This window comes from Bos javanicus, chromosome 1, assembly GCF_032452875.1.
Source record: "Bos javanicus breed banteng chromosome 1, ARS-OSU_banteng_1.0, whole genome shotgun sequence".
Taxonomy (NCBI): Eukaryota; Metazoa; Chordata; class Mammalia; order Artiodactyla; family Bovidae; genus Bos; species Bos javanicus.
The window spans coordinates 79,881,380-79,953,468 of NC_083868.1; the positions used below are offsets into that span (position 1 = coordinate 79,881,380).

The window sequence follows — 72,089 nt, forward strand, 5'->3', positions numbered from 1 at the left end:
GACTTCATGCTTCCAATGCAGGGAGCCTGGGTTCAATCCCTGGTCAGAAAACTAGATCTTGCATGCCACAACTAAGAGCCTGAACATGGCAGCAAAGATTCTACAATAAAGATGCTACAACTAAGACTCAGCATGGTCAAATAAATTAAAACAACAAAAAAAGAAGACCGCTCTGTCGTCTCATTTGAATATGAATAAGAGCACAAACATGGTCTAAAACACAAAAATGACTAACAACCTCCTATTCTGGCCAATATGATATTGGCTGCTATCTTACCAGTCACAACTTCAGCCTTGCTCCTGTCTGTCTTCTCACTGTCTAGATAGGAACCATTGAGATTTCTAATCATAAAATTTTCTCCACTTTCTACCAACATCTAAACCAGAGCAAAGTCTTTTACGTGATCCTCCCCCAACCTGACTCCAGCCCCAGTGCTAGAGTGTGTCCTTTGTAAACCGTCTTGCTGAGATGCTTCATGGTTGCCAAGGGCATTCTCACTCTTTGCAATTCAACTTTGTTCAGTGACACATGTGTTTCTGATGGTCTTTTGGCTGAGGAACATCAGCAAAGACATGATATATCTCTTCTTTATCCATGGGGTACACAGATATCTCAATTAACAAAAAATAAGACAAAACTGTGCAGAAAAAGATTTTTTCCTGTGAGAAACTTAACTGAGAAAATTAAACAGCTCAGTTCTGTCAGTCCACTCTCTCCGTGGCGTCCCACTTTTTGCGACTCCATGGACCACAGCACACCAGGCCTCCCTGTCCATCACCAACTCCCAGAGCTTGCTCAAACTCATGTGTATTGAGTCAGTGATGCCATTGAACTGCCTCATCCTCTGTCATCCCATTCTCCTCCTGCCTTCAATCTTTGCCAGCATCAGGGTCTTTTCAGATGAGTTAGCTCTTCGCATCAGGTGGCCAAAGTATTGGAGTTTCAGCTTCAGCATCAATCCTTCCAATGAACATTCAGGACTGATCTCCTTTAGAATGAACTGGTTGGATCTCCTAGCACTCCAACACCACAGTTCAAAAGCATCAATTCTTTGACACTCAACTTTCTTTATAGTCCAACTCTTACATTCATACATGACTACTGGAAAAACCATAGCCTTGACTAGATGGACTTTGTTAGCAAAGTAATATCTCTGCTTTTGAATATGCTGTCTAGGTTGGTCATAGCTTTTCTTCCAAGGACTAAGCGTCTTTCAATTTCATGGCTGCAGTCACCATCTGCAGTGATTTTGGAGCCCAAAAAACTAAAGTCTGCCACTATTTCCACTGTTTCCCCATCTATTTGCCATGAGGTGATGGAAGCAGATGTCATGATCTTAGTTTTCTGAATGTTGAATTTCAACCCAATTTTTTCACTCTCCTCTTTCATTTTCATCAAGAGGCTCTTTAGTTCTTCTTCACTTTCTGCCATAAGGGTGGTGTCATCTACATATCTGAGGTTATTGATATTTCTCCCAGCAATCTTGATTCCAGCTTGTGCTTCATTGAGTCCAATATTTCTCATGATTTACTCTGCATATAAGTTAAACAAGCAGGGTGACCACATACAGCCTTGACGTACTCCTTTCCTGATTTGAAACCAGTCTGTTGTTCCATGTCGAGTTTTAACTGTTGCCTCTTGACCTTTATACAGATTTTTCAGGAGGCAGGTCAGGTGGTCTGATATTCCCATCTCTTGAAGAATTTTCCACAGTTTGTTGTGATCCACACAGTCAAAAACTTTGGCACAGACAATAAAACAGAAGTAGATATATTTCTGGAACTCTCTGCTTTTACGATGATCCAACAAATATTGGAAACTTGATCTCTGGTTCCTCTGCATTTTCTAAATCCATCTTGAACATTTGGAAGTTCACGGTTCACATATTGCTGAAGCCTGGCTTGGAGAATTTTGAGCATTACTTTACTAGCATGTGAGATGAGTGCAACTATGCAGTAATTTGAGCATTCTTTGGCATTGCCTTTCTTTGGGATTGGAATGAAAACTGCCCTTTTCCAGTCCTGTGGCCACTGCTGAGTTTTCCAAATTTGCTGGCATATTGAGCACAACACTTTCATAGCATCATCTTTTAGGATTTGAAATAGCTCAACTGGAATTCCATCACCTCCACTAGCTTTGTTTGTAGTGATGCTTTCTAAGGCCCACTTGACTTCATATTCCAGGGTGTCTGGCTCTAGGTAGTGACCATCGTGATAATCTGGGTCTTGAAGATCTTTTTTGTATAGTTTTTCTGTGTATTTTTGCTACCTCATGTTAATATCTTCTGCTTCTGTTAGGTCCATACCATTTCTGTCCTTTATTGAGCCCATCTTTGCATGAAATCTTCCCTCGGTATCTCTAATTTTCTTGAAGAGATCTCTAGTCTTTCTTATTCTATTGTTTTCCTCTATTTCTTTGCAGTGATCACTGAGGAAGACTTTCTTATCTCTCCTTGCTATTCTTTGGAACTCTGCATTCAAATGGGTATATCTTTCCTTTTCTCCTTTGCCTTTTGTCTCTCTTCTTTTCACAGCTGTTTGTAAGGATTCCTCTGCAACCATTTTGCACATCTTTTTCTTGGGGATGGTCTTGATTTCTGCCTCCTGTACAATGTCACGAACCTCTGTCCATAGTTCTTCAGGCACTCTATCAGATCTAATCCCTTGAATCTATTTGTTACTTCCACTGTATAATCATAAGGGATTTGATTTAGGTCTTACCTTAGTGACCTAGTGGCTTTCCCTACTTTCTTCAATTTAAGTCTGAATTTTGCAATAAGGAGTTCATGATTTGAGCCACAGTCAGCTCCTGGTCTTGTTTTTGCTGACTGTATAGAGCTTCTCCATCTTTGGCTGCAAAGAATATAATCAATCTGATTTTGGTGTTGGCCATCTGGTGATGTCCATGTGTAGAGTCTTCTCTTGTGTTGTTGGAAGAGGGTGTTTGCTATGACCAGTGCGTTCTCTTGGCAAAACTCTATTAGCCTTTGCCCTGCTTCATTCTATACTCCAAGGCCAAATTTGCCTGTTACTCCAGGTATTTGTTGACTTCCTACTTTTGCATTCTAGTCCCCTATAATGAAAAGGACATCTTTTTTGGGTGTTAGTTCTAAAAGGTCTTGTAGGTCTTCACAGAACCGTTCAACTTCAGCTTCAGCATTACTGGTTGGGGCATAGACTTGGATTACTGTGATATTGAATGGTTTGCCTTGGAAATGAACAGAGCTAATTCTGTCATTTTTGAGATTGCATCCAAGTACTGCATTCTGGACTCTTTTGTTGACTATGATGGCTACTCCATTTCTTCTAAGGGATTCTTGCCCACAGTAGTAGACATAATGGTCATCTGAGTTAAATTCACCCATTCCAGTCCATTTTAGTTCGCTGATTCCTAAAATGTCATTGTTCACTCTTGCCATCTCCTGTTTGACCACTTCCAATTTGCCTTGATTTATGGACCTAGCATTCCAGGTTCCTATGCAATATTGCTCTTACAGCATTGGACTTTACTTCCATCAGCAGTCACATCCACAACTGGGTATTGTTTTTGCTTTGGCTTTGTCTCCTCATTCTTTCTGGAGTTATTTCTCTGCTGATCTCCAGTAGCATATTGGGCACCTACCGACCCAGGGAATTCATCTTTCAGTGTCCTCTTTTTGCCTTTTCATAATGTTCTTGGGGTTCTCAAGGCAAGAATACTCAAGTGGTTTGCCATTCCCTTCTCCAGTGGACCACATAAAATTTAAGAATTTGGAAATTGAAAATGGGTGTTTCTAAGTCTTAGAATAAAAATGAAATAGAATATACTTGTTTAGTTAGAAAAGCAAAACTACAAAAAGCATTTGTAGTTTAGGGAGAAAAGCATCACATATAAAATTATTTGTTTTATCACCTCTTAATTCTTTTTTTGGCATTTAAAAGATTTTCTTATTTGGGAGATAGTTGTTTTGCAGGGGCTTCCTTTGTGGCTCAGCAATACGGAATCCACCTGCCAATGCAGTAGATGAAGGTTCAGTTCTTGGGTCAGGAAAATCCTCTGGAGGAGGAAATGGCAACCCACTCCAGTATTGTTGCCTAGGAAGTCCCATGGACAGAGGAACTTGGTGGGATACAGTCCATGGGATTGCAAAAGAGTCAGACATGACTTAGTGACTAAACAAGAACAACAGCAATTGCTTTACAATGTTGTGTTAGTTTCTGCTGTACAACATGAATCAGCTATAAGTCATATATATCCCCTCCTTTTGAGCCTCCCTCCCACTTCTTAATTCTTTAAAAACTTATTTTACAGTACTGTTCAACTTTAAAAAATCATTTTCCCCTAGAAAGTTATACAACAAATGTCTATTCTTCTGAGTATATTTATATTTTTAGGAAATATTACTATATTTTCATCCACATTCTTATATCTATTTCAAGAAAGATTCATAAACTCTTATTTCTTTTGGTTGGTGGGGAAGAATTTCACATACCTTCTTTCCTGTTAACTTGGATTTCCAGTTTTATTAGAATAGTCTAGTATTCTATAACTAAATTAATAAAATAGTTTATAGCTCATACATTTTCTTTCAAGAATTAAGTCAGACAAATGCATTATGTTTCATAATATTAACTGAAGAATCTACTCTGGAATATATGCAGAGTACATCATGAGAAACGCTGGGCTAGATGAAGCACAAACTGGAAACAAGATTGCTGGGAAAAATATCAATAACCTCAGATATGCAGATGACATTGCCCTTATGGCAGAAAGTGATGAAGAACTAAAGAGCCTCTTGATGAAAGTGAAAGAGGAGAGTGCAAAGGTTGGCTTAAAACTCAACATTCAAAAAACAAAGGCCATGGCATCTGGTCCCATCTCTTCATGGCAAATAGATGGGGAAACAGTGGAAATAGTGGCAGACTTTAGTTTTTTGGGCTCCAAAGTCACTGCAGATGGTGACTGCAGCCATGAAATAAAAAGATGCTTACTCCTTGGAAGAAAAGTTATGACCAACCTAGATAGCATATTCAAAAGCAGAGACATTACTTTGTCAACAAAGGTCCATCTAGTCAAGGCTATGGTTTTTCCAGTAGTCATGTATGGATGTGAGAGTTGGACTATAAAGAAAGTTGAGTGTCAAAGAATTGATGCTTTTGAACTGTGGTGTTGGAGAAGACTCTTGAGAGTCCCTTGGACTGCAGGGAGCTCCAACCAGTCAATCCTAAAGGAAATCAGTCCTGGGTGTTCATTGGAAGGATGATATTGAAGCTGAAACTCCAATACTTTGGCCACCTGATGCAAAGAGCTGACTCACTTGACAAGACCTTGATGCTGGGAAAGATTGAGGGCAGGAGGAGAAGGGGACGACAGAGGATGAGGTGGTTGGATGGCATCACTGACTCAATGAACATGAGTTTGAGTAAACTCCGGGAGTTGGTGATGGACAGGAAGGCCTGGCGAGCTGTAGTCCATGGGGTGGCAAAGAGTCGGACACGATGGAGCCACTGAACTGAACTCTTAAATATTATAGATTTACTTCTCCTCACCATCTTTATTCTAGCCCACTGTACTTTTGAATTCTTTATTCTGATTTATTCTCTTCCTTTCTTATGTTTGTGAGTAATATTTTCAGGGAGAGAAAGAGTATGTGATTGACCTTGTACTGCTCTTATCCCCTCTAAATATATAGGTCAAGTTTTAATTTTTATTATCACAATCTTTTATCTTTTTTTCTCTCAAAACTTGGTGTGTATTTTTTCAGTGTCTTCTGGAATTTACTGAGATAGGAAAAAAAAAAACCATTATCAACCTAATTTTCCTTCCTTTTACGTTATATCAAAGCCTTTGACTGTGTGGATCACAATAAACTGTGGAAAATTCTTCAAGAGATGGGAATACCAGAGCACCTGCTCTGCCTCTTGAGAAATTTGTATGCAGGTCAGGAAGCAACAGTTAGAACTGGACATGGAACAACAGACTGGTTCTAAATAGGAAAAGGAGTTCGTCAAGGCTGTATATTGTCACCCTGTTTATTTAAATTATATGCAGAGTTATATGCAGAGTACATCATGAGAAATGCTGGACTGGAAGAAACACAAGCTGGAATCAAGATTGCCGGGAGAAATATCAATAACCTCAGATATGCAGATGACACCACCCTTATGGCAGAAAGTGAAGAGGAACTCAAAAGCCTCTTGATGAAAGTGAAAGTGGAGAGTGAAAAAGTTGGCTTAAAGCTCAACATTCAGAAAACGAAGATCATGGCATCCGGTCCCACCACTTCATGGCAAATAGATGGGGAAACAGTGGAAACAGTGTCAGACTTAATTTTGGGGGCTCCAAAATCACTACAGATGGTGACTGCAGCCAAGAAATTAAAAGACACTTACTCCTTGGAAGGAAAGTTATGACCAACCTAGATAGCATATTGAAAAGCAGAGACATTACTTTGCCAACAAAGGTTTGTCTAGTCAAGGCTATGGTTTTTCCTGTGGTCATGTATGGATGTGAGAGTTGGACTGTGAAGAAGGCTGAGCGCCAAAGAATTGATGCTTTTGAACTGTGGTGTTGGAGAAGACTCTTGAGAGTCCCTTGGACTGCAAGGAGATCCAACCAGTTCATTCTGAAGGAGATCAGCCCTGGGATTTCTTTGGAAGGAATGATGCTGAAGCTGAAACTCCAGTACTTTGGCCATCTGATGCGAAGAGTTGACTCATTGGAAAAGACTCTGATGCTGGGAGGGATTGGGGGCAGGAGGAGAAGGGGACGACAGAGGATGAGATGGCTGGATGGCATCACTGACTCGATGGACGTGAGTCTGAGTGAACTCCGGGAGTTGGTGATGGACAGGAAGGCCTGGCGTGCTGTGATTCATGGGGTCGCAAAGAGTCAGATACGACTGAGTGACTGATCTGATCTGATCTGATCTGATAATATAATATAAAAAATTGATGCAATAGCCTTACAAATCTTGTAGAGACTGTAAGTTAAAGAGATTTTGCTCTGTTTATTTTATTGTTTCCTGTAGTAACTTTGTCCATAGGAGAGAGAGAGGCATTTACTCTGATTCTTTGGACTGTTTTCGTGTATCTCCCCATGTATCAGCTTGAAGCCAAACCCCATTCTCTCCCTATTTCACATTTATTTATGTCAATGAGGAATTTGGAATGTTTGGAAGGTTTGCAAAATAGGGGCATGGGCTGAGTTCACCATCTTGAACCTCAAGTTTCTACTTTCTAAGTTGCATTTTAAAAGTCTACTCTTGTAAACTACTTTGAATATTCATCAGAACAAGATTGTTGTTTAGTACGGAAGTTGTGTCCGACTCTTTTGTGACCTCATGGACTGTAGCCTGCCAGGCTCCTCTGTCTGTGGGATACTGGATTGGGTTGACATTTTCTTCTCTAAGAGGTCTTCCCGACCCAGGGATTAAACCTGTGTCTGCATTGGAAGGTAGATTCTTTACACTTAGCCATCAGCGAAGCCTCTTAGAACAAGATAGTTATAAATAACTGATATAGATTTAGATGAATATTAAATGATCTTTAAATTATTATGTTTTAATAATAAGTATACTCTTTGGATTTGGGGCCCACACAGATAATCCAGGATGATCTCATCTTGACATCAGCAAATTTATTTATAACAGCAAAGACCTCTTCTCCTCCCCCAAATAAAGTCACAGTCACAGGGTATGGGGTTAAGACGTGGACATACTTTTGGGGAGCCACCATTCAACCCATCAGTTAGTAAACACTGCTGCTTCTTTAAAAGCAGGGATATAAGTTGCTTAACAAGTATAGGCCCCTGGCTTTAAAACAGCAATGAGACCTTCTAAAACTATAGAAAGCAGAGGAGAGAAGTGAACACCAACACCCCAGTGGCAGGGCCTGTGGCTTGTGCCCCACTAGGGTCTCACAGTAGAGGGAGAGATGCAGCCTGGGAATTCCAAGTCCATGCAGAGGGCAGGCAAGTGGGCCATGGCCCAAGGCAGAGCCTTTCAAACTGGTTTATGTCTCAGTACTGGGTCACATAGTTAATTTAATGGGTGATAACTGGCATTAAAGAAAAAAAAGAATTAGGAAAGAACAGAAAATACCAGAGTGAAAAGTACTGTTTTGAGAAGCCTATGTTCAGGTATATACACGCACTACTGCACTGTAATGTATAATGCATTTCTTGTGTAAGATGCAGCCAAAAGTTGGAAAGAGATGGTGTAAGAGATGCCAGTTGGCACTTAACAGCGTCATGGGGAGAGCAGTGGATACAAGAATCATGTGTCCTTGGTTCTGGGCACAACGTTGCCAGTGATCTGGGAACAAGGGAACTCTGTCCAAACACAGCAGCAACAGCGTGAACAGGAGGGAATTTTCAATGCCGGTGAGACCTCCTTGAAGGCACCTTGCAAAGGGAGTGAGATTTCACTGCTATGAAGATTCAAAAAGTGATAAGGCCTGAGACCATCTGTAAACTGACATCAATTATGAGTGTAGGTTCATGAGGTTGGAGGACATTCAAGTTATATGTTAAGAGGACAGTTTGTATTAGAAACTGCAGTTTTCAAACTTTCAGTTCAGTTCAGTTCAGTTCAGTTGCTCAGTCGTGTCCAACTCTTTGCGACCCCATGAATTGCAGCACGCCAGGCCTCCCTGTCCATCACCATCTCCCGGAGTTCTCTCAGACTCATGTCCATCGAGTCAGTGATGCCATCCAGCCATCTCATCCTCTGTCGTCCCCTTCTCCTCCTGCCCCTAACCCCTCCCAGCATTAGAGTCTTTTCCAATGAGTCAACTCTTTGCATGAGGTGGCCAAAGTACTGGAGTTTCAGCTTTAGCATCATTCCTTTCAAAGAACACCCAGGGCTGATCTCCTTTAGGACAGACTGGTTGGATCTCCTTGCAGTCTAAGGGACTCTCAAGAGTCTTCTCCAACACCACATTCAAAAGCATCAATTCTTCGGCGCTCAGCTTTCTTCACATCAAACTTTGCTTCTGCCTTAAACTTTCTGTTTCTATGAAACTTTGTTGCAGAATGCTGTTCAATGAAATAAAATTCCTGCCCCATGCCCTCTCCCAATACTTCCGGAGTCCCTGTGCCTGTGTATGGGGAGCCTAATTAGGTGTACCTAATTTGGGAAGTGGCTTGCCATTCCCTTCTCCAGTGGACCACATTCTGTCAGACCTCTCCACCATGACCCGCCTGTCGTGGGTGGCCTCACATGGCATGGCTTAGTTTCATTGAGTTAGACAAGGCTGTGGTCCCTGTGATCAGATTGGCGTTTTCTGTGATTATGGTTTCAGTGTGTCTGCCCTCTGATGCCCTCTGGCAACACCTACCGTCTTACTTGGGTTTCTCTTACCTTGGACGTGGGGTATCTCTTCATGGCTGCTCCTTACCTTGAATGAGTCGCCCCTCCTGACCTTGAACGTGGAGTAGCTTCTCTCGGCCCTCCTGAGCCCGCACAGCTGCCACCCCTCAGATGTGGGGTAGCTCCTCTCAGCCGCAGCCCCTGACCTCAGATATGAGATAGCTCCTCTCAGCCATTCCTGCGCCATCACAGCCTGGCACTCTCGGTTGCCCCTGATGCTTAATCCTTGGAAGGAAAGTTATGACCAACCTAGACAGCATATTCAAAAGCAGAGACATTACTTTGCCAACAAAGGTCCGTCTAGTCAAGGCTATGGTTTTTCCAGTGGTCATGTATGGATGTGAAGAAAGCTGAGTGCCGAAGAACTGATGCTTTTGAATTGTGGTATTGGAGAAGACTCTTGAGAGTCCCTTGGACTGCAAGGAGATCCACCCAGTCCATCTTAAAGGAGGTCAGTCCTGGGTGTTCATTGGAAGGAATGATGCTGAAGCTGAAACTCCAGTACTTTGGCCACCTCATGTGAAGACTCATTGGAAAAGACCCTGATGCTGGGAGGGATTGGGGGCAGGAGAAGGGGATGACAGAGGATGAGATGGCTGGATGGCATTACCGACTCGATGGACATGAGTTTGAGTAACCTCCAGGAGTTGGTGATGGACAGGGAGGCCTGGCTGCTGCAGTCCATGGGGTCACAAAGAGTCGGACATGACTGAGCAACTGAACTGAACTGGACTGAATTTGGGAAGCCTACAGGATTAAAATGGGTTGTAAAGGGTCTGAAGTTCCCTCTAATGCTAATTGTTTGATTCTAGGTCTTAGACAATAATCTGAATAATTTACAAGATTGCAACCTCTTTTCAAAGCCAAACAATGAGTTTTAGTCATCTGAATCAGTAGCACAGTGTCTATCACAGAGTGTTCAATAATCAAATGTTTAAACAAAGAGATTCTTCTCTGAGTGCTTCTTTAAGATCCTAGCACCAAGCAGAGTGTTCTCTGAATCGTGGGTGCTTTAAAAAGTTAGTGAAGGAAGTAAATGAAGGAATGAATATAAAATTTTAGATAAAGTTGTCTTCTACCGGTTGAGCCAGCAGAGGGCAGGCGAGCTCAGTTTAACAACAGCTTCCTGTGCCGGAGCTGAAGCCACACTCTTCCATGGCCTTGAGGAGCAGGTTGGATTATATCATGAGATTAGGAAATGCACAATCAGAAAAGGATGGAGACACAAAGCATGAAGGCCCAACGCATTAATCCACAAAGCTTCCTCTCTAGGATAATACTCCTGACAGGAAATAAGGCTTTGCTTCAGGCTGTCGGGAAGCTACATAGATAACAAGACAGGAACTGCCGGTGCAGCACAATTTTGACTGCTTGGGTGGAAGGGATTCAAAAAACTTCACAGAAAAAACCACAGAACTAAGAATCAGAGGATCTGACTCTAATAGTAGTTATGTGGTTTTGCGAGAGACCTTTCCTTTCTCTGGACTTCAGTTTTCCAATGTGTGAACACTGCGGAGGCATCAGATGCTTCTGAAGTCCTGGTCTGTGAACGGGTCCACTTCTGGCTCCAGTCCTGCCGTTGCCCTCAATTCTTGGGGCTGTGTCAGGAAAGTCAATGAAATAGGTGCGTTGTTCCTGATGTGGTCAAGCCAAGCCCATTGTGCTTGTGTGTCCCCAGGTCAAAGGTGGGGAAGAGGAGAAAGAAAGAATAGGACAAAATGAGATGAGAGGGGAGCAGTGGGGGGCAGTGGTTGGTGACTCCATCATTTTCCCCATCATTCTGGTTGCAGACCACAACTCAGCTCTTAAAAGATGTAGGCCTAGGAGTCAGAATTTTGCAGTTGAATCCCAGGCATCTATCTGTGCTTTTAAAATGTTTTCCAGGCAATCCTGGTATGAAGCCAGGGTTAAGATGAATACTAGCCACTAGTCTAGATGAATACTCATAGCTTGAGTGGGGGAAATTGGACCAGTCTGTAGGAATGCTCTCATTCCATGGGGGCATTTGTGTGTTCATATACCCATGTCATGCCGTTTCAAGGTGGGGATTGGGGTTATCTCAGCATCACACTGAAGAAGAACTTCACCATCTATTGTATACTGTTCCAGGGACAGGGCAACTGGTTTCTGGTCTCTCATTTCTCAGACCCAGCTTGTCAAGACATATCCTCCCCTGATGACTACACTGGGAATGCTCATGGATGATCTGAAATTTAGCACCTTGTTTTTAGGAGGGAGATAGGTGAAGAGAACTGGGAGACATCCTCTGGGTGGCACGGCTGGGGGCAGAGCACAGCCCGGTTTCATTTCATTGGGGAGCCTTGCGCAGAAGTCATAGATGAGCAAGATGGATGCCTCTGGGGACACTGCTGCTGCTACTGCTGCTGAGTCGCTCAGTCGTGTCCGACTCTGTGCGACCCCATAGATGGCAGCCCACCAGGCTCCCCTGTCCCTGGGATTCTCCAGGCAAGAGTACTGGAGTGGGGTGCCATTGCCTTCTCCGACTGGGGACCCTAGGGACTCACAAAGAGAAAGGAATCTGGGAGCATAATTAGGGGCAATGTGCCCTTCTTTCTTTCTCTCTCTCAAACTGAGAGGAAATGTTGGGGTGGCAGAAACGGCTCCGTATCAGCCCAGCTATGCATTGACTATGTAACCTGAGGCCTCCATGCCCTTGCTTGGTTGATATTAACACACAATCAAAGGTTAACAATAAGCAGAGGTGAGTCAGCTGTGCTACTCTCTTCTATTGTGTGCTGGGCACTTATTTCCTCTGTGATTAGTGGATGAGTCCTCTCTAAGCTTTCCAGTGAAGTCTTACGTTTTTCCAATGAGTATATTAGCACACTCATACGACAACTTCAGTTAGTTCTAAGTAGATAGGAAAAGTTACATTGAACAGCAATTGGGGTTTTTTCTTTGCTGAAGCTCAAAGACGACTAAGAAATCAATGGTTATGTGTTCCTGAAAGTATTAGCTACCTAGGGTTGGGGGTCAAGTGAGATAGTCTTTAGTTACCTGAGGTTCATCTGAGGTTCGTTCTAGCTACAAAATTCACAGAGACCTCACATATAAGAAGAAGAAATCTGTCTCCCACTTAATCAACATTTTCAGCAACTACTCTGTGCTTCACATTTTTATGGTCTCTGAGGAAAATGCAAATATGACCAAAACCAGATTTCTGCCCCTGGTGAATCTCTAGGCTCATGGATGAGACATACAGTATCTCAGGGAACAGAAATACAGTGATCTAGCATGGTCTGTACTAGAGGAGAGGCACAAAAGATACACCCTTTGGTGCAGGAAGGGGCCATGTTGATTCTAAGTGAGACATTCTTGTCTTAAGCCACACGATGTTAACAGTCAGAGATGGATCCAAGGTATTCCAAGTGGTGGAGGAGCATGCGCACAGTAGTGGGTGGAGGCGACAGCAGTGGGTGTACAGGGAAGAGCAGGTAGCTGGGGGCAATGGGAAGGGTGGGAGTTGAGGAGTGACAAGGAGGGAGACTGACTGGAACAGTTAGGATCTGAGGAAACATGTCCGTAAGACTGATGTGTTTGCATTTGAACTAATTGGCACTGGGGAATCACTGAGGGCTTCCGAGCTGGAAAGTGATGGGATAGAGACCAGATAGGAGAGTACTGCAGGAGAACAGACCTGAGCTGTCACCACTCACCCACCCCTGGGGGAAATTATTTTCACCCCTGTGTGAAAAAGTTTACCCTTGGGCTTCAATTAGTGACCCCTTCACTCTTCTTGTCTACTGCAATCACTTTAGGCAAGATGGTGAAAGTGTTAGTCGCTCAGTCATGTCAGAGTCTTTGCAGCCCCCTGGACTGTAACCTGCCAGATTCCTCTCCAGGCAAGATACTGGAGTGGGTAGTCATTTCCTCCTCCAGGGAATCTTCCTGACCCAGGGATTGAACCCAGTTTTCCTGCATTACACTTTCTTTACCTTATGAGCTACCAGGGATGCTCCTTGTGGAAGTTCGTGAAAGCCAACTTGGCAGAAAAATCTGGCACTTCTACCACCAGCAATTTCAAGGGCATGAGCTGGGACTCTTCCAGCTGAAATCCAGCTTCACAGAAGTCCTTAGAGAATCACAAGTTCTCATTTTCATGCCCCATGGTGGTGGGATTGGTCTAGAAGGAAAGGTCCTTAGGGTATTCTCACCCAAGCACACTTGCCCTTGGGCAAAAGGAGTCTCTGTGGTCCCTATAGCCTGCCTGCATCCCCAACAACACTTCCCAATAAGTGTTGGGAAGTGCCCTCTACAAGATGGATCACCCACTCCAAGTTGATCTCCCAGCTTTAAGTCAACACTGTCCTTTAGGCAGCTCTAAGCAAGAAAATAATTCAACATATAAATTCACATTAAAGTGTTAATAACTGTGAAGTTTTAAGGTGCTATATCTTCAAGGAAAAGTACATGAGAGAAGAGACTATTTTCTCAGAGTCTGATACTCATAGACTAATTCTAATAGATGGATTTCAGCACCAGTCTGTTGCATTTCTTGAGAGATCTTTCTGGACTGTCAGATGGGTGTCCCCAGAGGAAGGCCTGACTGTCTAGCCAGGTCAGAGCATCAGTGAGAACACTCCAGCTTTCAGAGGTCGACTTATTGAATATCATCCCTTGGCGCTGGCTGACGGCTTCCCTCTGGGCAGCAACAAAAAAACCAGGACTTTATTTTTTCATCGTGTTTTATGGATAACTAAGCACTGTCACTTACACTGTCTGACCTGGATCTCAAATCATGTTTTAGCAAAAGCAAGGATTATCAGGCCCATTTTAAGCAAGAGAAAACTGAAGACTTAAGTCTCAGACCTCAGACATCCAGGCCAGGACTTTTCCACTAGTCCATCTTGCTTCTCCCCACCACCTGTAATTCTCACTCTCTTCTGACAGAAATAAATGATTTTTCACTTATAAAATGCCCAAGAGGAGATTCTGTCCGAAATCCATTTCCTGTACTCTCAGGAATTTGTGGAACTTGAAAACATTTTAGGGAATGTCTGGATCACTTGTTACCAATTGTTCTCATTTCCTTAACTGGAGATGCAAACAAACCATCAGCATGTCTTGTCAACTCTACTTCAAAATAAACTTCAAACCTAACCAGTGCTCAGCTCCTTCATAGCTGTCATTCTCACCCATAAACCATCTCCTCTTGTCTGAACTAGTCTGGGGAGTAAGGTCCCCCAAACAAGCACAAACCATCTCCCCTTCTGTGGAAAGAAGCGCTGGGAGTTGGCTACAGAAGGTTCATGTTGGAGGTATGAAATGACTTTATGCCAGGATAACTGGCTTGGGTATTTAAGGGAGAATGTGTCCCTTCCATCTTGGCTCCTCTTTTCTCTTAAATGGTTCTTAGACTCCTAAGTCATCTCCTCGACTCTGCTGTTCTATAGTTAATTATTTACTTCAGCAGAAGGAATTACTTAAAAAAAATTCAAATTAGGTCAATCCCTTACTCAAAATCCTCCAATGGTTTTCTTACCATGATCTTCAAGGCTCTACGTGATCTGACCCCTGTCTGTCTTGTTTTAATTCTAATCAATTTGAACATATATTAATTAATTGATAAGTTTCCTGTTTGTTTTTCTCATTAGGACTTTGTCTATATAGTTCACTACTATAGTACTATACAACCTCTCAAGCAGAGCAGATTCTTGGCACTTATTTGTAGAAATAATTGGAGTGAATCAATTTTCCAGATGGAGAAACTGAGGTGCAGGTGGGAAGGGGCAGGTCAGTAGCAGAAGCAAGATGCAAGAGCTAATTTTCCTTCTTATAGGCAGTGAAATGCCCACTGCATCTGGCTTCCCCCCTCATATTACATAAAAGACGGCTACTTTTCCAATATGAAGTTCTCAACTTGAGAAAGAAACAGCATGTTACAGTATGCTCTAGTTTGCCTCTTACTTTTCTAGACTCAAGCTTGTTGATGGTCAGGGCTGAAAAGACTCACAAAAATTGCCTAGCAACCCTTCTGTTTTGCAAATGAGGAAACTAAGGCCCAGAGAAGAAGCCCACAGCTGGACAGCAGCAGAACCGGAACCCAGGTCTCTGGACTCCAAGTACAGTTACTCTCTTCCTTTCTGCATTGCCTAATAATGAACATCTGAGTGCTCACAGATTGTATTGTCTCTTATTAAAATGAGTTTTGCTTCTCATATTGACAGGTAGTCTCCCCCCTAATGTACATTTCACAGGGAAGTGAGAAATCAGATCCTGGCTGGAAAGTAGCACATGAAAGAGGCCTGGATGCTTCCCTCAAGGTAGTTGCATCCTGGCTGCAAACTGCTCAGCCAAGTGACTCTGGCATTTCTGAGTCAGGGGAGGAGGGAATCTGTTAGAGCCATCAACAGCCTCCCTCGACTTTGCTACTTCCTGCCTCTGTGCCTGTTTGCGAGGCACTTGTGCTCCCAGGGACTCAGTTTTCTCCTCTGTGAGATGGGGCTAGCATGCCCTGACAAAATGAGTGAGAAAGTACTTTGTGAACAACAGAAGGCTGAATAAGGATGAGAGGAATCATTTCTGGTGATCAAGGAAGTGGGGTCCTCAGTACAAACACAAACAGCCTCCCCCTCCCAGCCTTGGGAACCCAAGAGTGAGGCCTTTGGGAATTTGGCTGCAAAGAGCTCAGGTTGGGGAAGTTTCAAGTGTCTTTGTGCTAAATTAAGCTTTATGCAAGATTTGATCATGAGTGGGGGGCTTAAGGAAGAATTTGCATCTCCTTTTGTCTTGGTTCTTCTTCTTTCTTAAGTGGCTTCTAGACTCTTGATAATTTAAGGATTATAAAACTAATCAAAACAAAAAGCCCAGAAGTCATCTTATCTACAGACTCAACACTTCAGCAAGGATATGAGAAAAGTAACCCAGACTTACTGATCCGAAAGATCATGAACATTTTTTATGAGAAAGTGCTAAGGAAAGAGGGAAAATGGTAAGAGGACCTTAAGAGAGGAAGAGATTAGAGTAATGTCTGACTCTTTGAGACTCCATGGACTGCAGCACGCCAGGCTTCCCTGTCTTTCACTCTCTCCTGGAGTTTGCTCAAACTCATGTCCATTGAGTCAGTGATGCTAACCAATGATTTCATCCTCTGTGGCCCTCTTTTACTTTTACCTTCAATCTTTCCCAGCATCAGGGTCTTTTCCAATGAGTCAGCTCTTTGAATCAGGTAGCCAAAGTATTGGAGCTTCAGCTTCAGTATCAGTCCTTCCAATAAATATTCAGGGTTGTAAGAAGGCCAAAAACTGCATTCAAAAGCTTATCTCCTTTTGTGAGTGACTTTTTAATGCCTCACTTGTGCGTGGACTTGTCTGGACTCACCAAGCCCTGGAAGCTTTGGCACTCCTTCTCTTAGCTTGCAGACACAAAAGGAAAAGCTGACAACTAATCAAGCCATTCGGTACACCTCCCAGTCCCTTCTGCCTCTTAATGCTGTCTTGGTCTAGTATAGAGAATACATATGTGATGCCTGGCTGGAGACAGGATTAGTCATGTTCTCTGCTTCACTTGGTTTCTGGAGAATCAGTAATTTTTTTCAGCTTTTATGAGCTTGGAGCTTATAAACTGTAAGTCTCATAAGAGCCTGCAGGGTTCATCTGGCCCTTCCCTGATAAGGAATTATTTCATGGAGGAAAAAAAAAAAAAAAGGAAAAAAGCTGCCAGAACTCTGATCAGGATAGCAGACATCTAACCAGACCACAGCTAGAATTAGACCAGCATTTCTCAAACTTTCTTTTTATTTGTGAGAGGAGTGGGAGAGTACTGTCAATGCTGTTTTGCACAGAAACATACAATAATGGTCACACATGTTCAGGGGGTTCCTGGACTTCTGTATGTCCAAACTGGGAGTCCCTGATCCAGAACTGCTACTACTAGTCAGGAACCTATTAGGAAACTCAAAGTTGAGTGAAAAGAACCCTGGCCTTGAAGTGTGGAGGACTGGTCCTGGCCCCAGCTGTGCACTATGTGAGTCAGAGTAATTCATTGCCCATTTCTAGGCTCAATGACTCAAACTCCGGGGTTTAGTAGATGGTTTCTGAGATTTCTTTCTAGTTCCAAGTTTCAAGGACAAAAATTAAATTAATTTTTCTTTTTTTCCTTTAGCATTTTTTGCAGGGGAGGGTAACGGTGGAAAGGAAGGTAGACTAAAAGTGTTTCAGCTGCTGAGAAAGAGGGATGGTGGGTGAACTTAAGGTACTTTCTTCTCCATTATAAGAAGTGAAGTTCTTTCAGAGCCTCATGACTTCTTATCTACAAGACTTTTCACAGAGATAATGGAGAAAGATGATTCAATCTTTCTGAAATCCACATTCCATTTTCAAATCTGTTCTTAGAGGAATGCTCTGACATGCATTGTCACGAGGAATGCTCGTGACAGTCTCCACTTGTTACACTCTCATACTTTTGCATTTGCCTCTCCTAAAATGTTTGAGTATGATGCTGGATAGAGTGGTCTGGTATATTTATGGGCATGCAGCTAGGTGTGCTGGCTCATTTGCTTCTGCAGAGGCTGAGTGTTTGAGTGTGTGTCATTGAATGTGCACATGTATGAGTGAGACTATGGAATGTGTATGTGCATAGCACTGAGTGAATATAAAAAATTGTGTAGATGGAGTGACATATGTGGCATTGCGTGGGCCTGTGCATGTACAGGATTTATTTTTTTTTAATAAGCTACTTTTGATTGTGCAGCCTCCTCTCACTTCTATGATTGATTTCACGAGGGTAATGGTGCGTAAAACCGCTGGTGAGATCTGGGGGCGCCTCCTCGTCTGACGTCAGAGAGAGAGTTTAAAAAGGGGGAGACGGAGGAGAGCACACAAGCTGCTTTAGGAGAGGCAAGGTTCGAGCCGTCGCTGCTGCCTGCGATCAGCTCCTAGAGTTTGACCAACCGCACTCTAGCTCGGCTTCGCCGCCGCCGCCGAGATGCTGTCCTGCCGCCTCCAGTGCGCGCTGGCCGCGCTCTCCATCGTCCTGGCTCTTGGCGGTGTCACCGGCGCGCCCTCGGATCCCCGGCTCCGTCAGTTTCTGCAGAAATCCCTGGCTGCTGCCGCTGGCAAGCAGGTAAGGAGACTCCCTTGACGTCTTTCCCCTCACCCGAATCCCCTAACTTTCCCTCGCCTTGCCCCTGCTCCCTTGGGTGAATTTGAGGTGCTCCCACAGTGCCGGTGCCTTTTTGGGTCCCTTAGCCACCAAAGCTCTCGGGAAAACTTTCAAAGTCCAGAATACCTTTTTACCTTTTTTTTTTTTTTTCTTTCCCGATCAGCGCAGTAGGTCACAGTTCAGGTGAGTTCTGTGGCATTCAAGACAATTCCAAGACCTTGGTTAACTGAGCTCGAAGGGATAATGGCATCTCTCCCGGGTACTGACCGCGGGAGGTGCTGACCCAGGTGCTGAAAGCGCGGACCTCTGAAGCGGCTAGGCAGTACCTCCCTCCCATGCAGCGGGACTAGGGGCTAAAGGACACTGTACAGCCAGAACACAACATGTTTACGGTTGTGAAAGGTCTCATTCCCTAAAAGGTGGCTTAGTAAAAACGGTAAGAACAATTCTAGTTTGTAGCTCATGATGTGGACATTGAGCTAATCTATTGGCTTATGTTTCACCTTTGCAAAACTAACAATCTATTTCCTTCTTTGTGTGTGTTTTAAACCTACAGAAGCAGAAAACTTGCAGAAACATTTGAGTTTTTAAAGCTTCTTTGTGTAATTTTGTGGCTGTAGCAACAGCCCTTGTTTTTTTACATCCTTAACTGATTTTAAGTGTTACAAAAAGTCCACAGCTGGGAAAATTGGGGTTTGGTTGTGGTTAAACCTGTATTTCAAGCCAAGCTCTTCTGGTTTTTCTTCTTCACCATCCTCATTTTCATCCTCTTTCCTTCTGTCTTCCTTCCACCCCATGCAGGAACTGGCCAAGTACTTCTTGGCAGAGCTGCTGTCTGAACCCAACCAGACAGAGAATGATGCCCTGGAGCCTGAAGATTTGTCCCAGGCTGCTGAGCAGGATGAAATGAGGCTGGAGCTGCAGAGATCTGCTAACTCAAACCCGGCCATGGCACCTCGAGAACGCAAAGCTGGCTGCAAGAATTTCTTCTGGAAGACTTTCACATCCTGTTAACTTTATTAATGATTGTTGCCCATATAAGACCTCTGATTCCTCTTCTCCAAACCCCTTCTCACCTCCCTAATCCCTCCAATCCTCAATAAGACCCTCGTGTTAGAAATTGAAGACTGTAAATACAAAATAAAATTATGGTGAAATTATGAAAAATAAGATTTTGGTTTCTTATTGACTTAAATATTTCTGTTCAATGATATATGACTTAATTTGTGATTTCAGTCAAGTTATTTAATATACATGCTCCAAATCTCACAGATATAGTGTTTAAAATTCCCTGTGGTAATAAAGATTATGTTTTAGTTGGTAACTCTGATAATTTGGGTTATTTAAAACATAAATGATTTCAAATAATTTTATGAATTCTAATTTTAATCCAATGATAATTATTGGGAGCAGCTGCCACAAACATGTATTACATTTTACATACACTTAAAATTATATGTAGAAATGAGTATTAGTATTAATGGGTAGGCAGGCTGAAATATCCAACTAACCACCATGCTGATGTGTAAAACAAATAATATATTAAAATTGAAAGGGAAAAATCACTTAGAAGTTGGAGGAAAGAAGCTGGTTTAGATAGCTAAAATAAAGTTCTGAGCTTTTAAAATGTATTTATAATTTATGAACATTTATCCAGAGAAAAACATTGCTTTAAAATCTTCTTTGACAATCCTCTTTGTAACTGAACAAGGTTAAATGGCTGCTTCTGTTTTAAAAGTAAGCTCCTAATTTTTTCCTCAAGGGAAATATTAGTTTAATTATAAGATTCCAACATGAGAGCTATGGGTTACAAGAAACACATGTGCTGGGTCACCTCAGTGACTGTCACACTCTTAAAGGTATTGAAGTACAATATCATAATCACAGAATAAGAGGAGAGATCTCAGATCTTCTTTTGATTTTATGAAAGTGAAAGTCAAATAAAAATGCAAATAATAAAAATATTCCATATACGCTAGCTATTATTATCAGCACTATAATAACAAACTAAGCGGGTCTTGCCAGGTGGCATAATAGCAAGGAATCTGCCTGCCAGTGCAGGAGATGCAGGTTTGATCTCTGGGTTGGGAAGATCCCCTGGAGGAGGAAATGACAACCCACTCCAGTATTCTTGCTTGGGAAATCCTATGGACAGGGGAGCCTGGTGGCCTACAGTTCATGGGGTCACAAGTATTTGGACACGACTGAGCAACTGAGCACACAACATACTAAGTGGTATTGCTCAAGACAGATAAAAACATTGCTAATTTAACTCACAGAGACCTTAAAAAGGTGTCCCTTTGAGGAAGTGTGTTTTAACTATCAACTGTATTTCAAAATAACTGCTAAAATAAGAAACTAAATATAAACACATAAAGTGTGATAGTTGCTCAGTCACATCCTACTCTTTGCAACCCATGGACTGTAGTTTGCCCGGCTCCTCTATCCATGGAATTATCTTGGCAAGAATACTGGAGTGAATAGCCATTCCCATCTCCAGGGGATCTTCCCTACCTAGGGACTGAACTTGGGTCTCTTGCATTGCAGGCAGTTTATTTACCGAAGCTCAATAAACACATAAAATCAATATAAGTCTCTGGAGTACAAACTTACTAGTGGGAGCATATACATATCTAAGAGGAATTTCTTATTTTATAGAAAATATTTATGTTAGATAATACACATTTTTAATGTATTAATGAACATGACTTAGTGGATGTTAATTCCTAAACAGCTGATCAAACAAGAGAAATCTAATCTAACTAGTCTCTGTGAAAACAGAACATCCTTTCAGGTACTGGTGTACCTTTTATTTATAAGACCTTGAGGAGGGAATTAAGGTGTCCACTTAGAGGGGAGTCTGTCTGTGTTAAATACATTATGTACGTTTGGTTACCAATCAACTCAGTTCAGTTGCTCAGTCATGTCCGACTCTTTGTGACCCCATGGACTGCAGTATGCCAGGCTTCCCTGTCCATCACCAACTCCCAGAGCTTACTCAAACTCATGTCCATCATGTCAGTGATGCCATCTAATCATCTCATCCTCTGTTGTCCCCTTCTCCTCCTGCCTTCAACTTTTCCCAGCATCACGGTCTTTTTCAATGAGTCAGTTCTTCACATCAGGTGGCCAAAGTATTGAAATTTCAGCTTCAGCATCAGTCTTTCCAATGAATATTCAGGACTGATTTCCTTTAGGATTGATTGGGTCTCCTTGCAGTCCAAGAGATTCTCAAGAATCTTCTCCAACACCACAGTTCAAAAGCATTAATTCTTTGGCACTCAGCTTTCTTTATAGTCCAACTCTCATATTCATACATGACTACTGGAAAAACCATAGCTTTGACTAAATGAACCTTTGTTGGCAAAGTAATGTCTCTGCTTTTGAATATGCTGTCTAGGTTGGTCATAACTTTTCTTACAAGGAGCAAGTGTCTTTTAATTTCATGGCTGCAGTCACCATCTCCAGTGATTTTAGAGTCCAAGAAGATAAAGTCTCTCACTCTTTCCACTGTTACCCCATCTATTTGCTACGAAGTGATGAGACCAGATGCCATGATATTAGTTTTCTGAAGGTTGAGTTTTAAGCCAGCTTTTTCACTCTCCTCTTTCACCTTCATCAAGAGGCTCTTTAGTTCTTCTTCGCTTTCTGCCATAAGTGTGGTTTCGTCTGCATATCTGAAGTTATTGATATTTCTCCCGGCAATCTTGATTCCAGCTTGTGCTTCATCCAGCCTGGCATTTCATATGTACTCTGCATATAAGTTAAATAAGCAGGGTGACAACATACAGCCTTGACGTACTCCTTTCCCGATTTGGAACCAGTCTGTTGTTACATGTCCAGTTCTAACTGTTGCTTCTTGACCTACATACAGATTTCTCAGGAGGCAGTTCAGGTGGTCTGGTATTCCCATCTCTTTCAGAATTTTCCACAGTTTGTTGTGATCCACACAAAGGCTTTGGCATAGGCAATAAAGCAGAAATAGATGCTTTTCTCAAACTCTCTTCCTTTTCCAATGATCCAATAGATGTTGGCAATTTGATCTCTGGTTCCTCTGCCTTTTCTAAATCCAGCTTGAACATCTGGAAGTTCACGGTTCACAACTCAGTAGAGTGATATAATCACATTACTATGATTAAAGCCCAGAAGAGAACACAATTTAAGTGTTTTTTGAGCAGTGCATAGATTCTATGAGTGCCAGGAGATTTTAAGTTTTTAGTATCATCTTTAGTTGTCCGTTCCCAACAATAGTATGGAAATAATTGGCAGTGATTATATAGCTATGTGCCCACATATCTCTATTTATTCTTTATTTAAAGATTAAATTGAATGAACATTTAATCAGAGTTAGGTCTCTTTCAGTCTCAGTTTTGTCACCTGCAAAAGCAGAAAGTCATAGGTACTTCCCTGGTGTTCTAGTGATTGAGAATCTATCTTGCAGTGTGGAAGGCATGGATTTGATCCCTGGGTTGGGAACTAGGATCCCATATTCCCTGAAACAACTGGGCCAGTGTGCTGCAGCTAGAGTCCATACATTGCAATGAAAGATCTCACATGACACAATGAAGACCCCACATGCCACAGCCAAGCAAATAAACAAATTCTTTTTTTTTTTTTTTTAAGTAGGAGGTCATACTGGCAAAGGTACTCATACCCTTTCCAGATGTGCCTGCCTTTTTGTGCTTTGATATTGACAAAAGAGTTAAGGGAGTACTGATTTTTTGTCATTTTAATCAAGATATGGAGCATAGTTTGTTTGTTTGTTTAATATATAGAAGGCTTTACATTTTACTTCCCACTTAGTTCATTTGTGTTCCTCTTAAGTTTTATTCACTGGAAGGGTCTAATATTCTAGACTGTTTATCATCTAACCACAATGAATCATTCAGATTATATTTTTCTTCCTCTTAACACAGCCACAGGCTTCAGCAGTCCTAAACTATCTACTATTTCTTTTAATGGGAGAGCTTGGGCAAGGTGCTCTTGTTTTCTGGGCCTCAAGTTTCCCCATTTGAAAACACAAATACTAATAAAACCAATCCCTTAGAGTCATGAGGATTCAGCAAGACTGTGTGTTTATAGGTCTTAGCATGTAGTAAATGCTTGGTAAGTTAGATGTCACATTGGGTGTTATTTTTATTATCACATGTGCTGTGTTTTGTAGCCTCTCTTCCTTTGCTTTTGCTATTTCCTGTCATTTTTGCAGGCCTGAATCTAAGCCAGCCTTTAAGATTTGTTTTATATGTTTCTTGTTCCATAAAAGTCTTGCTTTGAGCCCTCAATTGGGATATTTCCCTTCTCTATTAATCTGCATATCTTCCAAGGTGCTTACATATCACTTTAACGCATTGGTTATATTAATAGTTACATGAGTATATGTTAGAAAGCATTTGTGTATGACCATCCAATGACTAAATATATGTCAGATACGTATGTAAGGTGAAAGCAGTACCTCAGGCATTGCACACAGCAGGTTCTTAGCGTTCACTGAAGAATAGATGAGTGATCCAGGAGCTTGTCTCCTGTGAAACAAATCTCTATTACTAGGCAATGAAAGTTTTTCTCAAGAATGGCACAGGAAAATGGCATTCGTGGTTACTCTTTATGATGCTGGTATGACTCCAGAAAGACACAGCACATGGTTATAATTGTGATAACCACTGAAGTATGTGACTCGCAGACTCACTCATTTTGCATGCTGAAATTAGTCCAGTTTTCTTTAACCATTTTACAGAGTTCCTCAAATAGGGTCTGCTTAACTGTCCACCAGCTATGGGCTCACAGTCATAGAGAATCAGATTCATTAGCACTTTTATAACATTTGCTTATTTTAGGATCATGCAAATTCACACTTGGTCCTAATACAGGACCAGTTTTTTGGCCTTGACTCAAACTGTTCTCCAATATAGAGATAATTCTACTTTATGATGATATAAAAATATACCTTTAATTCTGAATAGTAGACATAGAAGAGCCCCGAGATCATCTCTTTCTCAGCACTCATTTTACTGGAGGCTGACATATGGAGATACTGCCCGGGATATGCAGTAAGTTGATGTAGAGTCTGAACAAAGTCAAAGTTCCCCCTCTTATACCTCAGGGTTATTTTGATGATTTTCCTACACTGTCCCTCAAGGAATCTGACCTTCTAAATAATTGTTATGTTCCATTAATTGTTGTGTTCCATTAGTTGATTTTGTCCCTGGAATTTTGTCCCTGGAACTTCTTCACCTTCCCCCAAACAACTGGTCTGCATCTGAGAAAAAGTGAGACAGTTGATACAAAATAGCTTCCCGTAGTTATAGAAAAAATGTTAGGAAGAAATGGAAAAGATATGGATGAAGAAAAAGGAAATTCATGGGAGACAATCTTTGACTAAATTAGACCCAAGAAGCAAAGACAGACAGACCCAAGAAGCAAAGGACTTAGACAGACTAAGTCCTTCCCCAGCAGGTGGTAGATGGAATCATAGCCAGGAGACAAGGCTGTGCCTAGGAAGGTGGTCTTCAAAGATGTTATGATACACATCCATGGGACCCAGGAGGAGACACCTCAGTGACCTCCTCTGCTTCTGCAGTAAGTGAGAATGAGTGCCTTAATTCCAGGTGTTCAGTTTCTTGTTACCTAGAATGTGCCTCAGGGTCAAGGACTTGCTGGACACTGGGAAAAAAGTTTGTATGGTATGCTTTCAGGGAACCGAGTCTAAGAGATAAAACATATTCCTTATAAATGAGCAAATGCTATAATGGAGGTTTGTCGAGACTGTTGGGGTTCCCTGGTGGCTCAGACAGTAAAGAATCTGCCTGCAATGTAGGAGACCCAAATTCGATCCCTAGGTCAGGAAGATTCCCTTGGAGAAGGAAATGGCAACCCACTGCAGTATTCTTGCCTGGAGAATCCCAGGGACCGAGGAGCATGCCCCGAGGAGCATGCAGTCCATGGTGCTGCAAAGAGCTGGACACGACTGGGCATGCAAAAACCATCTAGAGTGTTAGGGGTAAAAAGAGGCTCCAGTAGCTTCCTCACTTTTTTCTCTATAAATTATTCTCCTCATTAGTTTTAAATTATGGTTTGAAAGTCAAAGTGATTCTACCCTTGGTGGAATGAATAAATTATAGGTGTATAATGATATAATACACACTTTTGCAATATAATCTAGGTAAGCTTGAAAAGTGTTTATATTCCTTTTATATATGAAGAGCCTGAGGAAAAGAGAGATTATATAGCTTGTCCAAGATGTCAGTAACTGGTGAGTGATGGAGCTGGAAATAGGTGTCTGATTTCCAATCCAGGGCACTTTCCAGAGTATTTTAGGGGAAAGAGGTGAATTAAAGGGAACTTGTAACTTGCTGGGCAAATTAAGAGCAGATCAGCTTCAGATCATCTTAATTTGCCCTTCTATACATACACAAATGGGCATTACTACTCTATTATTGTCAGAGGAAAAATGGATTTAGGCTCTGGGATTGGGGTTTCATTCTGTTACTTCATTAGGAGCACTATTTCCAAGGAACTCCCTGTAATCTGTTTTTCCACATGTTCCATATCATAGTCTTAGTCTTGCTAAAGGAATGAATAAACAAACAAATAAAATTAATAGCTCTAGGCTTTAAGCACATCTTTTTCCCACTCAGTCTCACACACACAAGTTTTAGTACTACCCAGGCTGTGGGCATTTTTTGCTTGAAGTAATTACAAATCCATCAGTCCTTCTTTAGTTTACAGGTCATGACATCTGCCTCACTTAATCCTGGGTAGTGACTGTATATTCTTTCCTCTGGCCTTGCAGGTATATCCTGTGAAAAGCTGGCCTGAAGCTGGGATGTAGAAACCTGAAAATTTTCATTGAGACTTATAAATGAGACAAGCTGTTACTAAGTAGCCTTTTATACCACTGAAGCTGATACATCCCTCAAGGTCTCAGATAAATATTCTAGGTCATGTGGGTGGCCACCTCATTCCTATTAGCTTCACATGTCTCTGGAATATGGCCCATTAAGATGGTGAAATTGTTATCTAGAGATTAAATAGTTCATTAAAATTAATAATATTTCAAGAAATTCAAGCTTTTAAAATAAGGTTCAAATAGTTAAGAAAGATAATGTGTTCCCAGTTAATGGGTGTTTAATTCTATCTTTCCTGTATAAAAAATGTGTAAAAGTACATTTTCATTTCCAATGCTACATTAAGGTCAAATGGCACACTCTATGAAAAAAACATTAAGCTACCCTAGAATTGCTATCCCCTGGTAAGGATTTATTTGACTACAAAAGGCATATTATGAGACTCAAGATTTATGAATTTAACTAGGACTTTCTTCCTAGATCTTTCTTCTTCATTTTTCCGTCTACAATTTCCCCAAACACAAGGATGAAAGGTGATGATTTTACCAAACTAACCACCAACATCTTCATCATTCTCATTTTTATTTGTTATTATACATGTGTTAGCATGATGGACTCATAAGAAAGAGAACTCAAGTTCTATAGCCTTCGAGAAATCTTCTGGAATCTCCTGACTCTCATGCTCTTTTTCTTATATGATTTATGAAAACACTTATTCATGGCTCTCCTATTGTAGATGGTTTCAATGGACAGATTTCTGGTGTTGCTTCTGCCTTCTTCTTCCTCCTCTTCTCAGTTCTTCTCTAACACTCATTCTTCTCTTGGAGAGCAGCACCCCGAGTTACTTTTTGTAATCCACCTTCTGTGCATGCTCAGCCATGTGGAAATGGGAATAACTCCACTTCTAGTCCAGGATGGAGACTAGAATGGATTAAGCCATTCACAATATATCATCCCCTGATCGTAGCGATGGGTTGATGACTTGGGCACATGACCAATCACAGTGAAACTTAAAACTGTTTGAGGGATCATCTGGGATAAGACATTCTGATGCATACTACATTTTGAGAATCATTATTATGTGACAATAAAGGAAAAAGCTTGGGTGGTAACAGGAAAGTCACCATGGTGAATAAGATGTTTAATTTTCAAATTTTTATGTTTCATACCAAAAGATTTTTCAAATAAATTCACAAATAAAGTAGAAGTCTCCTTTGATCTCATCATCAGGTATGCTCTTATTCCTCTCTCTTCTGTTAGAGCCAAGCACTCTTATGAATTTAATGTGTTTTCTTCCTGTCCAGGATTTTATACTTTTACTATATATGCATGTGTATGCTCAGTTGCTCAGTCATGTCCAACTCTTTGGGGCCCCATGGACTATAGCCCGCCAGCCTCCTCTGTTCATGGGGTTATCCAGGCAAGACTACTAGAGTGGGCTGCAATTTCCATGATCATAAATAATACATTGTATTGCTTTGTACTTTAACAGTCTTTATACATTGTAGCTTAGTTATAATCTTTAGTTACAATCTTAGTTATAATCTTTCATATGTTTCAGTCATTTTAACTTCTGCATAATATTTCATTATACAAATATATCCAAATTATTTATGTGTTTCTCTATTGATAAACATTTGATTTTTTTCAAATTTGTTTGGGAGAGAAGCTGTTGATGTCTTTAGAACTTCCTCAGTACTATGAGACTGAATGATCTGTCTTTACCAAAGAAGAAATCTAAAATCAAAATAATTCTGCTGGTCTCATAGTCCCTTTCTGTCAGCCAAAAGAGTTCCTTCCATGTTTCAAGGTAACTTTTGCACTGTAGTTTGTACACTTGAAAATCCATATAATTAAGCCCATCTACTTATTGCCTCTCTGTCCTTATTCATCTCATCAAGATTTGGCCTCACTAAAATTGCTTCTTTGGAAATGGTCTATAAAGAGAATACTCTGAATCTCAGCAGGTATTTCTAAATTCCCTTTATCCCAGTTAGCATAAATTCCCATCATGTGGTTCTAAGGGAGACTGGGAGCTGAACCAATCAGACACTAGATTGAAAAACTGAAACGTGCTATTTCAATCTCTATCCGGAAGGAGCTGAATCAAGACTAACCTGGGGGCTAAGTAATATTTCATTGTATATATGTACCACCTTTTCTTTATCCCATATTGCATAGCACAGTGGAGAAGGAAATGGCACCTCACTCCAGTACTCTTGCCTCGAAAATCCCCAGGATGGAGGAGCCTGGTAGGCTGTAGTCCATGGGTTGTGAAGAGTCGGACACGACCAAGTGACTTCACTTTCACTTTTCACTTTCATGAATTGGAGAAGGAAATGGCAACCCACTCCAGTGTTCTTGCCTGGAGAATCCGAGGGACAGGGGATCCTGGTGGGCTGCCGTCTATGGGGTCGCACAGAGTCGGACACGACTGAAGCGACTTAGCAGCAGCAGCAGCATAGCACAGGGAGCTCTACCTAAGGCTCTGTGGTGACTTGAATGAGAAGGAATTTCAAAAAGGGGGTATGGATGATTCATTTTGCTGTACAGTAGAAACTAACACAACATTGTAAAGCAACTATACGCTAATAAAATTAATTTTTAAAAAATTCAAAAAAATAAAGACAATCAGGAAAAAAAAAGACTAACCTGGGGGTTAACTGGCAAGGGCTTTATCTGCCTGGGTGGATCAACTCACAAAGAAAATCAATTGTTCATTGGGGCCAGGCCAGGGGCCATTACAGTCTAAAGCTGTTTAACCTCTATAAGCCTCTTTAGAAATCTGGTAAATTTGTATTTGGCGAATTTCATTACTGTAACAGTTCTGTCCAGCTCCCTCACTCAGAGGTTCGCCAATACCCTTCTGATCCAGGCCTGAGCAACATATGGTTGGACCTAAGAGAAAGAATCATAGTATTTCCTGGCTATCCGCTAACCCATGGCTCAGAACTTGAACCTGTCCTTGATACTGTGTTCTAATCCCCTATTCGATTCCTATACTTGCTCTACCATATCCTTATCCAGGTATCTGTCACCCAGACTTAAATTTCTCTAGTGGTGGAGGACTCATTCCCTCCTGAGGTACTTTGCAGCTAGACAAAGTTTAATCACTCCTTCAGGGGAAGTCCTCCAAATATTTGCAGAGAGCACCCATGCTTTGGCCCCTGACTGCCCCTACATGTTCTCTTCTTCCTCCTAGCCATCCCCAATTCTATTATTTTGCAAATGACACATATTTCAATGCTTTCACCCATTTCTGCATGCCATTGAGTATGTGTTCTATCTTTTGTTTTTGTCTCCTAAGAATTAAAAAAAAAAAAAAAAGATATTCTAAAGGTTCAAGAAAGAAAGATTTCTAAGAAAAGGGTTATATCTACCAACTTTTCTTTTTTGGTGGACTCTGCCTCATGGTACCTTGGCTATATTGATTACATGTTAGTTGAAAGCTAATTTGTGCTGGCTTTTTTATTTTGTTACTGTCACCAAATCATGGGAAAATATTTTCTCAAATACGGAGAACTCCTTTTTTGATATAGATGGCAAAGGTGAGGATTAGGTAGGAAAAGTATTGTATTCAATGTTACATTCAGGGTAAAACTTAGCTCTCATTAGTTTTTTTACCAGTGCTCTCTATATCATCTTCCCCAAGACACTTGTAGGTATCAACTGGACATAAGTTGCTGTTGTTGTGACTCCATGGAGCACGCCAGGCTCCTGTCCTCCACTGTCTCCTGGAGTTTGTTCAAATTCATGTCCATTGAGTTGGTGGTGCTATCTAACCATCACATAAGTTAATGGTAGAATTTAAGACAATATGGTGCTTGGGGAGGTAAGAGTTAGGAAGTGGTGCTTAGGAAGGTTGTGTGGTCAATTTCTGCTAACCTAAGACACAATGAGTAGAACTGGGTAACTGGATTTCCCAATTCTAGCTGGGCTTAGTTTTAAAACAAGTGCAGTGTCATGCAGTCTTCAAGAAGGACTGGTGAATAACATTTTCTTTCTATTTAGTTACACGAAGTACTGTTGAGTGCTGAGGCACCAACCAGATGCTATGAGTATTCAGAGACTCAGACCTTGACCTTGAGGAGCCCAGTATAGGGTGGAAGGTTGACAAGCTCAAGGGTGAGTGTAGGAAGTTCTACAGGTAAGGTGTGAAGCAGTTGTTGCCTGAGAGCAGCCAAGAGAAAAAATGTTCCCATGCAGGGAAACTGGAAGAGCTGAGCTTTTACAGTTGGTGGAGAGCTGATGTGTGTGACTGTTACTCCATACTGAGGGGACAAAGGCAAACATACAGAGTGGGAAAATGCAGGGAGCATTTCAAGAACGATGAATCAGTTTTTTTGTAGACACTAGAAAATTATTTATTTATTTGCTGAGTGGGGTCTTAGTTGTGGCACATGGGATCTTTCACTGTGGCACAGAGACTGCACTCTCTGGTTGCAGTGTGAGGGCTTAATTGCTCTGCTCTGAGGCATGTGGGATCTTAGTTCCCCAACCAGGAATTGAACATGCATCCCCTACATTGTAAGGCAGATTCTTAACTACTGGACCACCAGAGAAGTCCCAAGAATGATGGATCAGCTTTGAGGTGTATTACTCTGATTTAGATTTTCCTTGGCCCTCAAACAACAGTTTGAGCTGTTGCTTGTTCATAGTTAATGCAGAGTCAAATCTTTCCCTGAGATGGATGGGGGAAGAACGAATCTCTTTTGAGATGGGATGTGAATATTTTTCATTGTCTTTCAGAAACTAAAATGTATTTGCAGGAGTCAAAACAAAGAGGTTTTGCTATACTCTGCAGCCCCAGAACAAAAACAAAATGTTAAAATAGGTGGTCAAAATATTTTTTGACAATTCAACCTTAAAGTGACTTTAAATAAGAGATGGAGAGCCATTTTGAAGGTTGATCCATTATCATATAGCCTTCTGTTTCTCTAAATTGGTAGCAACTTCAGTATCTGGTTTTCCTCTTGTGTTTGTCTTACTTTTTGTGGGAAGCTTATAACTTGATAATATCAATAATACATTTATATTCAGGACAAAGCATTAATCAGAATTTTAGGACAGAGGGAATCATCTAGTTATTAGAGAATAAGACCTTTGTTTTATACATGAAGATTATTGCTTTCTTTAAAAATTGCATCTAATGATGTGTTGCCCTTAATAGTTTTCTGAGCACTTCTATAAGTATCAACTCATTCACTCAAGATAAATGTACTAAGTGTCTCCTGTGTGTGAAGCTCTCCTCTAGCGCTGGAACAGTAATTATGGCCTCATCTCTGCCCTGAAGGAGCTCATAGTCTTCTGGGAAAATCTGTCTTGTAAACAAAGTCATGATTAAGTATGATAGCAAATGCAGTTGCAGTTCATAGGCAGGAGTAAGTGAATGTGTGTGCAGAGGAGGCCATGCTTGAGCTAGGTCCTGAGGATGACTAGAAGATGAAAAGAGTTGAAGATAATTCAGTCAGAGGAAAAGCAGATACTAAGCACATTGACTTGTGACTCAGACTCATTTGTAGGCAAGTATAAGAAACCCATTTCATACTTGCTTGAATATGAACAGGAATGCATGATTGGGAACCATGGGCATGCCATAGACCCGAAGGGCAAGGTAATGTCAGGCCACATAACGGGGCTGAACAAGAACAGAAAAGGAATTCCCAGAACCATAGATGTCTAGTTTATAGCTCTCAGTGTACATTTTTGGTACTTGACTCTGCTTGGGTCCAGAATCTACTCCAGCCCTACCAATAAAACAAGATTGGGAAGATCAGGTAGTACAAGCATGGTGTTCAAAGCTCTCCACTATGGGTGAAATCTTCAAAGAAGGGAGCCTGAAAGCTGAAAGGATAATCCAAAAGTTATCTTCTATAAGTAGATTGGATGTTTTTCATAAGAACTGAGAATGGTGGTAGTGCCAAAGGGTGAAGTAGGAGTGGTGGTAGTGATGGGGTGTGTGTGTGTGTGTTTCTGCATGTATGTTAATGGAGGTACGGTAATAGATGAAATTGGAGGGTTAGCATGAAGGACATTGTGAAAGAGTTTTACTTTTGTTTTTCAGATAATTAGGGACTTTAAATACACTGAGAGTAAAATGATCAGAATTGTGTTTTGGGTAGTTAACTAAGATGGTGATGTGGAAAATAAATTGGAAAGGAATAAATCAGAAAAAGAGAAGGTAGGTTAGGGATAGTTGAAATAGTCTAGGTAAGAGACAAATAGAGCCTTAACTAGACAATGAGGGTGGGTAAAATGGGATGAAATGGAAAAAAAGACTTCAGGAGAAAGACATAATCGAATATTATAGCATATACAATGTGGCTGGGCATTTAGGTGGAAACTCTTGGTTTCTACTTTTTTTTTAATTGAATAGTTGATTTACAATGTTTCAGGTGTACAGAAAAACGATTCATTTATATATATATATATATATGTATATTCTTTTTCGAGATTCTTTTCCATTATAGGTTATTATAAGATGTTGAATATAGTTCTCTGTGCTATACAGTAGGTCCCTGTCATTTAGTTTCCACTTCCTAAATGTAAGTGACAGAGTAGCATGGAGGGCCATTCTCCAAGACAATAGAGGAAGAGAAGGCTTAGGTGTATGGCAGTATGTTGACTCTAGGTACTGAGGACCACCAAAGGGGAATGATGAAGAGAGACGTTACCGGAGTGAGGTCTGGGCTGAAGATGAGATTTGGGAATCATAATTCATGGATGGTAATGAAGCTGAGGGGTGAAATTTTCCAGGAGTAGTATGCAGAGTCAATGGAGAAATGGAGGGAAGATGGAACCCTGAGGGGAGCCCCTAGTGGGAGGCAGTAGAAGAGAATAACATCAGAGAGGAGGTTGAATGGACTGGACCAGAAGAGAAAGGTGTGCTGGAAGCAAAGGATGAAGAAATTTAAAAAATGGGAAAGTTTTTAATTATCATCCTGTGCTGTAGGTCAGGTAGATATTATTTCCATTCATGGGGAGAAAATGGAAATTTGGAGACTTAAATGATTCATTCAATAATATAGGATTGATTAGTGTCAAAGGTGACTAGAACTGGGGCGTTTTGACTTTCAGCCCTAGGATCTTTCAACTCAAGAACATGACCACAGTGCCTGGGAAAAGAAATGCTGGAGCACCACCCAGCTCTCCTGGGGAGAAGGGATGGGAGTTGGGGAAGTGATGGAATGGAAGAACAGGTCCTGTAGTTGCTGCCTTGTTGCATCCTTCAGAGACCAATTCAGAGCAGGTGGGTGGCCTGGTGCAAGCCTGGAGGCCAGCGTGGTCTTTAACTGAGGCAGTGATTTCAGCCAGGCTGGACTTCAGTTTCCTTCCCTATAGGATTGGAGAAACATTAAAATATAGTCTCCCACCTCTAATTCTATGAGTCATTTTTTATGATACAGCTTATTGGATTTTTCCTCATTATGAGGGAACATATCCTTATAAACTTTTAGTTCTGTTTCTATGTATGAGGGTGAGAGGGCTATGGGAGGCGGTGAGAAAGAACCACAGACATCTATCTCTATACACAGAGATAATTCAGAATTTCAGTTTCTATAAAACCCTGGGTGAATATGATGGGGAGTATAGAAGAGTTAGGTGATGAAGAGGCAGAGACTGATGGAGTGTGAAGATTGAAAACAAGTCAACTAGAAAGATAACAGTAAAAAAAAAAAAAGAAAAGAAAAAACAAAAACTTAAAACCACACTAATTAAAAATAGCTGAAGCCCCAGAGATGCATTTAAAAACAATCATACTGGATTGTTCATATTAAGAACGATAAAGAAATGGCTATGCCAATTCACTTCGTATTTGGAGTGCCTTTAAAAAAATGGTAATAAACTGGTATTAGAAAAAAGCTTTTTTCCTCTTGCAAATTCTCCCCTGTTTCAGAAAGGAAAAAAAAAAAAAAAAACCCAGAAAACTCTCACATCATTTTCCTTGAGTCTTTGCATGCTGAAAGGAAAGTAAAATGAAATTAAATTCTCTTTAAATGTTTTCCTTCCAGGCTGTAAAGCTGCTGGCATCATTTATCCCAGCCCTGGCACTTATATAATCTGGGTGCCACGGGAGCTCTTGCAAGTCATTAAATAAAAAGAAGACATCAAATAATAGGAAAAGAAGGCAATTAAAATGCTGGACCCAATAAGATAGTCAGAAGACTTGATTTAAATACAAGTCCAAGACCCAGAATATTGGACATTCAGGAGTGAGAGGATTCAACTGGGAAGGATAAAGGGAGTTAAAAGAGTGTCTTTAGAAGAAAGGGGGCCATGGCTCATTGATGTCCAGGTCATCTTTCTTTGTATAGAGTAAGAATGGACAAGTTAACCCATGAACTCTGGTATTTCTAAGACTCCCTGAAGCTTGGAAGGGAACTGGGTATTGGGCAGGGTGAATACAGAGGGTATAGATCTCTAATGTGCAGATTCATTGGGATGGGATCTGTTACATACAAGGAAGACATCTTAGTCCGGGACCTAAGACTTAGAGGTTTGCCTTCCTTTATTTCTTTTCTGTCTGTCTCTGGGAATGAGCCCTGGGGTCTTGTGACTAAGGCTTTCTACTAGAAGGTGCACTAATTCAGACAAATGGCTCTGCAGGCCCCAAGATCCCAGATTGAGGCTTTTCCAGCCCAGATAGGGTCTGAAGTTACCCTGGGAAGCACAGGATTCCCAGACACATTTTCCAGAACGTCATCTACATGGCCCCAGCACTGAGATAGTGCACACTTATTTCAGAATCTCATGAAGCCTCTGGAACCACCTGTCACTCTGGTATCTGCCCTTGGTTGATCCTGAGACATTGGCTCAAAACTGGGTGCAGGAGTGGAGGGTCCGGCATGTGTTACACCATGCTTGTTCTTTCCCATTTCCTACTCTTTCCAGGGCAGGGGCTGAAATTGTCAATGGACTTAGGATGGGCTTGAAAATCTAGCCAGAGTCTTCCAGGAAGGTCATAAACCCTTATAAAATGAAGGTGAGTGGCCCTAGTGCACAGACCTGCAGGGTACCACAGAGAGGATAACAGGTAGGATGGCAGAGGTCCCCTAGTGTCAGGAGGAAGTACTCTGCAAGTGGCAGACTTTATTTTTTTCTCCCTTCTCTGTTGATGAAACCAGTTCTGCCTAAGACTAACCTTTTTTCTTTTCTCAAACCTTGGGCTGATAATGGCTCAACAAACCAATATTCATGTCAATTGTTTTATGGCCAGGGATGACACATCTTGTGCCATCCTATCTCAAAAATGCACATTGTGGGAGAGGGGCCTGGTGAAACTCCCTCAGCCTTGAGGTGTTTATCTTATCTGATTAGAAGCTCACCAACAGACATAAAATGCCTTGCTAAAAACCAGCAAGGGACACTTTTTCTGTTCCCTTATGACGTCTACGTCAGAAGCTTTCCCTCTATCTGTTATACTTCAATAGAACTTTGCTACACAAAAGGCTCTAAGTAGCCAAGCCTCATCTCTGACCTCAGATCAAAATCCTCTCTTCCAGAGGTCACCAATTCCAGAGTAACACACGGCTCGCAGCAGCAACCTTTTACCACCACCTGCTTGAGGTCATGGCTCAAGGAATGTGTTTGTCTGCCAACATGCCATTCTGGATCTCCATCTGAGTCTTACTCCTACTGGAATAACCTTTGGAGACGTTACAAGAGATTGTGTCTGCAAACTTTCTGACCTTGAGTCACACTGCTGAGCCCTCAGGTTAATTTTACTTTGGGAGGTGTCAGATTCACCACTTTTTCTTGCTTCCTTGGATCCTCCACCCACTTCCATATCTGACAAAGTCAAGGGCACTTGTGATAGGTTGAATGAGGCCTCCTAAAAAGACCCACATCCTAACTCTTGGAATCTGTGAATGTTACCTCATATGGCAAAAGGGACTTTGCAGATGTGATTAAGGACCTTGAGATTGAAAGGTTATCCTGAATAGTCTGCGTGGACCCTAAATGTATTCACAAGCATCCTTATATAAGAGAGAGGCAGAGAACGATTTGAGACAGATTAAGGTAAGGAGCTAAGTAAGACACGAAGATGCTGGAGGAAGAAGGTTTAGCCAAGGAATGCAGCTCTAGAAACTGGAAAAGGCCAGGACCCAGATTCTCCCCTAGACCTTCTGAAAGGAGCACTCGCTTTCTGAGGTCTGGGCTCTGACCCAGTGAAATTGATCTTGGACTTCTCACCTCCAGAACTGTAAGAGAATAAATGCATGTTGTTTTAAAATTCTGAGTTTGTGATAATTTGGAACAGCAGATCTAGGAACAGGATAGACAGAAAAAAATTCTTTTTAGCCCTGGGAGTTAGGCATACAGCTTTGATTGTCTCGGTTTTTGTTCTATCATAACTTATGGCAGACACACAGTTCCTCTTTGCTTAAATACAGGCTAACATATTCCCTGACTTCCATACCAGCTTGACTTGGGATGAATTTCATTGTAATAATGTCCTGGTGCTTTTCATTAGCCTCAATGATAGCATTAAAGAGGAAGGTCTGTCATGAACCCTTCTCTTCTTCCTGCCCATGGCTCCCATTCTCTGAGCCACGGGCTGTCAGTTCCTTTGGTTGTCTGTATCTTCTCCTGGGAGGACCAGAGTTCTGGAGGTCAGGAAGGCTAGATTCTACCTTAAACTTTAAAAAATGGGTTCCAGGGATTCTTATGTCATTAAGCACATCTTGTCAACAAGGGAAGGAAGTGGACACTAAAGGGAAGATCACTGTCTGGACAGGAAACAAACCTTCAACCTGAGCACTTCCTGTAATTTGGTAGGAATTCTAGCCACTAGGCATTCTGGGAGGCTTTGGCTTATAGCCTCTCATTTCAAGTAGGCAGACTGGCCCAAAGTTGGAGACAGCCAGGATGCCTGCCTGAAACTTGATGTCATGGCATTTGAAAGACATCCTAGATCTTGGAACTTTCCAGGGCTAATCCTTTTTATGAGGCAACCCTGAGTGCAGAGTTTCTGAATTCTATGAGGCCGGTGGTCATGGAAGATAGACATCATGGTTGGTAGTGTTGACTTAGAGCAGCTCTAAGATAACCAGGTAGACTTAGAGCAGCTCTAAGATAAGTTAGTTATTATCTTTATTATCCTTACTAATAAGATGTATCCTTCAATTTTTTGAAGTTTTCAACTCTAAGCTAAACTCTCTTTCTCCCTTTCCTTCTCTCCTTGCCTCCCTTGTTCCTTTTCTTTTTCTCTCTCATAATTCTTGCAGCATTGAAAACCTGGAGAAGACAAAATAGAAGAACGTGTTGGGTGGAGGGTCTTAGGTCCTATTGCTTACGCACTGATCTTGAAAGTGAGGTCAAAGCTCAGTTAGTTACAGAATCAACTGCTCAGACTTTAGAATAAAATAATCTTTCTTTTGTACTATGTGGTGACCCACTGCAGATATTACCACTGAAGAGTCTTGTATTTTGTCATCAAAATGACCCTTCTGTGCTCCGAGAATTTGCTGGTATGGAAATCACTGGCTGGTCTGGTTTGCTCTCATTCAGCTCACAGAATAACCACCTGTGCTTTGGTTCTGTTTACTCTAGCACCGCATGGGGGCAGAACAAGATATCTGATTGGCTCTAGGGTGGCCTGCTGTCCATAGGGTCGCACAGAGTTGGACACGACTGAAATGACTTAGCATCCATGCATGCTAGGGTAATCAGTAAGGAATTAATGTCTCCTGAGTCTGAGAGGCCCTTTGCCTCAGTTGCTTGGGTAAATTTGAGAGTCCTGAGAGGTTTCATTGCTGCTTATTTTTCTATTTGAGAACCCACATGACTGAGTTAAAAGAGCCCTGGACTTCACACAATGACGGTAGCACTCACATTTAACCCTTACAATCCAGGGAAATAAGTGTTACTGTTGTCCCTACTCTAGAGGGAGGCTTAGGAAGGAGGTGACAGAGCCAGCCTGGAACCTTGCTGTGGTTCTCACATTAGATAAGTGTCATAACCCCTGGGCATCTCCTCCTGTTAGACCTGGGCGGGTCTAGGAGTGAGATCCAACTTTTTGGAAGGTCTTGTTGGATAGGATCTGTAGCATATCAACCCAATTGGCATAATTATTAAATAAATAGTGAAAAGTAAAATGTTAGGTGGAGAACAGATTGCAAGCCAGTTGGATACACTGTACTTGGCATAGAAATCCATGTCAGCTCTTCAAGGGTCATGGATAGAGGTGTAAGCGCCTAGGTTTGGGGCCAGGCAAAGGTCAATAGACAGAGAGGCCACTTTTGAAGTCCATCCTGGCATTCACTGGTTGAATTCAATATTATTTGGTGGCAGGGAGATCCAATATGATTATCAGATGGTGTGGGAGTTGGAGTGCTGACCCAGTGAGGGAATAAACCCAGAGACATTTTGGAAGAAAAAAACATGGCAGAATTTGATGACCAATTAGACATAAGACCTTAAAGACAGTAATGAGTCAAGAGTGACTCTGCAATTTCTCATTGAAAAAAGTGCATACACCCAGATTTCTTTTACATCTCAAAACCGTACTAAGACAAGGAGTCTGCAGGAACCAAGTAGGGCATAGCTCAAGGATTTGAGGAGAATGTCAGAAAATACTGTTCTCAGGAATGGAATTTAACAGAAATGTATGACATCCATCAAGTATGGAATGCTTCCAGGAAATAACTTACTTGGAGATGACTTCTGAATGTTGTTAGTGAAACTATAGCTTTTTTCCCCCAAGATATTCAAAGATACCAATTTCAGATGTAATTAATTAATACAAGATGTGTGTTAATTCTGAGACTTCCAACTGATCTTGTCTATCAGGAAAATGTGTTCAGGTGTGCCCTGATTGATACAAGATGAAAGGTGTTTTTATGACTTGTTAGAACAAATAATAAGGGAAAACCAGAGAAAGAAAACTACCTAATGATTATAGGCCTTCCTGTGAGAGAGAATCTGTGCTTCAGATTGAGCAGCAGGAGCATCTAGTAACAGGCCAGGGATAATTTTTATTTGATAAAAATATCTGAAAAGAGAGTATAATTTCCTCCACTCTGATTTTTATACTACTAAGCAAATATCATTTTCATTCTTAGGTATCCTGATCCTAGAAATGGGGTACCCTGGATAAAATAATGTTAATAATTATTAAAATTAGTGTCAGTTTGGATTCTTAGATTTTTGTGAATTTGGGTAGCTTGAGTCAGTCCCTACCCCTAGGTGAACTCATCCAATTCAATTCAGGCTTAAATTTATTCTATTATTACTTGTGTTTTAGCTTCCTACTGCTATTGTAACAAATTAACACAATGCATTGGCTAAAAGGTAGTGCTAGTGATAAAGAATCCACCTGCCAATGCAGGAGACGCAAGAGATGCAGGTTTAATCCCTGGGTTGGGAAGATCCCCTGGAGTAGGAAGTGGCAGCCCACTCCAGTATTCTTGCCTGGATAGAGGAACCTGGCAAGCTACAATCCACTGGGTCCATGAGCACACATGGGCCTTTTATTCTATTGGCTAAAAGTAACACAAATTTATCATCTTATAGTTTTGAAAGCCAAAAGCCTGAAGTCAGTCTCATGGTGTCAATAGGGCTGTGTTCCCTCTAGAAGCTTTCGGGGAGAATCCATTTCCTTGACTTTTTTCAGCTTTTAGAGACTTGCCACATTCCTTGGTTCATGACCCCATGTCACTTCAACTTCCTCTTCCATTGTCACATCTCCTTGTCCTTCATGCCTTTCTCTTATAAGGACCCTTGTCTTTGGGTCCATCTGGATAATTTCAATACAAGATCCTTAACACAATCGCATCAGGAAAGCCCTCTTTGCCACATCAGGTAACACATTCATAGATTCAGTAATTAGGACATAAATTTATTTGAAGAGAACTGTTATTCTGCCAACCACAGCTACTATTTCACATTTTACACAAAAGACTAAGAGTCAGTCCTCAGTTGTATAATGTTCTTAACCAAGTTGTAGGTATACATTCCATGGTCTGTCTCTCTGAGATGGAAATTGACCAAGCAGATAGAGGATGATCTTAAGATGGGTCACCGGAAATTCATTGTCCATGGCCAAATAGGAACCATTAATATAAATAAGACTGCACCCAAAGAAGGGTAAGCAGAATGGTGACATGTTTTGGATATTTGTCACACGATGAGCACTTGAAAGATGTTGACTTCCAGCCTTTGGATCCATTCAAGCCAAGGCTGAACTATTACTTGATAAGGACATTAAAAGGAGATTTAAATGATGGCAGGACTCAATGACCTTTGTGATTCTTCTAGTCTTGAACATCTACTGGTTTATTAAATTAATTGGATGAGGAAGTTCCATTTTGTTCAGGAACCACTGTTCCTTAGTAGTCATTACCCAATGTATATTTATAATGAGTCAAATAAAGCTCCCAAATTCACCAAACAAGAAGCAAAAGTCCCAGAGGACAAAATGGACTTCAGGCCCACAGCTTCCATTAAAGTTAATGAAAAGTTAATCATGTCAGTTGAAGTGACATAGAAGAATCTTAAGAAACTTGGGCCACAGAAGGGCTCCAAATGGTATTGGCTGAATGCTAATTCAGATAACTCAACTACGTGGAGTGGGGAGGATGAAGGACAGTGAGAGATTGTGTTACTGCTTTGCAAAACACTTCAATTCTAACTGCAGCAACATCGCCTCTTAGCTTGAAGTGTTTGTCCCGATAAGCCACTTCATTAGAAAGGAGTGGTTTGAGCTACTTAATAACTTCCCCATCAAGTCATGAAGGCCCTGAAAAAGGTGGCCTTGCCATTAAATTGTTCTCATCCTGTCTGCAGAAATGCCTGGCCTCTGACCTCAATCACTTTCTTTGCTTTTTGTACTTTTAACCCTTTACTAATATTTTCACTTTGGGGTGAATTCTTGTCATTTTGTTATTTGAATAATTTCTGCTTGTGTCTAAATGAAGGAGTACCAGGGGTTGGAAATGTATGTGAGCAGGCAGTTGGTGGAGGGAGGGTTTGGTTCAGAGAGGGGAGTACCCTGGCTTTTGGCAAAGTCTTAGACTCCGAGAATGCCAAAACTGGAAGGGTTTTTGGAGATTACCTACCCCCAATCTCTTATTTTATAGCTGAGGCAAATGGACAGAGAAGGACAGGGAATCACCCACGGTATCACGAGGACTAGTGAAAGACGAACTGGTGGTGGGGGGTGGGGGGCGGGGGGACTTCATTCCCTTTCACTCTGTTTGGCTTGTTCTTTCTACTGATGACATACTCCATCTTCTGGTGGTAGCCCATGGCTTCCCCACCCCTCTTGGTCTTGGGGAGTACTTCCTGGCACCATTCATCATTGTAAACTTAAGAAGAGCTATTCTTACACCCACTACATATGTGTGCTCAGTCGCTCGGTGATGAACCAAGAAATGTGACGTCTCGAAATGCTGAAAAAAGTCAAGGAAATGGATTTTCCCTGACAGCTTCTACAAGGAACACAGCCCTGTTGATACCATGCGACTGACTTCAGGCTTTTAACTTTGAGAACTTAAGATAATAAATTTGTGTTACTTTTAGCCAACAGAATAGAAGGTCCATGTGTGCTCAGTCGTGTCTGGCACTTTGTGACCCCATGGGCTGTAACCTACCAGGCTCCTCTGTTCATGGGATTTTTTTAAGCAAGAGTACTGGAATGGGTTCCCATTTCCTACTCTAGGGCATCTTCCCGACTCAGGGATCAAACCTGAGTCTCTTGCATTGGCAGGTGGATTCTCTACCATTGAGCTATCTGAGAAGCCCACTCCCCACTTTCACCCCTCAAATGGACTTCTCTCTCCCTACTTGATGTTGAAAGTCCATTGACTAGCACTTTGCGTTACTTCTCTTGGTGGGAACCCTTCACTCTTTCCTTCTGTGCACGTGCTTCCCTCCACATAGCATGTCCTCTCACTCTGGAAAACATCCCTTGTTTTCCCTGTTGGAAAGTGTTCTCATTCCCTCTGAATCTTTATAGCTTTTATTTTGTTTCTCTGTAAAGTTCTTACTGTTTACGAAATTATATTTGCTATTTGTGCAAAAGTCTTAATGCACATGGTTCATGAATTCCCTGAGGACAAGGCCTGAATCTGAGTCACCTTTATATTCCCCATAATGAGATTTGGCACACAGAGAAAACAATGATCATAGTAATAAGCAAATACCAACAAAGCACTTTTGCCAGAAGCTGTTTAAGCCATTTTACATTTATTCAATCATTTATTCTCACAACAACTACACTGAGGTCATTTTTTTTAATCTCTATATATGAGGAAACTGAGGTATAGGAGGTTTAGGTATATTGTTTAAGGTTTCCCAGTAGTAAGTAATCTACTTACTAGTTAATCCCAGAATCAGAACCAGGGAATCTAGTGCCAGAGGCCAATCCTTAACTGCTACACAAAATAGCCTACATGTGTTTGTTGAAATATCTATTCACCTATATCCACGTCTATGCTTACATCTGTGTCTGTCTATCTATCTACTTATAGCTATACCTGCATATACATCTATAACTATAAAAGTGTTGGAGATTGGGACTGATATGTATATATATACTACCATATATAAAATAGATAACTAATAAGAACCTGCTGTATATATGTGTGTGTATGTATATATTTGTACGTGTATATATACATATGTTTGTATATATATGTATGTACGTATGTCTATAGCACAGGGAACTCTATTCAATACTCTGTAATGACCTACACAGGAGAAGAATCTAAAACAATTAGTGGATATATGTATGTGTAAAACGGATTCACTTTGCTATGCACCTGAAATTAACACAGCATTGTAAATCAATTATACTCCAATAGAAACGTTAAAAAATATGTAACTGTAAAGGTGTTAAGAAATGGCATTCACTCAGATGACCACCCATTTAGTCATTTAAAGCTTGCATTTTTATTGTGAACCAAAGCAGTGAGTATTGTGGTTGTTGAGGCATCAGAGCAGGCTGAGAAAGAATAGTACAGGGTCAAGAGCAGAGTCTTTCTCTTCAAATCATCTTAACTAAGATATTAATATGTCTCGGATATACATCTCGGGAGTGAGAGTGAGAATAGTATTTTGTTTTTAATTACCTTTAGCTGCTCCCGGATTTTCTATTTACCTTGGCAGAATCAAGAACAAATACTAAAAGGGGCAGGTACATGTAGGCTATAACCAAGCTGTGTTTTCAGATGAATAAATATTAACATTATCTTGTTTTCCTGTCACCCCATCAAGATAGGTTCTGGGAGCTTTAATAATTAATCAAATTAGGACCTAAAAAATCATTCCCCTTTTAGGAAGTTTGTTTCTGTTAGCTATCAATTAACATCGATGACTTCAGCTCTCCTCTCAGCATGGTTCACAAAATGGGAAATGGAAAAGCGCCACAGTATGTTAATGGAGACGTAATACACATCGCCTAATGAAGCATGAAGGCCTTGTTTATTCTGAACGCTGTAATTATTTAAGAGCTTTTAAGTCCAATGTCAAACTTTGACTCTCGCCTACCTCTTTCTCACAACTGGAGTGATGCACTTAAGGTTTTATCTCAACTCGGTGCAGGTAATCTGAAAATAAACAGCTAATTAAACGTTTCTATTTGCCTAATTCTTTCATTACCATGAAAAGCTTTTGCCAGTCTGGGCTCTGTCACTGGAAGATGCTTCTCAGCAACATTCAGAGCTGTGATTTACTGAGGGCCTACTATGTCGAGGGCCTGGCAGGACATGTCCTGCATCTTTTACCCTGTGCATTCTCCCCGTCATCCCATGCATCACAGATGCATCCTAGCTGTGTCTGACGACGTGTGTGTGTGCGCGTGTGCTCAGCCGCTTCACTTGTGTCCAGCTCTGCGACCCCATGGCCTGCAGCCAGCCGGGCTCCTCTGTCCATGGGATTCTCTAGGCAACACTGGAGTGGGTTGCCACACTTTCCTCCAGGGGTCTTCCCAATCCAAAGATCAAAGCCACATCTTCTGTGTCTCCCACACTGCAGGTGGATTCTTTACCACTGAGTCACCGGGGAAGCCCCTGAGGACACATAGGAATCAGCAGTAGGACCTATTGCCTTTTGAGCCAGCAAAGCAGAGTGTCTGTATGTGTGGGTCTGAGTTGGACTCTCTGGATTCAAATCCTGGCTGTGTGACCTTGGGCAAGTTACTGAAGCTCTCTGTGACTCGTTTATCATGTATACAATGAAGGTGATGACAAACGTGAACCTCACCCACAGGCTTATTGCTTGGACCAAATGATATGCCTGTGCCAGGCACTGTGCCAGGCACATTCAGAACTACGCCAGGCATGCAGTAAGGGTTCTGGAAATGTTAGCTACTGTTATGACTTACCTCTTTGTACCGCAGTATGTGGTCTCTGAAAAATGTTAACACTCACTGTGTATGTGGAAGAAGTTGAGGCCAAATAGTGGTGGAGAAGAAAGATCAGCGAGCCTGGAACAGGGATTTTATCGTCTGTCTTGTGTCTGCACTTACCTTGCTAGCTGGTGTGCGTGTGTGTGTGCTTAGTCGCTAAGATGTGCCTGACTCTTTGCGACCCCATGGACTGTAGTCTGCTAGGGTACTCTGTCCATGGGATTCCATGGACTGTAGCCCACCAGTCTCCTTTGTCTTTGGGATTTCCTAGGCAAGAATACTGGAGTGGGTTGCCATTTGCTTCTCCAAGGGATCTTCCCGACCCAGGGATTGAACCCACATTTTCTGCCTTGGCAGGCAGGTTTTTACCACTGAACCACCAAGGAAGCCCATTCCCTTGCTGGCATCTGTGAGCATATGTGTTCTGTCTGTGGACTTTGGAGCCCTCATCTGTACAAGGAGGTGGGCCGGCTATTGCTCCAGCTTGGAAGATTACAAGCCATGTCAGCATGACAGAGGGAGTTGAAAGTTGCTGGTGCATGGTATCCTGGTGGCAGGGAGTAAGTGCAGGATGTGCTCATGTGTGCTCTAGGAGGTGACAGCCAAATAAGACTTGTCCCTGTCCTCAAAGAACTTGTGACCTAGTGGAGGATCCAGGCACATAGAATACCTCCTAGACAGTCACCAGGAGCTAAGCAAGCAGGACAGGCAGAGTCATTTGAGGTCAGCAGGAGGGTTTCCTGCATTAAGTCATACTGGGGCCTCCAAGGATCTCTACCTGAGAGATCCTGACAGGTAGAGAGTAAGTGTGCCAGGGGAAGATGATAGCATTAATAAAGGCACAGAGTGGGTGACAAACAGGATGTGCACATTTGAGAAATGGTGTGTTGCACAGTGTGGTTCAAAACCAGGGACTATCTAGAAAAAAATGTCATCTAGTGCAAAAGATTTGGCTTTGGTTTGAATCTCAGCTTTACCTTAATGATCATGAGATTCATAGACAAGCCACTTGCCTTCCTCAAACTCATTTTCCACATAAGAAAGTAGGAATCAGAGTCCTACCCAATTTACACTTATAAGGATCGATACATGCAGGCCTGTGAAACACTGAGAACAGTGCCTGGCCCATATTAAGTGTGTGTTTATCACCAGGAGACAAAAATAAAGATAGATTGGGACCAATCTGTGTAGGAGTTGGTCTATTCAAATGAGAAATATGGATTTTACTCTGCAAGTGATAGGGAGCCACAGGTCTTTCATGAGCAGGCCACTGACATGAGCTCTGCTCAGAGGCAGGGAAGGTGTCCCCCAAAGCTGCCTAGATGGGCAGGCATAAGGGCTCACTGGTGGGTGAGCAGCACCTCCAGTTACATGGCACTTTCCCACTGTGAGACGGAGAAGAAAGGCATCATTTTCATTTCACATATAAGCAAATGAAGCTTAGAGACTCTAAATAATTTGCCTCAATTTGAATAGTCTATTAATGACAGAAGTGGGATTGTAATCCAAGTATTTCTGGTCCAGAGCTCTGTGTTCAAATGGGATACGTGATAAGCTGGGGGAGCAGCGAAAGATCCCACATTAAAGAGGGAGTTTTTGGCCTTTGTCAGCGCCTAAAAGGAGCTACTCCCAAGCATTTAATCTTTGTCAAAATGCAAATACATGCAGGGTGTGGAGGAAGGGTCATTTTAGCCATACATCAGAGTACATGGAGGAAAGAGCCTGAAGACTCTGCCACCCAACACGGTTTGAAGTGGCCGGTGGGCAAGCAGGCGTGGAGAGAAAGTCAACTGTGTGCAGTTTGCTTGGGGTCCCCTGCGCTCTGCAGGATTCTCACCTTCATGTTGTCATCAGGACAGTGAGATTTTTCTGTTCAGGATCTTGGATTCAGTGTTCCTCCTGAACTCCTCAGGAAGGACGTTGGCAGACCGCACCCTGGTGGGTTTAAAAAGCCTGTCACAGCCTGTGCTGGCTGCCCAAGGGAAGGGCTGAGGTCTCCGCAAGTGCGACACAGAACATCCCTGGAGGCAGATGCCTTCTGCTGCCCTGACTTCCAGCCCAGACTCTCTGAGTGCTCTGAAGGTCCCGACACTCACAGGCTGAAACACCATCAAGCCCCTGGCCGGGGATCCAGGCAGGGAGAACAGAGAGCTAGACTGCCTTTTGGTTCCTTGAAGCCGGCTGGGACAATGAAATTGCACCGGGTGATGTTTCTGTCTTGTAAACAAGTGCTCTAGATAGATCCCCGGGTTGAAGAGCTTTACACAGCACCTCCTGACGGCCCTCTGGATCTCTCCATACTATGAGCACACCTTCACAGGGCTTCGCTCAGCTGCGGGGAGAGGGATGTGGTGACTTTTCAGAAAATATTTTATTGTGCCTTGAATTGTATAATTCTTGTCTTTTTTTTTTTTTTTTCCATCTGAAACTTAGAGCTGACTGCTAAAATTTGGGGCTGTCATCAGTGTCCGAAGTAAATTCTGAGATTTATTTGTTGCTGCTGCCTGTCCTTCCTGCACCCTCAGGGCCACTTCTCATCCTCTCAAGCACAACTGGTGATTCTTCATTGTTTCCAAGGCCTGAAGCCCCTTCACTTCGTGGCCTCGATCTTTCTCCTGCTGCCTCTCATATTCTTATTCCCATTGTGCCTTAAGCTTCATATATATACTCTCAGTCTCATTTCACAGCCCATCAGCCTTGTCTACCTCTTTGCCTTTCTCTCACCTCCTCTGCCTGGTAAGCCCTTTGGCAACGTTGGCTACCTATGAAAATCTCCCTCACCAAAACTGCATCCTCCTTGAAGTTTCTCAGATCACTCTCCAATTAAAATGATGCTCCATGCTCTCAGAGCCAGTACGTTGCACTCAGGCTATTGGCTTTTAAAACAATTCATTTATTTAATCAGTCATTCTATTTTTCCCAAAGCTACTATATTCAGAGTTCTGTGTTGGCCCTTGTGGGCTTCCCTGGTAGCTTGGACGGTAAAGCGTCTGCCTACCACGTGGAAGACCTGGGCTCAGTCCCTGGGTTAGGAAGATCCCCTGTGGTAATAAATATTAAAGACGGGCAGGCAAAATGTCGAGAGAGAAGAGTGTGATGATACAGTAGCTAATTGCACAAAGGGTCATACTTTCTTTAAGCAGATGGTGTATTTGCGAGAGATAGAGTAGTATAAAGAAAAAGTGCTTGGTCACTGTTCAAAAAAATCTGGATATTATTCACACTAACTAGCTGTGGAATTGAACTTCAGGTTCTTCTTCTATAAACGGGGATAATACTATCTCCCGGGAAGCATGTGTGGGATTGAATTGAACAGTAAGTACAATGTGCTTAGCTCACGGCATGAGCTCAGGTAACCAACCTTCATGCCTAACTGTGCTGAATGGTAAATGTTTGAGTAATCAGAATTTAGTCTACAGAAAAATATCAGACGTTGTCTGTGAATCTGAAATTAAGATGATAAAAATCCACTCACAGTGAGAATACAGGCAAGAAAAGCATCATGGAGAAGATGAATTTTTCAGGGGATAGTCTTGATCATTATTATTTACTACTGTCTAAAAGATGTTATTTCTTTGCATTGATCGCTGAGGAAGGCTTTCTTATCTCTTCCTGCTATTCTTTGGAACTCTGCATTCAGATGCTTATATCTTTCCTTTTCTCCTTTGCTTTTCACTTTTCTACTTTTCACTCATCTCACACGCTAGTATGCTAGTAAAGTAATGCTCCAAATTCTCCAAGCCAGGCTTCGGAAATATGTGAACCATGAACTTCCAGATGTTCAAGCTGGTTTTAGAAAAGGCAGAGGAACCAGAGATAAAATTGCCAACATCCGCTGGATCATTGAAAAAGCAAGAGTGTTCCAGAAAAACATCTATTTCTGCTTTATTGACTATGTCAAAGCCTTTGACTGTGTGGATCACAATAAACTGTGGAAAATTCTGAAAGAGATGGGAATACCAGGCCACCTGACCTGCCTCTTGAGAAACCTATGTGCAGGTCAGGAAGCAACAGTTAGAACTGGACATGGAACAACAGACTGGTTCCAAATAGGAAAAGGAGTACGTCAAGGCTGTATATTGTCACCCTGTTTATTTAACTTATATGCAGAGTACATCATGAGAAACGCTGGGCTGGATGAAGCACAAGCTGGAATCAAGATTGCCGGGAGAAATATCAATAACCTCAGATATGCAGATGATACCACCTTATGGCAGAAAGTGAAGAGGAACTCAAAAGCCTCTTGATAAGAGTGAAAGTGGAGAGTGAAAAAGTTGGCTTAAAGCTCAACATTCAGAAAACGAAGATTATGGCATCTTGCCCCATCACTTCATGGGAAATAGATGGGGAAACAGTGTCAGACTTCATTTTTTGGGCTCCAAAATCACTGCAGATGGTGACTGCAGCCATGAAATTAAAAGATGCTTACTCCTTGGAAGACAAGTTATGACCAACCCAGATAGCATATTGAAAACAGAGACATTACTTTGCCAACAAAGGTCCATCTAGTCAAGGCTATGGTTTTTCCAGTGGTCGTGTATGGATGTGAGAGTTGGACTGTGAAGAAAGCTGAGTGCCGAAGAATTGATGCTTTTGAACTGTGGTGTTGGAGAAGACTCTTGAGAGTCCCTTGGACTGCAAGGAGATCCAACTAGTCCATTCTGAAAGATATAAGCCCTGGGATTTCTTTGGAAGGAATGATGCTAAAGCTGAAACTCCAGTACTTTGGCCACCTCATGCGAAGAGTTTACTCATTGGAAAAGACTCTGATGCTGGGACGGATTGTGGACAGGAGGAGAAGGGGACGACAGAGGATGAGATGGCTGGATGGCATCACTGACTTGATAGATGTGAGTCTTAATGAACTCCAGGAGTTGGTGATGGACAGGGAGGCCTGGTGTGCTGCGATTCATGGGGTCACAAAGAGTCAGACACGACTGAGCGACTGAGCTGAACTGAACTGAAAAAATGTTAACCAACCAGTATTTACTAGCCTATCCTGTGACTAAGCTGGGCACAAATAAAAAACAAATACATAAAGTTGAAATAGTCTGAAAGGAAGAAATATTGACCTAGAAAAGCAGGTTCTGGGGATAGAAAGGAATTGGATTTCTAAGATGAAAAAACAAGGTGAGTATGGATTGGTAGGAAATTATTAAAGAAAAGAGTAAACAAACCTTTAAGATGAAAAATATAACAAAACTTGAACCAAACAGAGAAAGACAAATACTGCTTGGTATCACTTTTATGTGGAATTAAAAAAAAAAAAATCAAACTCAGAGAATCATAAAGTAGAAAGAAAGTGGTTGCTGGGGCTGCAGGTTGGTTGCAGATACAAAACTTTTAGTTATACAATGAATAAGATTTGAGGATCTAATGTCAAACAGTTGATAGCATTGTACTGTATAATTGAATATTGCTAAGAAAATAGAGCTTAAATGCTCTCACCAAAATGGATGTGCTAATAACTAGATGGTGGGAATTCTTCCACAATGTGTAAGCATATAAAATCACCAGGATATACACTTTAAATGTCTTACAATTTTGTCAATTATACCTCAATAAAGCTGAAAAAGTACAACAAAACTCTTCACCTTAGTTCCTTTGATCATCAACATTTAGAGGATAGTACTTATGGGGAAGAGGCCCAGTGCAAGGTGGCCACCACTTCCTTCACCCCGTAAGTGGGGGAAGTGACATCCTAGTATTTCTGCTCTAGAGTCTATTACCTCCAAATGTAAGTTACTGTTCCCTCTCTCTTGTGGGACTGTGAGATCCTTGGCAGCAAAGGACCAGATTTTATTTCTTTTTTAAAAAAAATTTTATTGGAGTGCAGTTGTTTTATAATGTTGTATTAGTTTCTGATGTATCAGTTTAGTTCAGTTGCTCAGTCGTGTCCGACTCTTTGTGACCCCATGAATCGCAGCACACCAGGCCTCCCTGTCCATCACCAACTCCCAGAGTTCACTCAAACTCACGTCCATTGAGTCGGTGATGCCATCCAGCCATCTCATCCTCCGTCCTCCCCTTCTCCTCCTGCCCCCAATCCCTCCCAGCATCAGAGTCTTTTCCAATGAGTCAACTCTTCGCATGAGGTGGCCAAAGTACTGGAGTTTCAGCTTTAGCATCATTCCTTCCAAAGAAATCCCAGGGCTGATCTCCTTCAGAATGGACTGGTTAGATCTCCTTGCAGTCCAAGGGACTCTCAAGAGTCTTCTCCAACACCACAGTTCAAAAGCATCAATTCTTCGGCACTCAGCTTTCTTCACAGTCCAACTCTCACATCCATACATGACCACAGGAAAAACCATAGCCTTGACTAGATGGACCTTTGTTGGCAAAGTAATGTCTCTGTTTTCAATATGCTATCTGGGTTGGTCATAACTTGTCTTCCAAGGAGCAAGCATCTTTTAATTTCATGGCTGCAGTCACCATCTGCAGTGATTTTGGAGCCCAAAAAATGAAGTCTGACACTGTTTCCACTGTTTCCCCATCTATTTCCCATGAAGTGATGGGACCACATGCCATGATCTTCGTTTTCTGAATGTTGAGCTTTCAGCCAACTTTTTCACTCTCCACTTTCACTTTCATCAAGAGGCTTTTGAGTTCCTCTTCACTTTCTGCCATAAGGGTGGTGTCATCTGCATATCTGAGGTTATTGATATTTCTGCCAGCAATCTTGATTCCAGCTTGTGCTTCTTCTAGTCCAGTATTTCTCATGATGTACTCTGCATATAAGTTAAATAAGCAGAGTGACAATATACAGCCTTGACATACTCCTTTTCCTATTTGGAACCAGTCTGTTGTTCCATGTCCAGTTCTAACTGTTGCTTCCTGACCTGCATATAGGTTTCTCAAGAGGCAGGTCAGGTGGCCTGGTATTCCCATCTCTTTCAGAATTTTCCACAGTTTATTGTGATCCACACAGTCAAAGGCTTTGGCATAGTCAATAAAGCAGAAATAGATGTTTTTCTGGAACTCTCTTGCTTTTTGATGATCCAGCGGATGTTGGCAGTTTGATCTCTGGTTTCTCTGCCTTTTCTAAATCCAGCTTGAGCATCTGGAAGTTCACGGTCATGTATTGCTGAAGCCTGGCTTGGAGAATTTTGAGCATTACTTTACTAGCACGTGAGATGAGTGCAATTGTGCAGTAGTTTGAGCATTCTTTGGCATTGCCTTTCTTTGGGATTGGAATGAAAACTGACCTTTTCCAGTCCTGTGGCCACTGCTGAGTTTTCCAAATTTGCTGGCATATTGAGTGCAACACTTTCACAGCATCATCTTTCAGGATTTGAAATAGCTCAACTGGAATTCCCTCACCTCCACTAGCTTTGTTCATAGTGATGCTTTCTAAGGCCCACTTGACTTCACATTCCAGGATGTCTGGCTCTAGATGAGTGATCACACCATCGTGATTATCTGGGTTGTGAAGATCTTTTTGTACAGTTCTTCTGTGTATTCTTGCCACCTCTTCTTAATATCTTCTGCTTCTGTTAGGTCCATACCATTTCTGATGTATAGCAAAATGAATTAGCTATATGTATACCTATATTCTCTCTTTTTAAGATTTCTTTCCCATTTACGTCATCAAAGAATACCAAGTAGAGTTCCCTCTGCTATACAGTAGGATCTCATTAGCTATCTGTTTTATATGTAGTAGTGTATATATGTCAACCCCAATCTTCCAATTCATTCCACCCCCCTTTCTCCCCTGGGTGTCCATACGTTTGTTCTCTATGTCCGTGTCTCTATTCTGCTTTGCAAGTAGGTTCATCTGTACCATTTTCCAGATTCTACACTTATGCATTTATATAAATGAAATCCTATATACAGAATTTCATTTCTGTCTGCTGTTCCGGGTCTTGCCCTGAGCCAATGCCTATAAATGACAGTGGGGACAAACGAGGGGACTGATCGGAGGAGGAGAAAAAGGGGAGACAAGATAGAGTGAGATGATTAAATTAGGTAAAGTGTGGGAGAAACAAGACAACTTCCTCTCCCTTCTTCATTTTGGAACTTCACCTGAAGTTAGCTTAAGTTGTTAACTTTGAACAGAATTTGCAGACCCTTGCAGAGAGATAACCTCAGTGGTTCTCAAACATGAATGAGTAGAAAAGCCCCTTTGAGCCCAGGAATTTGCATTTATACAAGTTCGCCATGTAATCCAGTCTTGGAGCAGGGAGTCCCAGAACTGCACTTTAAGAAACATTGTGTTGGACTGTGAGACTCCTGAGAGCAGCGGCAGCATGAAGCACTATTGAATTACTCTCGTGGGCATGACTATGGCAGAGAAGGGACAACTTATTCCATGTTTGGGCTTTTAATGGCCAAAACGCACTGATAGTCAACAAGAAAGGGTAGAAATTTGCAACAATGGTCTAGCTTCCTAGTCAAATATATACGTATAATAAATGCATGCTAACTTATTCAAAACAGAATAAAGAAGAAATACTCATTACAATAAAAAAGAAAAACAAAGAAATGCTGCATTACTTCCAGCAGCATGGCCTACCATTCACGCAGTCAAAGAATATGTATTGAGGCCTATTATGTGCCTAGTGCTGTGTTAGAGGCTTCTGTGGAGCTTATAACTGACAGGAGAACAGTGCGGAGTTCTAAGATAACTTCAGTTCAGTTCAGTCGCTCAGTCGTGTCCAGCTCTTTGCAACCCCATGGACTGCAGCACACCTAAGATTACTTAGGATGGGCAAAAGCCCTTCTTACTCATGAGGAAATGAGACCCAGAGAAGCACTGTTCTCACTCCATGTCAGAACCTTTCTGACATAAATAAATACAACATGTGACTATAAATACAACATGTAAACATAAAATACACATCAAGAATCTGCTCTTTGGTCTTCTCATTCTGGCCATTTCCCTTTGAGGAAAGAGGAACCAGCCAGGGGGCTTTTCATTGTTATTCACAGAAAGTGCCTTGACTGTGTTTTTTATTGTGCTGCATATTCTATTACTCTTTACCACTGCACCACTTGGGAAGCCCTGCCCTCTGGGTGGATAACTAAAAGTATGAGACTGTTGAGCTTCCTTGGTGGCTCAGATGGTAAAGAACCTGCCTGCCAATGCAGGAGATGTAAGAGATGCTGGTTTGATTCCTGGGTCAGGAAGATCCCGTGGAGGAGGGCATGGCAACCCACTCCAGTATTCTTGCCTGGGAAATCTCATGGACAAAGGAGGCTGGAGGGTTACAGTCCATGGGGTCGCAAAGAGTTGGACACAACTGAGTGACTAGTGCTTTCAGTTTCACTTTATGAGACTTACCAATCTTCCCTGCAGTGATAATTTAGTCTTAAGAGCAAAGATCTGAGGCCCGGACTCTGGCTCCAACACCCTGGCTCTAGCACTAAGATCACACTAGCTGTGTGATCTTAAATAGGTCACATAATCTCCAAGACAAGGTCTTCTCATCTGTAAAATGGCAGTAAAAATGGTACCTGCCTGATAGGATTTGATCAGTGAATTCAAGTAGAATATTAAATACAGATTCTGATATGTGTTCAACGAGTCTTCGTGTTGGTTTTTGCTGCTACTGTTACTATGTCACTCTTTACATCCTTTCAAATAATGAGTCCCTTATGGAAGTCTCCTCTTGTGTGTGATGCCTCTCCCAGGGGCTTATTCCCTAGAGGAATATTCCTCGCTTCCTTTCAACACACTTGCACTGACATGTGCTTGGTACCCAGCAAGTTGTCAGGTGCTATGGAGTTCACTGATTTTAGGAAGCTCACAATCTGATGGTGGAGGTAGGCACCTACACTACAGACCATGGCTCACAGCAGAATAAAGGCAGTGCTAAGAAAAGGAATCAGGGTGGTGCTGTGAGGGGATAGGAAAGTTTGGGTGGCTCAGGGAAGTGTCCACAGCAGAGGTGGCATGGGCACTGGAGCGGGATGTCAGAACTGAGAACAAAGAGGAGGCGAAGGACATTTCATGCCTCGGATTTAGGACTTGGATCTTTAAGACAGAGACCGTGGGAGGTTTGTAAGAAGGGCCATAGGAGATTAAGACTGCTTTCAGACAAGAATGCCAGCAGCATCGAGGGATGGGGTGAAGTGTGTTTCTGTTCTCTGTACTATCTTACCTTTATCGATCGCAAGTGTCACAAAAGCAGTGAGAGGTGAAAGAACATGGCATCTTTGGGAAATGACTCAGAGTCTACTGCACTGTCAAGGTCGGGCTGTGTGAAAAGAGGTGAGAGGAGATAAATCTGGAGAGGTAGGCTGGGACCCATAGACGGCTGGGCTAGGAAGTCCACTTCCTTCTGAAAACAGGGGAGGCTACTGGCAGTGTGAGAGGGAATGTCCTATGACCACCCTGGAATGGTATGTTCAACACACACATAGACATTTGGACAGATCTATCAGTAGCCTGAGATTTTAAAAAATCTATTTCGGAATCAAGAAGTTTAGGCCAGAATGCAGGTTTCAAATCCATTTTGAGGGACTTCCCTGGCAATCCATTGGTTAAGACTTCATGCTTCCAATGCAAGGGCCATGGGTTCAATTCCTGATTGGAGAACTAAGATCCCACACGCCATGTGGCCACAAATAATGGAAAAAAGGAATCAAATCCATGTTGAAAAGTTTGCACATTATCCTGAAGAATGAAAAGTTTCATAAGGACCATGACAAGTACTATTGTGGCTGACTTGGTGCCCCACTCAGATGCCTTTGCAACTCATGCATGAGTCCCAGCTTCTGTGTGTTGGTCATAATATTCACAGCTGTGTCACATTACAGGAGAAGGGGAGTCTTTCCAGGGATAGACCTCAGCACATGACTAGTTGACACAGAGTACAGAAGGCTAGTTAGTTCCCTTGTTTTGGGATTGGGGATTAACTCTGTGGGTGATTTGTACTACTGTGGGATTGGATATTTTGAGTTTTTCCCCTGCCCTGCCCTGCTTTCCTTACTCTCTTTATCCAGAGAGCTCTTCCTCCAATAAATCACTGGAACAAGAACCCCAGCCTCAGGCTCAGCTTCTAGGGAAGTTGACCTCAGTAAGATATATGCTAACCTGCCTTGAAAAAGTGAAAGTGGCCTGTTGTGTCTGACTCTTTGCAATCCCATCTTCTGTAGTCCTTCAGGTTCCTCTGTCCATGGAGATTCTCTAGGCAAGAATACTGGAGTGGGTTGCCATTCACTTCTCCAGGGATCTTCCTGACCTAGGGATCAAACCCAAGTAGCCTGCATTGCAAGCAGATTCTTTACCGTCTGAGCCACCAGGGAAGCCTGCTAACCTGTCTTAGGAGGTGTTAACTCTCACAGCAGAGTTTAGGCAAATCAAAGAAAGAGATTAAAAACTGCATTTTCTTTACATTTTAGTAGGAATTTATAACAATGACTTATCCATCAGCATTGGCTATCCTGATCTGCCAATTTTTGTCTCTTCCATCAGTCTTTCATCTGTTTTACCATAGGCAGCACCTTCCATAATGCCTGCAAAGAGCTTAGAAACAAAATTTTCCTGGCTATCTCTGGTCAATACCGCTAAGATTTTGAACATTTTTCTGAGAAGTAAAACAACAGAAGTAAGTCATCTTGTACTCATTGAAAATCTGAGTCTAATTATGTACACACATGCACACCCACCAACACCCAACCTTCGTCAGCCTAACATTCTAGCACAGTGCTGATAAATATTTGTGTTTAATGGCACTTAGGGGAAGCATTTTGATTTCTAAACATTGGCTGGTGAGTAATAAGTTTGCCAAGAGCACAGCAAGAATTTTGCAATCTTGACTATTCCTAGGTTTGTGATGACATACAATTATTCCAAACTGCAGAAAGAAGTAGAGAGGAAATTCTTTAAAGAGCTTGTCACCAGGGTATCATTTCCTCAGGAATAGGGGTGGGAGCACCAACTGAATTACAGGGAAGTACAGCTTTGCATTTTAACAACCTTTATTCTTGCTTCTACATAAGCGTGTGAGCCTTCTGAAGTACTCAGTTTCTGCACTGGAGCAAAAGGAGCAATAGTGGGTTTTGCCCCGGTTCACCTCTGCCAGGGTTTTGTTTTGTTTTTTGTTTTTTCTTAAAGAGCGTCTACTTTGTATAGATCAGGAGATGGATTCTTAGTTGCTGTGTGAACTTGAACAAGTTGCCGGCCTGCAAAAGGGGGCAGATGTGTGAACCGGATGAGTGTAGGAGGCTGGAGAGGTCAGGACACCAGGTGCCGCTGGCTGTGCCACTTTGGATGAAAGAGTTCCCATCCCAGGGTTTCAGTGTTCATAGATCTAAAATGAGAATTATTGTACTTCTGTGGCAGCGTTGTGGTGAGGATAACTGAAGTGACCCGTGCACACCTTTACAGAAAGAGTACTTGATTCATGCAGACTCTTCTCCAAGTGCTAGGTTCTGAGTCAAGCTCTCCAACTCCAAGTCTCTTGGAATCACAGAGCCTCTAGGAAAGCCTGCAGTGTAGCTGAAGGGTCCTGGCTGGGGACATTGTGAGCTGTGGTCCCCTCTCTCTGCCACTCTTGTGCTATGGCTATTTGAGAGATATGTTGCCTTCTGTGAAATGTCCTTCATAGCTTCCGTCCCCCTCTGTATGTCTAGCCTTCAACACCTCTGCCTTTGGAACCCTTATTTGTCCCTGAGCATTGGTGGCATTGTTTCAGTTATGCTTTCAGATGCATATGTCTTAACTCCCTATAAACTTCCTGAGCTTAGGGACTAGCCATATTAATCTCTGTAGCCACATCCCAACCTCAAGCTCACACAATGAGCCCAGCATACAGCGAACGACAACTGGGTATTGATGGATTGATGGGGTTGGACCACTTTCTGTCAATTAGACTCTTGACTTAGAATATGAGTTACTCAGTGATTTTATTTACTTTAGACAGTTATTTCTTGCGGACCTGTTGTATGCAAGGCCCAGTTCTAAGCCCAAGGAAAATAGTGTAAAGATAATGGATTAGACAAGATCCCTGTTCTTATTGGGGCTGCCCAGGTGACACAATGGCATTACTACATCTAAAATGAGGATAATGGTAGCCCTTTGTGACAGGGCTTGTTGACAGCATCAATGGCATCCATAAGTTGAGAACACTTTGATTCTGGGTGAGAATAAATGTTCAGGAAATGGGAATGACTACTTATTGTCACTGCTATCGTTCAGCAGCTGGAAACTTTCAGAGGAGAGAACAGCACTGATCCCCTCCATCTTCACACCCAGAGAGTGACTCTGGTGAAGGTTTCAGGACAACAGCGTTAGACCAGATAACAGCCTGGACACCACTTCCCAGATGTGACACAGGAGTGAGCAGAGTAATCAGTAATAGCTGCTTTTGTGAACTGAGCATTCACTGTGTGCCATGTGCTGTGAGGGATACCAGACTTGCCTTTTCATATCATTCTGTCAACAGCTTGTGGGGCAGGTGAGGACACTGAGGTTCAGAGAAATTGGTCCCTGGTGGAGCTAAAACCATTAGATGTCATTTATGGGGCTCCAAAGGGCTCTGGTCCACTCCAGTACTCTTGCCTGGAAAATCCCATGGATGGAGGAGCCTGGTAGGCTGCAGTCCATGGGGTCGCTAAGGGTCGGACATGACTGAGTGACTTTACTTTCACTTTTCACTTTCATGCATTGGAGAACGAAATGGCAACCCACTCCAGCGTTCTTGCTGGAGAATCCCAGGGATGGGGGAAACTGGTGGGCTGCCGTCTATGGGGTCACACAGAGTCGAACACGACTGAAGCAACTTAGCAGCAGCAGCAGCAGCAGAAGGGCTCAGGTACCATAGTCCTTTATGTCTCAGCACAGAGGAGAATTCAGCGAGAGTAAGCGATAGGTAAGAAATGACTTATTACAATAGGACGTGTGTGAGGTTTGCAAGCTGGTGGGTGAGAAATGCTGTGCCTAAGAGCTTAGTGGACTACAGTTTTAGAATCAAAGGAAAAGTGGGGAAAGGGAGACGAACTTCTTTGTCTTTCTTGAGTAGACGTCACGTTCCCATCATCAGTTCCTCCTCCAGGTTGTGCAGGGGAGGTTTTTTTTTTTTTTTTTTTGTCTCTATCTGGTCAAGCTAGGTTCACAAATTATTGGTTTTTATGTGTGTACAGAACAAACATAAAACTAATTTACTGAGCTCACTGAGAAGTATGTAGGTCACATGCCACCACTGTTTTACTGTTTGGGGTATGTCTTCTGCTTCCACTGCATGGTTTTGGGCTAAAGAAGCCTGCTTGGTTATGTGGTAAGCAAACCTGCTTTCTTGAGTAATCATTAACTTCCAGGGGTTTCCCATACTTTTTCTACTTATAATCCCCTAGTGGGATAATCTATTTAATCATCTACTTTGTCCTTTTACTGTGCCCCTATCAGAATCTGACCCCAAAGCCCATGCTCTTGAGGCAAGTCAAATACTTGTGGAATTAGAGAGTCTTACCTCTGACCACCTTGCTAGAGACAACCAGCCTGAGGACGTCAGGCAGAGTGCCTACCCTCTGAGTATGGGAATGCTAGATGGAGACTAGAGTTAGGTGAAGAGTGTGAGGGAAAGACTGTTTGGAAGGTGTGGAGTCAATGAAAGGAAAAGTGTCCATCTCTTTCTCTACACACATACTTCCTGCCTATGCACACACACACACACACACACACACATACACACACACACCATATCAGTGACACACAGCATATCACTTAGGGCCGTTAAGCCTGGATTCAAGTACTTGATCTTTAACCAACTGAAGTGTGACCTTGGGCCAGTCATGTACCTCTGAGTTCTGTCTTCTGTAAAATGTAGAGTCAGATGTTTCCCAGCTTCCTCACAGGCAGTGTGAGGTTCATATCTCACAGATAATGTACATGAGTGTTCTGTGTAAGCAGTAGAGCAGTGCAAATGATATTTGATGTTTTTTAAATCATTTTATAACCCACACTACCAAGATTTTGGATTATCTCCCTCTGATGAGACTTCCCTCCCTTCCCAGGAAGGCATAATCATCCTCTTACCACTGACTCTATCTCTCGGGATGCTGGTGTGGAGCCCTGGAAGGACAAATTACATTAATTTAGCTCCAAAAATATTTGAGTGGATCAATTTCCCGAGCGTTGTCAAGTGTCAAATGCGTGGACAATGAATTTTAGTGAAGAGTAATGGCCCACTTCTATCAAGAGGCAACGAGGCAGGCAGTAGGGGTGGGAGAACCACTGGCCTCCATGAGCTGCTCTGCAGTTCACAGGCAGGGAGACATCCATCAAAAAGAGATAGTGGGAAGCCTTAGTCGCCACGCTTTTCTTTGTTGGAGCAGAGCAATCACCGTGTTGACCTTATTCTAGCCAGCTGTTCAAATTGTTGACTTGGCAATTATTTTATCCCTCTCTTTGTTTGCTCTCACCTTAATGGGGTGATTAGGGCTGCAGGCATTCGTCAAATGCCCTAGGTACCTAGGAACTCAGCCTCCCTGGAGCACTGGTGAGGCGACATGCAAGAGGGGCCTAACGCAGGGGTGAGGGCATGGGGCTGAGTGATAAGGATCTTAGTGCTTCTTCCTGGAGAGGCTCATGCATGACTGGGTCTGCTCCTGCTATGTTTCTCTGGAGAACACACCACAAGGCGGCATGAGGAGAGCCAGGTCTGCCGTCCAAGCCACTTGGGCTGAATCATTGACCTCTCTGAGCCTCCTTCACCTCATCCACAGAATAGTGATGATGACGATGTCTACTCCTCAAGGCTGTGTGCTGTGCTTATCGCAAATACAGCCATTTATTCCTTGAGTCCTTCAACATCTGTCAACTGAGCAACTACTTTGTGTCAGAGAGCATGCTGGGACTTTATATATATATAAATAAATATATATATAAATAAATATATATATAAATAAATATATAAATACCCAGCATGCTCTCTGACACAAAGTAGTTGCTCAGTTGACACATGATGAAGGACTCAAGGAATAAATGGCTGTATTTGCGATAAGCACAGCACAGCACCAGCCTTGAAGAGTCAGTTGGTGAAGAGTGCCATGGAGGAAAAGCATATGATGAAAGTGCCAGGTGGAGTGGTGGCACCTATGTCACCAGGAAAGATGAGGTTAAAAAGGCATGACACAGGTAAGGAGCAAGTCAAGCAAACAGCTGAGGAAAGAGTGTTTCCAGTAGAGGAAACCGCAAGTGCCAAGTGAGATAGTGTTTGCAAATATTTTATAAATAGTAGAGGATTGTCTCCACATGTGCTGTTATAACTCTTAAATCCAGTTAGTGTGGTAGCAGAGACAGAACTCTTCCCCAAGTGTGTTCCTGCCTTAGTGTTGTACAAGCCTCTCTGAAGGCTCATCACAAGTCTCAGCACCTCAGCAGTTCATGGAACTCCTTGGAGAAACAGACAAGGGGTCTCCCTGTGGTTTGGATCTGTATATCATTGTTTCTATCATTAACCATTTTGGAGCCCATGTCTAAAAGAGCTATAGGCAATTAACAAGTCAATACATTTTTCAAAAGTCAGATCACTTTTGCATTTCTCAAAGAAAAAAGAAGAAAAAAAAAACTAGTTACTGACTCTACTTTTCACTTTTCATCTGCTTGTGGTGGAATGGCAAAGTGTGCTTCCTTGGTAGAAAATGTACGTTTCTACTGACATTTAGAAATGGCTCTGAGAGCTTTGGAGAAAAGGTTCCCTAGATGTGCAAGAACTTTCAATTATTCTGCTTGGAAAAATCATTTTTTAGAGATGCTTTTTGGTGTCAAGAGGCCTCAGCTGAGGCAGGTTGGAGAGTTAATGAGCAGAATTGATAATGACAGGTAGGAAAATTGGCTGCCAGTCAGGAAATGGCAGGAATGTCAGCAGGGAGAGGACGGAGGATGGGTTAGAGATGAGACATAAAGATGGGCTGCAATTGGGAAAAAACTCCAGCTACTGACATCAGATAGTGCCTGCTCGAGACTGGGGGACAGAGCTCAGAGACACATCATCATTTAGGACTTAAGAGACCGCAAGGACTTTCTGATTTTATCATTTTTATGTTAGTTCTTACTTTACAACCTTAAATGAATTTAGGGCTGGTAAAGAGTGTCAGCCAACATGGTTAAGTCTGGCATTCTCAGCTGAGCCCCAAGGTGAGCTGATTATTCCCAGCTCGTTTTCTTTCAGCCTTTCTGTGGTTAGTAGCAAAGATAAGCCTGTCTTCCAGCCTTGTGCTAGTGAGCTAGAAAAAACCTCTGGCCCAAAAGTTACATTATACAAGGGAGAATGCTCATTGGCATGAGAACAGAAATGACTTTGCCCGGGACTCTCAGGAACTTGGTGGAAAAGTCAGGACTATGGCTCACATTAGGGGATTTTTCTATCATTTATAGTGATTTGTTGAATGGCCAGTTCATCAATGTTTCACCCAGGAAACTTATAGAGACATATTTGCCCTCTGGCTAATAGTCAAATGACAGCTATACCTACACCTAGGAAAACTGGATTCTGAAATCTTTGGAGAAGCATGTCAATCAAAGTTGGTGGGATGGGTGAAGTTGGAAGACATGGGTTCACATCCTGACTGATCACATCCTGGCTGTGGGGCTTGGGATAAGATGTAGAATCATGAACATGGGGCCAGGAAGGAGATTAATGGATATCCAAGCCAATTCTTCTTCCCTTTATAGACCCCTGTATCATACCTCTGAGAGGTCCTCTGGTCCTATGATGGGGCAGGGTGTTGGAAAGTTCATTCTTACACCAATCCAAACTCATAAACTCCTCTTAAAAAATTCCTCCAATATTACTGATACTTCTTTGGACCTCAGTTTTCACTTATTAGAAAACTGGAGATGGTTACCAGACTGCTCTGCCTTCCTGATGGGGTATCAGTAAGGTTACATAAAAAATACAATTAAACAATGAAAAAAGCAGTAGTGATCTAGTCAAAAGTACACTGGAAATCATTCCTATTAGTATTGACTGTGAGACTGAAAAGTCACTTTGAGCTTCAATTTCCTGCTCTGTGAAATAGAAATGGAAATACTTGACCGTTCTCCTTGTCAGAAATTTTGTCAGGGTCCAACAAAGAAGATAAGAAAGAGAAGCGACATGATGTAGCCAAAGGAACATTACATTGGGACCAGAAAATGCCAGATTGCTGCCTTTTAATTACTGTACATTTACACAGAAATCCTCCAATCTCTCTAAGCCTTAATTTCCCAACTATCAAGGTAGAATTAGTTGATATTTGTGCTTTTTTGTTTATTTTTTTCCTGTGGTTTTTTGTAAAGTTGTGAAAAATCAGTTGAAGTAATTGATCTGTGATTTGCAATCACTCTGGGACACATGCAAGGTTCCTGAGCACATGCCTTCCCACTGCATTTCCTAACCTGCCCTACTCCTCCAGGGACACAGTCTTTACACTGATGCACCATGTGATCGAGAGAGGGAGATTTTTGCTAGTGTCTGACTACCAAGATAAGCATCTCAGGCAAGCCCTGGGGGTGAACACTTTACTTTCGCAGAACAAAAGGCAGTACTCCATTCTGGCCATACTCATGATGAATTTAAAAATACAGTATAGTCAAGTCACTTTTCCCTCTGGACCTCAGCCACCATCTCGCCTATCATTATGAAGACATTTCATTCAGCAAGAGGCCAAGATTCAGACTCCAGCTTAGACGCTGGTTAAAAATGTCAGAGCTAGACGCAACCTTAGATCATCTGGTCTACCCTCTTTGTGTAGGTGGGGGAATCTAAGGCTCAGGGGAATTCCTGCCCTAGACTAAGTAGTAGTTATTGTCATAGCCAGCCCTGGAATTCAAGGCTTCTAACTTCAAATACAGTGGTTTTTGATTCACATTGTACTGTTGTACCTCAACAAATATTGAGGTCAAATTACCTGTTAGATACTGGGTCAGACTTTATTAAATTCCAACAGTAAACAAAGCCAGTCCTTGTCCCCCAAAGCTTAGAGAGTAATTGAGATGATCAACATTAAAATAATAATAATACTAGTCCAAGAAAAGTTCCATTCCATTCCCCTTTGTATTTCATCTCCTCAAAAGCCTTCTGTGTACAACTGGAGCCAAATTTTCAACTCTTCAAACTCATTTCTAAAATGGGCACATTCATATATTCATTCACGCACTCATCATTAAATATGTTAACACCTACTCCTACCACAGTACTTTAACAAGGTCTGTACACTATCAGGAGAGGCAATGGCACCCCACTCCAGTACTCTTGTCTGGAAAATCCCGTGGACGGAGGAGCCTGGAAGGCTGCAGTCCATGGGGTTGCTAAGAGTTGGGCATGACAGAGCGACTTCTTTCACTTTTCACTTTCATGCATTGGAGAAAGAAATGGCAACCCATTCCAGTGTTCTTGCCTGGAGAATCCGAGGGATGGGGGAGCCTGGTGGGCTGCCGTCTATGGGGTCGCACAGAGTCAGACACGACTGAAATGACTTAGCAGCAGTAGCAGCAGCAGTACATTATCAATGGCACTTTAACAAAACACAGAAATCAAGGCTCCACCCCTGGCAAACACATAGATTTAATATGTCCAAAGTAAGTTTAGAGAATCTGCATTGTGAACAGACTCACCCAGGTGACTGTGACAAGTGGCCACACTGAGAACTCATAGCTTCCTATGTATGAAATACCATACAAGACACTAGAAAGCAGAGATACTTAAAGCCTACCCTTATTCTCAGGGAACTCCAAATTTAGTTGGAGATGGGAGTTCAGACAGATAAGTTAACTGGCTAAGAAGTCTACAGTCTGAGAAATACTATCCCAGAAGCAAGCATTAGAGCCAGGGAATACGGCACGGGGGCACCTAAGTCATCTTGAGGCAGCTGGGGGAGGTTCCTTGGAGGGGGAGATGCTTGAGCTGGATCTTAAAGGATGTATATGAGTTAGCTCCATGGACAGGGTGCTGTGGGTAATTTAGGGACAGGGAAGAACAGGAAGAAGTAGATGGATGTACTCAGGGAATTGCCAGAGAGAATGGGACAGGAGGGGGAGTGGTGAGAGGTAAGACTGATGAGGAGGATAGGGATCAGCCCTTGGAGGGCTTTATCCTCTGGGCGATGGGAAGGAGCCAGGAATTTATTATAAGCAGAATGACAGATCCGACTTGATCTTCAGAAGGTAACTTTGGCAGCTTTGTCGGGAACGGATTAGGACTCAGGGAAAGACAAAGGGAGATGGAAGGCAGAGGCGGTGATAAATGCTGCTTGCCGTCCTGCACAGGGCTGTGGGAGATCATGTTTGACCAAGGGAGATCACTTGATAAACAGCATCTCTCTTCAAAAAGAAGACAAGTACCATTACTTTCATTACCTGTCATGACTTTCAGAGCAGGGTCGTGGTGGAAGGAGATGACTGAAAGGTGGTTGGTATAAGAGTTAGAAGAGAGGGAGGGAGGGAGGTGGGAAGAGAACGGAGGAATACTTGGTGTCAAACAGTGTTTAAAATATCCTTTTTGCATCACACTAGCTCTTAATTGGCACCAACTACTGAGGGGCTGATTGATCCCAGCAAGAGTCCGGCAAAACAGATAATTTCTTACAAGCTTCTGAAATTCATGAACCCTGCGGGGTCCCTACACACCAAGCTTTGTTGTTGTTGAGGTCTTGGGCTTCCTTGAAGGGATAAGTATCCAGGGGTGGCAGGTTTGGTTTTCTTTTTTTTTTCCCTCTTTCAAAATACAAAATATATTCTTGTAGTTAATGCCTGTGGTCTTGCTGAGCAGATGAAAAGAGGGTAGAGCAGAGAGCTGGGGTACTAAGCTACTTGTTATAAATTAACTCTTAATGTAATGGGCTCATTAAAGAGATGTTGGCTCTGAAGGATGTGTGCAGGAAATCTAATTTTGGATTAAGGGCTTGATTCATTTAAGATCTGTCCACTCTACACTCAGGATTTGGATCAGAGAAAGTTATTGTCTACAGCAGCTTCTCATTTAGGATCAGACCTACACGGGATTTGCTAGACTTCACATAGGGAGAAGGGAGCCTATATTTACTACTATTTGCTACTATTGAATCTACTATTTGCTAAGTACTTTGAAGTTTTCCCCCAGAAACCCTATCAGGGTAAATAATATTCTTCTTTCTCAGATGTGAAAATTCAAACTTAAAAAAAAAAAAAAAGATTATGTACTATGTTCAAGGACTCACAGTTGGCAAGAGTTTTGGAGAGTTAGATCTCAGGGCTACAGATTCTGGTTTAAAGTATGCTTTCTTCCACTCGCAGAATCACTTCTCCTGACGTTGGTGTGGTACAGTCAAGGCATTTTATATATAGGAAATTTGTGGACATTGTCCCCAGCAGTATGCCCTTTATGAGAGTCCTCCGGAGAAAATATTTCAGTACTGGAATACTCTGTGCTGCTTCTGAAAGCCAGAGAAGGCATTGGCACCCCACTCCAGTACTCCTGCCTGAAAATCCCATGGACGGAAGAGCCTGGTAGGATGTAGTGTATGGAGTCACTGAGGGTCGGACACGACTGAGCGACTTCACTTTCACTTTTCACTTTCATGCATTGGAGAAGGAAATGGCAACCCACTCCAGTGTTCTTGCCTAGAGAATCCCAGGGACAGGGGAGCCTGGTGGGCTGTCGTCTATGGGGTCACACAGAGTCAGACACGACTGAAGTGACTTAGCAGCAGCAGCAGCTTCTGAAAGCTGGTGTGCGTTTGTCTCCTAGATGTGAATTCTGTTCCTCCAGCTTTCTTCCTGGCCCTTTGGCACATCAGAAAGCTATCTCATACTGGCATCATTTCAGTTCAGTTGCTCAGTCATGTCCGACTCTTTGCGACCCTGTGGACTGACTGCAGCACACCATACTAGCATAGGAAAGCTCTTAGCCTGTTAAACCCTGGACCCTGGTACCCACTGCAGATTACATAGCACCCAAGGGAATGCTCTCTGGGTTAATCCTACTGTGAATTTCTCCTTCTTGTGGTACTAACATTTTCCCTTCTTTTTGCTTTTCTGATCGATTTTACAACAACACTAACAGCAAAAAGCCCTCTTCTGGTTCTTACTGTTTCTATCTCTCTGCCTCATTTTCTCCTTGGTTCGTTTAACCTTCAGTGGGCTCACACACACACATGCCCACACACTCCTCTTTCTGAGCTGCTTTTCCACATTCTACCCTGCAGCTGGCTGTGTGTCTGTGCATGTGTGTGCACTGTTTCCTTGTTGCTTTCGGGTAAATCCATAATGAAGGCTGACAAATCCCTCTCAGGTTAGTTAGTGAGTATTTGTCTATCTGACAAATATTTGTATACTGTCAAAAAAGTGAAATAACGTAATGAAATATTTGTAGGTTTGTTCTCCATGATGTGAAACTGAGTAACTGATTTGTTTCTTTGTACATCATTCGGTGCCATGAAGACCTATGCCTTTTACAGAGATTATGCCCTGTTAATTTGGTGTGGAGACTGATAAGCCTTGGCCTCACAGTCCATTAGGAAGACAGGCACGTAACAGATAAATTATGATCCTGAAGGGTAGCAGAATATGTCACCTCAAAATATGCCTCTTTAATATATGAATTATTTTGAGCTGAAGGCAATTGAGAGCCAGCAGATGCAGGAAAAAAATCTTCCCCTCCCCCTCCCCCCACGGCCTAAAAATAAGAGTATAAATTTCTCACTTTGCAAATAAAATTTACATTTATAAAGGAAATTTCCATTTGTAAAGATGTCTCCCTAGTTACGCTGGGAGACAACTCTTATCAGCTGAGAGACTTATCTGTATAACAAGACAACTTTAATTATTAATTTTTTTTTTAAAGAAAGAATCTTTACCAGGATTATACGTTTGGAGAACATTCTTGTAAATAAGCAATACATTTGCTTTTGAACTTCTTGGTGTCCAGGAAAAAGAGAAATACAACAAAGTATATTGTTCTTGCTAACTAAAAAAGAAGGACACTATTCCCTTCAAAATGTATTAGCATTATATTTTGATAAATTTATCAGTTTATAATATGTAGCAATTTTATTTACCACACATTTCTCCCCTCACCTTCCTGTAACTTTTGGAGGGAGGTTCCCACCCTTCAAAAGTCCCCAACTCCTTCTTCTTTTGTTTAAACTAAGATGGCACATAAGTGTCAATCTTCTCGTCAGCCATCTCCTGGAGTCACATTGGTGTGTGTGTGTGTGTGAGAGAGAGATCTCTGGTGCATATGTAATCAAAACTGTTTTATTTCTCTTTCTAATATTTATCAGTTTGATTCGAGAACCCTAGCTTTAGAGTCTAGGAGGGTAGAGCGAAGATTTATCCTCTCCTACAAAACCAAGAGATGCTATCAAAACATAATTTCAGTAACAAGGGAGCAGAGCACTTCTAGTCTATTTTAGTTTTTCTTACCTTTTTATTTCGTTTGATCCTCAGATTAACACAGTGAGGTGAGGATGCTGGTAATAAGAATCCTATTTCACAGCTGGGGAAATTGAGGCACAGAAACTGGTTAGGTTACATGTCCTAACCAGCTTACATCGTGCCTGAGAATTGAACAAGCACATTTTTCTCTCTAACATAGTGTTCACTGGTTCCTGGGTGGGAAGAAAGATTCTTTTCCCTTTGAATGTAGGAAAACAAGCAAGAGGTGAAAAACTTGGTACAATAATAGCCAACAAAACAATTTGGCTTAATAAGAGATTTATTTCAAGTGTCAGGTGTTCTGCTGTTTTCACAGTACAGATCAATTTCTAAGAGAATCTCAGCAAAAAGACCATCCATCCTGATCTCTGTGAAATAAATTTGATCTTTTGGAACTTGGTTCTCTCCAGACCTTTCTCACAGAGTGGGCACCATTTATGGCTGTCCCTCATTACTTTAACAGATGACTTGTTCAGTCTTAGTGACATTGTTATTATAAATAGCAAAAGAGCAATTAATACTCTCCTCAACTTTTATGAGTTAGAACCCTCTCAGGAACATCCATTCCAGGAACTTTGATTTCAAAGGAAACGCCATCATTAGAAAATAATTATTTAATTTCCAAGCAGGCCAAGAGCTTTCTTATGCAAGTATGAGTAAATTATTATATTGATCATTTCTTAATAAAGCAATTGAGGCAGGGAACTGCCAAAGGAAAGGATAAAAAAAATTTTTTTTAAATCCAAACCCCAAATACTACCTATTGAAAAAAAGTACACTTCAAGAAGGTCTTAACAAATGAGCATTTGTAGTTTTGGAGCCGCCTGTACGACAAGGATATTTACTAAGAAACCTTGAGACCTTATGTACCCATCCTCCTATCTTGTCCTGTAATAAAAGAGGCATGAAACTGAAGTGGCAGAAATTTTGTAACGTTCAGAGCAGGATTCTGAGGCAGATTCTGGTTTGGTTCAGTTCAATTCAGTTGCTCAGTCATGTCCAACTCTTTGCCACCCCATGAATCTCAGCACGCCAGGCCTCCCTGTCCATCACCAACTCCCAGAGTTCACTCAAACTCATGTCCATCGAGTCAGTGATGCCATCCAGCCATCTCATCCTCTGTCGTCCCCTTCTCCTCCTGCCCCAACCCCTCCCAGCATCAGAGTCTTTTCCAATGAGTCAACTCTTCGCATGAGGTGGCCAAAGTACTGGAGTTTCACCTTTAGCATCATTCCTTCCAAAGAATACCCAGGGCTGATCTCCTTTAGAATGGATTGGTTGGATCTCCTTGCGGTCCAAGGGACTCTCAAGAGTCTTCTCCAACACCACAGTTCAAAAGCATCAATTCTTCGGCACTGAGCTTTCTTCACAGTCCAACTCTCACATCCATACATGACCACTGGAAAAACCATAGCCTTGACTAGACGGACCTTTGTTGGCAAAGTAATGTCTCTGCTTTTCAATATACTATCTAGGTTGGTTATAACTTTCCTTCCAAGGAGTAAGCGTCTTTTAATTTCATGGCTGCAATCACCATCTGCAGTGATTTTGGAGCCCAAAAAGACAAAGTCTGACACTGTTTCCCCATCTATTTCCCATGAAGTGATGGGGCAAGATGCCATGATCTTCATTTTCTGAATGTTGAGCTTTCAGCCAACTTTTTCACATTCCTCTTTCACCTTCATCAACAGGCTTTTGAGTTCCTCTTCACTTTCTGCCATAAGGGTGGTGTCATCTGCATATCTGAGGTTATTGATATTTCTTCCGGAAATCTTAATTCCAGCTTGTGCTTCTTCCAGCCCAGCGTTTCTCATGATGTACTCTTCATAGAAGTTAAATAAGCAGGGTGACAATATACAGCCTTGACATACTCCTTTTCCTATTTGGAACCAGTCTGTTGTTCCATGTCCAGTTCTAACTGTTGCTTCCTGACCTGCATACAGGTTTCTCAAGAGGCAGGTCAGATGGTCTGGTATTCCCATCTCTTTCAGAATTTTCCACAGTTTATTGTGATCCACACAGTCAAAGGCTTTGGCATAGTCAATAAAGCAGAAATAGATGTTTTTCTGGAACTCTCTTGCTTTTATCATGATCCAGTGGATATTAGCAATTTGATCTCTGGTTCCTCTGCCTTTTCTAAAACCAGCTTGAACATCTGGAAGTTCATGGTTCACATATTGCCGAAGCCTGGCTTGGAGAATTTTGAGCATTACTTTACTAGCATGTGAGATGAGTGCAATTGTGCAGTAGTTTGAGCATTCTTTGGCATTGCCTTTCTTTGGGATTGGAATGAAAACTGACCTTTTCCAGTCCTGTGGCCACTGCTGAGTTTTCCAAATTTGCTGGCATATTGAGTGCAGCATTTTCACAGAGTCATCTTTCAGCAGTTGAAATAGCTCAACTGGAATTCCCTCACCTCCACTAGCTTTGTTCATAGTGATGCTTTCTAAGGCCCACTTGACTTCACATTCCAAGATGTCTGGCTCTAGGTGAGTGATCACATCATCATGATTATCTGGGTCGTGAAGATCTTTTTTGTACAGTTCTGTGTATTCTTGCCACCTCTTCTTAATGTCTTCTGCTTCTGTTAGGTCCATACCATTTCTGTCCTTTATCAAGCCCATCTTTGCATGAAATGTTCCCTTGCTATCTCTAATTTTCTTGAAGAGATCTCTAGTCTTTCCTATTCTGTTGTTTTCCTCTATTTCTTTGCATTGATGGCTGAGGAAGGCGTTCTTATCTCTTCTTGCTATTCTTTGGAACTCTGCATTCAGATGCTTATATTTTTCCTTTTCTCCTTTGCTTTTCGCTTCTCTTCTTTTCACAGCTATTTGTAAGGCCTCCTAAAACAGCCATTTTGCTTTTTTGCATTTCTTTTCCATGGGGATGGTCTTGATCCCTGTCTCCTGTACAATGTCACGAACCTCCGTCCATAGTTCATCAGGCACTCTATCTATCAGATCTAGGCCCTTAAATCTATTTCTCACTTCCACTGTATAATCATAAGGGATTTGATATAGGTCATACCTGAATGGTCTAGTGGTTTTCCCTACTTCAATTTAAGTCTGAATTTGGCAATAAGTAGTTCATGATCTGAGTCACAGTCAGCTCCCAGTCTTGTTTTTGCTGACTGTATAGAGCTTCTCCATCTTTGGCTACAAAGAACATAATCAATCTGATTTTGGTGTTGACCATCTGATGATGTCCATGTGTAGAGTCTTCTCTTGTGTTGTTGGAAGAGGGTGCTTGTTATGACCAGTGTGTTCTTTTGGCAAAAGTCTGTTAGCCTTTGCCCTGTTTCATTCCGTATTCCAAGGCCAAATTTGTCTGTTACCCCAGGTGTTTCTTGACTTCCTACTTTTGCATTCCAGTCCCCTATAATAAAAAGGACATCTTTTTTGGGTGCTAGTTCTAAAAGGTCTTGTAGGTCTTCATAGAACCATTCAACTTCATCTTCTTCAGTGTTACTGGTTGGGGCATAGGCTTGGATTACTGTGGTGAATGGTTTGCCTTGGAAACGAACAGAGATCATTCTGTTGTTTTTGAGATTGCATCCAAGTACTGCATTTCAGACTCTTTTGTTGACCATGATGGCTACTCCATTTCTTCAAAGGGATTCCTGCCCACAGTAGTAGATATAGTGGTCATCTGAGTTAAATTCACCCATTCCAGTCCATTTTAATTCGCTGATTCCTAGAATGTCGATGTTCACTCTTGCCATCTCCTGTTTGACCACTTCCAATTTGCCTTGATTCATGGACCTGACATTCCAGGTTCCTATACAATATTGCTCTTTACAGCATCAGACCTTGCTTCTATCACTAGTCACATCCACAACTGGGTATTGTTTTTGCTTTGGTCCATCCCTTCATTCTTTCCGGAGTTATTTCTCCACTGATCTTCAGTAGCATATTGGGCACCTACCGACCTGGGGAGTTCCTCTTTCAGTATCCTATCATTTTGCCTTTTCATGCTGTTCATGGGGTTCTCAAGGCAAGAATACTGAAGTGGTTTGCCATTCCCTTCTCCAGTGGACCACATTCTGTCAGACCTCTCCACCATGACCCGCCCATCTTGGGTGGCCC

The 72,089-nt window shown here is 42.1% G+C and overlaps 1 protein-coding gene across 1 annotated transcript; it reads left to right on the forward strand.

The window, feature by feature from the left end:
- Positions 1–18,174: 18,174 nt before the first annotated feature.
- Positions 18,175–19,643, forward strand: SST (somatostatin). Its single transcript, XM_061413273.1, has 2 exons — positions 18,175–18,434; positions 19,275–19,643. Exons 1-2 carry the CDS (start codon positions 18,297–18,299, stop codon positions 19,485–19,487), a joined length of 351 nt encoding a protein of 116 aa, XP_061269257.1. The 5' UTR covers positions 18,175–18,296; the 3' UTR covers positions 19,488–19,643.
- The last annotated feature ends 52,446 nt before the right edge of the window (positions 19,644–72,089 follow it).

Bases quoted from the DNA above. Each gene is read 5' to 3' on its own strand.
- SST (XM_061413273.1), top strand. From the start codon at position 18,297: ATGCTGTCCTGCCGCCTCCAGTGCGCGCTGGCCGCGCTCTCCATCGTC. The intron at 18,435-19,274 runs GTAAGGAGACTC...CACCCCATGCAG, and splicing joins CTGCTGCCGCTGGCAAGCAG to GAACTGGCCAAGTACTTCTT.